Consider the following 64,336-nt stretch of genomic DNA (forward strand, 5'->3'; position numbering starts at 1 on the left):
TTAGAATCAAAATAATTTTTTTATTACCGAAATTAATTCATGAAAGTCTTTGAATTGAAGTACACATTATTCTCTAAACTACTTTAAGAATGAGCACTTTGTTCTTCTGCTTTCCTCATTTGCTGATCAAAAGACCTGACGTTGCATATCTACGTGTTTACTTAGCTACTAAATGTGACTCTCTGTAAAATATTAGAATATTGATTGTTGCTTTTACATGTCAAAAGGTGAAGCAAACTTTTATTTTGATAGAGGAAGAAGAATTAGATTCTTTTCTCATGTACCCTTTCTTTCACAAAGATATTAAAACATATTATGCTCTATAGGTTGATGAATAACAAATTTGTATATAACCATACTGATTTCATTTAACAAAACAAGATATTAGTTAGGTTTCATAAGAATACAACAAAATAAATGTGTGTGATCGTGAAGAATAAGATAGATGCATAATATTAAATTTTCATCGGGAATTGTCAAAAAAAACACTTTTAAGTTTTCATCTTATAAAATTACTAAGTTTTTTGAAAATTAGTTCAATAATTTTTCTCGGTCCATCTCGGATAAGATCGACACCGAGATTTAGTTAAAATTGTCATTTGTAAAAATAAATGAAATATTACACCATTTGTAAAAATAAATTGTAAAAATTAAAGAATCACACTACCAAATATTACACCATTTAGAGAAATTTGTATAGATAATGGATATTATTTAGATAATCAGTATTTTGTGTAAATATAAATTAAAAGTAAGATTTGTAAGATTTTATATAAGATTCAGGAAATATTGTATGAGGAAATAGATTTGGAGAGATTGCATATAATTTGGGAAAAAAATATATGTGAATCTCGGTGTTATTTCGAGCAAAATAACACCGAGATTTTATATATTTAGGTTTTCTCCATGAAATCTTGCACATAATTAACACGAAAATTTGATATATTGAATAGAATCTTGGGAAAATTAATACCAAGATTATATATATATTACACCAAATCTTACCCAATTTTCGCAAAATTTTATTTTTCCCAAAATTTAAAAATGTTGAATCAATTTAGAGATCTATTTTGATAATTGGAAAACCAATTTTGGAAATTCATATAATTGTGAAAATAGAAATTATGCTAAAAATTTGAAAAATGACCTAATAATCTGATATAATATTTAGTAAAGATAACCAAATTTGGATAAAATTTGAAAAGATATAAGATTTAGCATAATATTTGAAAATTACATAAAAATTTAGCAAATATTTATGCAGATGTAACAAGAAGGCCAAAACAATGGATAAGTCAGACAAAAAAATTGATTTATTACTGAATCTCGATGGCCGATCTCTCATCTAGGATGGATCGAGAAAAATTATTCTTACAAGTTTTCAAAAAATTTGTTAGTTTCGTAAGGTGAAAATTTAAACATGTTATTTTTTATAATTTTCTATTTTCATTGGCATGTCGGTATTTTCACTAATATTTCCAAATTTCATGGGTTCGACATTGACACGAAGAATAAATTGACATTGTAATTATATCATTAAAGATTATGAAATATAAAAATAATAATAATAACCAATGAAGTATCACTAATGTAAATATAATATAAAATAAGATGTGATCATTGTGGATATAAATAATACATTTTAATTCGAATAAAAACATATAATATTTAGTTACTAAGTTGAGCATTAAACTTTCTAGAAATATTTATGGAAAATCCATATTTTCATAGAAAGTTTTTAGTAAAATTGAAAGATTGAAATTTAGGTAGAATATTTGGCACACAAAGCAAGGAAAAGGAAAGGAGTTTTATATGATGGGAATCCATCCAAAATTCTATTTGTATTGTCAATCAACACCTTTGCTTCATTCATATGTCTCACTTATAAAACTCCAATTCCACATATTCTTTTCTTTTCAATCCCCACAAGATAACTCATCAAACATCAAATACCCAAAACATAAACAGATTACAATTTACACAAAAAGGAAAAAAGAAAAAATGTGTTACCCACACGATTTCCTGCCTCGGAGGGACTTTTTGGCTGTGCAATGCAATTGGGTTCTCTTGCAGACGACGGCGGCGGCGGAGGCTGTTGAGAGTTGCGGCGGCGGGTCGGAGGAAAGGCGGTGCTTGTGCTCGCCGACGAGGCACCCAGGGTCGTTTCGTTGCAGGCTGCACCGAAGTGAGTACGTTTGGGTTGGGCGGCGGCGGGTGGTGAAAAATGGATCGGCGGAGAGTAAAAGATTGACGAACGATAAGTAATTACTGTCGTGGTCTCTGTAAAATAAATGAATGACTTGTGTGTATTATGTACATCTATAATTGTGATTGCATGCAATCGCAAAAGATTGACTAATTGTGATTTTCAATTTTAAGGTTTTTTAATTTGGCTTTATCGACTAATTTCCACGATATGAGTCCAGTTTCCGCTTGGGATTACCTTGTCGCTTGATTCATGTCGTCTTTCAAGAAGAAATAATATTAAGAGGTTGAATTTTTTTTAAATGGGTGGAATGTCTATTTTTCAAATTTATGTTATTACTGTTCTTTAATGTATATATATATGCACTTTTTTGTATTGTAAAATATAAAATAAAACAAACCGAGATTCATAGAGATGCCCTTAGAAATCACTCGAAAATTAGCAAGTTTTTGCTGACGTCCGTAAACATCTTTTTAATATTTTTTTGTTCTCACTCGCTTTAGCTTTTTATTCTCTCCCTCTCTGTCACGAGATGAAAAGACTATATAACTTTACTTTCTAATATCGAGTTAAATCTCATTTTGGCCTAATATTTTGAGCCAGCAATACAATTAACTTTAAAACGTACTCAGGTCAATCTCATAAGAAAGCATGAGGAATGCCCATGGGTACAGGCATTTGAATTCCATAAGACTTGTAAGACATGTAGGAAATCCATCAATTTTAAGGGTCTATTTAGCAATGTTTTCGTTTCTGGTTCGTTTTTTCTTCTTTATGAAAATACTATCTTGTTTCTTTAGTAATACTGCTGGTCATTCACATTGGATTCGCTGGAAAATACTCAATAGAATAGAACACAGTTATTTTAGATTCAACACATCTTTTCCAACATGTAATTCACAAATGGATATAGAAGCTCTCCAAATGAATGGGCACAAAAGCATGAGGAAAGCAGAATTTATTCTGGTTGCTGCAATAGCAACGACTGCCACACATAAATGGATTTTAACTTGTGTAAGAATCTGAGAAAAACACAGTTTCCAATTAGTAATCCACAGAGATATTCACCGTTTCCTTTTTCTTTCAAATCCCTAGCAATCCACAATGAACCCTAACTTCTGCGAGTGATATTTACACTCTAATTCAGCATGATAAGGTGAGTTCCCACTTCCCAGTTTCAGTTTCACGTCACAGAAGTAATAATGAAACCCCAATTTCCATTTTCCCTTCACTGCAAATATCAAGAAGAAATATCCAAAGGGTTGTGAGGTTAAAATTTTGGCAGGAATATCAACAGAAAAGTAAGCAAAATGACGAATTCTCACCTCAGGATAGCAATCTTGATGTTCAATTGTTTGGTTATTTGGATTCACAAGTACCTCACATGACACTTTTGCCTGACGAGCATTAAGAAACACCATTAAAACAACTGAACACTCAATACATTACAACTATTTATGCTAAACAGCTAAGTTGGTGAAAGAGGACACAGAATGACAGAAGGGCTGGGTGAGGGTGAGGGTGAGGAAGACAGACTTCTTCGATTTTTTTTTCTTTTTCTTTTCTTGTTGATATCTGTGAGTGTCCGGACCAACTTACACGCACCTCGACTAATCGTACGAGATAACCCGTCTGACCCAACAACATTTAAGTGTCAAGGAAACCCGTAGGATATGAAATCCTAAGTGGGTGGAACCCATGACCTCTTAACCCTTTATCAAGAGAATGTTACCTTGTTTACCACTAGAAAACCCATGATGGTTGATATCTTTGAATTCAAATGACACATTCTACTCTGACATTTACACAAGAACCTCAGAAGCCTAACAAAACACTATAGTTACAATAATTATAAAGCCTCATGAATAGCTTATAACTATTTATTTAGCTGAACAGTCAAGTTGGGGAAAGAAGCCAGTGAAGGGTCAAGTAAGAATGAGGAATACAGACATTCTTTTATGAGATTTTTGTACGGATAATCCATTCTCAGCCTCCTAAGCGATTAATAACCCGTCGTCCAGAAACAAATGAAAACTAACTTTCTATTTATGTAAAAGCACACTACCATCATGTTAGGGACGTCTCTTTAATTGTAGCCCTAACGCAATGGCGATGGCCATGTCTAATACGATCTTCATTTTTCTCATGCTTTGATGTGCTTTTGCAATGAAATATTGCAATGGAGTGGAAAAAAATGAAGATCGCAATAGACATGGCCATTGAGTTAGGGTTACGATAGATAAAATGTCCCTAATGCGATACAATATAAAATGCGTTAAGTGTGCTTTGATGCAAGTAGAAAATTAGTTTTCATTTGTTTTTTTGTTGTGGGTCATTTATCATTTAGGGGGTTAAGAATGGGTCATCCATACAAAAATTTCATTTTTTTTTAATTCGGATAACACATTCTGCTAGAAAAACATTTGGGATCTATACAAGAACGCCAATAGCCTAAGATGACATTGTTATAATTACGTTGAATGTAGGAATGGGCATGTGAAAATCAAATCAAAGGCATGGTTCAAGTTTAGAATCCAAAAAAGGTCTTTTCAAGCATTTTCCCAATCAACAAAATGGCACAGTAGATGGCACAGAGGCAAAGAAGCAGTAGATAATTTTTACTTTTGAAAATTAAGCTTATAAACACTACTTTCACCCATTAGTGTTTTTTGTTATATTTTAAAAATCCATGTTAGAAATTGTGTGAAAAGAAACAAAATTGTCAAAAGCCAACGAACCAAAATCAAATGGGCCTATGCTTTTGGCAGTGATTTAGGAGTGGTGCAATTTGCAGGACCAAGAAATGGGTTCACTACTAGACATCCAAAGAGTCAAGCAAAAAGTTGTGTCCTTTTCCAATTATCTGAACTTCTACACTAAGAAGCGTGTAATTAGAGAATAAGCATTATTTAAATCGTGCTGTTTGCAAAGGAATGGAGTCTTACAACTGTTCATCCATTCAGTGATTGCGAACTAATCAAATAAACAAAACGAATCAACATCGAAGCAATTCACTATTCGAAGTAAAGTTTGATCTAAGGTCAGAAACAGAATAAAAAATCAACATTACCTTAATCGGGAATTTGATAAAGAAAAGCCCCATGGATCCTTCCACTTCCGTCTCCGTATCGAACGGAATGATACCCTTCCCCAGATCCGCAAGCAAGTACAAGACATCGTGAACGACCTCTAACCCATTCAAATCAAGAGTAGCATTCACATAAGAAGAGCCTCGAGCAGAAACTCGACCGCCCTCAGAGCTCACAAATCCAAGTCGTTTTCCCCGGTAGCCGACCGAAACGCCAATGTAATCGTAATGGAGAGAGAAGAAGTTCTTATTGCGAACCCTAAGAGAAGCAAAGAAAGAAAGGTCAAGGGAGACACCAGGCGGCACCAAATGGACTTTGACGTGATTGAGTTTCAATCGGACGAGTTGGAAGGAGGGATCGGCAGGGAAAAGTAGAAAAGCAACGGCGAAGAGGAGGAGAAAGGCGGCGGAGTAGAGGGCACAGAGGCGGAGAAGCCGCCAATGTTGGCATGGAGGGCGACGGTAGAGGGATAAAACGACGACGTTTTGTTGTGCAGCATTTTGAGGAAGGAGAGTGTAGGGCACAGGGACCGAATCATCGTCCCTGGAGCTGGAGGTCATTTTGTTTTGTCTAGAGCTTGGAGAGAATGAATTAAAATGGGAACTGATTTCTATTATACCTGTGGCCAAACACTCCGTTGTTCCCTCGGTTAAGGTTGCTTCAGCCATTCAATGATTTCAACGTGAAAACGAAGCGTATACTCAATGTTCCCTCCATTGTCCGTTGTTCGCTATTTTACTCATTGGGCAAAGGTAGATAGTTTTATTGATACTATTTGATCAGTGTGGAGAAGGTCTGAACATGTGTCCCCTATGGTTAGCTTTGTGTGAAATCTAAAGGTAGCGAAGCGAGTTTTACGTGTCTCGTTTAGTAGGTATATCTTTGTGTTATCTGATGAGGTGCGGGTTGTTAGGAAGATTATGGAGGCTATTCAGACCGAGTTGTAGAGGGATCTTTTTTTAGAGTCGATGTGTGTGGAGGCAGCTCAGGCCACTGAGGTATTCTGGTCAGTGGCTAGATTAGAGGAGGCGTCACTCCGATAGAAGGCTAGGGTGAGGTGACTGGAGTTAAATGATATGGACACGACATTTTTCCATAGTTGCAGTGGTTTATTCTCAGTTATGGATACTGGGGGAACTGTCAAACGGTGCATGACAGGGTGTCGGGGGTGGCAATGGATTTCTTTCGTAGTAGTTTGGGGTCTCAGCGTGTGGGATATAGGGATCTTACTATCCGGATTGGGGATATTGTGCAATTTAGCTGGTTCGCGAAGGGGGTTGGAAGCGCTTGGTCGCCCAGTGAGTCAGGATGAGATTCAGAAGGCTTTATTCTCGTTGAAGTCTGGGAAGGCTCCTGGGCCTGATGGATTTTTAATGGATTTTTACAGAGCTACTTGGAGTGTGGTTGGGGATGATTTCTGTGATGCGGTTCTAAATTTTTTTTAGTCCTGTTATCTGCCAGGTGGAGTTAACTCTACTGTTATTACTCTTATTCCAAAGAGGCGGTGAGCTGAATGTATGGAGGACTTTCGTCCTATATCTTGTTGCAATGTTGTGTATAACTGTATCTCGTGGGTCCTAGCTGAGATATTGCAGTTATGGTTGCCTTCTTTCATTAGTGGTAACCGTGTGTTCCAGGTAGGTCGATTTTTCATAACATTTTATTGTGTCAGGAGCTTGTGAGGGGCTATAAGGAGGGCAGAGGGAAGTCGCGTTGTGTGTTGAAGGTTGATCTTCAGAAGGCGTATGATTCGGTCAATTGGGATTTTATGTTTGGTGTGTTGATTGCTATAGGTACGCCCCTTTAGTTTGTTAGTTGGGTGAGGGCTTGTGTTACTTCGCCTACGTTCTCTGTGATGATTAATGGTTTCCTTGAGGGGTTTTTCCTTGGTAGAAAGGGGTTAAGGCAGGGGGATCCATTGTCTCCTTTTTTGTTTGTGGTGGTGATGGAGGTCCTGTCCAGGTTGTTGAATAAGCCTCTCGTATAGTTTAGGTTCCATGATCAGTGTGAGCGTGTGGATCTGACTCATTTGGTTTTTGCAAATGATTTGATGATTTTTTGTGCAGCTGAGAGGGGTTCTTTGGAGTTTGTGGGGCAGGTTTTGGCAGAGTTTGCAGAGTTGTCTGGGTTAGTTACGAATGTTGGGAAGAGTTCCATGTTTGTTGCGGGTGTGGATTCTAGTGAGGTGGTAGAGCTTGCTGCTTTTATGGGTTTCTCTCTTAGTTCGCTGCCTGTTAGGTATCTGGGGTTACCTTTATTAGTTGGTCGGTCGAGGGCTATGGATTGTGCGCCTTTGATTCAGAGGATTACAGCTCGTATTAAAAGTTGGGCAGCTCGGTTCCTCTCTTTTGCTGGGAGGTTACAGCTTGTTAGGTCTGTCTTATAGTCCTTTCAGGTATTTTGGTGTAGCATCTTCGTGTTGCCTGCATGTGTAACTCATGAGGTTGATCTTCTGTTGCGTAGTTATTTATGGAAGGGCAGTGCGGAGAGTCGGGGTAGTGCGCAGGTGGCATGGGATGAGGTGTGCTTGCCAAAGGGTGAGGGAGGATTGGGTGTGAAGCATGTGGCTTCTTGGAATCAAGCTGCTATTATGAAGCTGCTCTGGCTTCTTTTAATTCAACCGGGCTCTTTATGGGTGGCATGGATGAAGGCGTATGTTTTGCGTGGGCGATTTTTGTGGGTTGTTTGGTGTGAGGTTGGGAGGTTTTGTGCTTGAGGGTTATCTTGCGTTGTAAAGATAGATTCAAGCATCTAGTTCGTTTGATGGTGGGTGATGGAAGGTCATGTTTTGTTTGGTGGGATCCTTGGTTGTCAGGGGGTGCGATTATGGATTCATATGGGCCTACGGTGGTCTATGATGCAGAGAGTAGTATGGAGGCGCGGTTTTCAGAGTTTATGGATAGTGAGGGAGGTTGAAGGTGGCTCACAGTGTCATGGGAGTTGGTTGAGATCTGGGGTCTTATTTAGGCAATGGGGCTTAGAGTGAGGAGAGAGGATTATTGGGTTTGGGTGTCAGGTGCTAGTGGTCGATTTTCTATTGTTAGTGCGTGTGAAAGTTTGCGCCCTCGTCGTCCTAGGGTGTCTTGGGCAAGTCTTTTGTGGTCTGGGGGTGGTATTCTGCGTCACTTCTTCTGTGCGTGGTTAGCTGTGAGGGACAGGTTGGGTACACAAGATTGGTTGAGGAGTTGGGGTGTGTTGTCAGATGGGACCTTCTGTGTGGGGAGGTGTGGAGTCGTGGGATCATCTATTTTTTGAGTGTGGGTAGATGAACTATAAAAAAAAAACTTAGAGATTTATTACTTTTAAAATCTAAAGCAATTCTATATAAACTACAAAAAAAAGAAAATGTAAGTTTTTTTTAATAGTGGATATTATTTATTTATTTTATAGTGGATTAATTGGAGAAATATGGATGCTTTATTTGATAGTGAATTAATTGGAAAATTTATTTCATAGTGGGTTAATTGGATATTTTATTTCTCCAATTAAACAAAAATATAAGTGTCTAAAACATCCATAATCTTGTATTGATTTTTTTTTTTTTATTTTGTTTACCGTAGATATTATTTCTGAGAAAAATTCTACAATCGATCATTCAAAGGTTATGTATATAGTTATTTACTTTTATTTGAAATGATGTATTGATTATTAAATATTGAATGTTTGAATGTTATTGTTATTGTTATTATTGTTGTTGCTGTTGTTATGTTTATAGTTTATTTAGTCATTGGTTTATTTTTGTTGTTGTTATGTTTATAGTTTATTTAGTCATTGGTTTATTCTATCATTATCATTATTATTATGTTTACAATTTATTTTGGATTTTTTTGTTACATATATTTTGTGTTATAGGCACTCTTACATTAGCTTAAGTTGTATTATTCACCCTCATATTGTAAGTTTTATGATGATTAAAAAAAAATATGCATGTCTATATAAAAGAATATTTATCATTGATTTCCAAAATGAGGACGCATGTCTATAGTAAAAATATTTATCATTAATATATTTTTATCATTTAATAGAAAATCAATTTTCACATGATTTTGTACCTATTTTTATTATTATTACTTTGATTAAGGTGGATATTATTTTAAAAAAATATTCCTTTATAAGAATAAGAAACTTGAAACAAAAAATAGGAAATGAGAATGTCATCCAATCTGCGTCCAAATATGTTAATTAAGCAATTTTTTTACGAATTAAAAACTAATTTAATAACACATACTTTCCATTTTCAACCCACAAACATTTCTTTAACAAATGAATTGATTGTGAACTTAAGTTCAAATATTTGAAATAAATACAACCAAAAAGTTAAATATTTTTTAATATTGTTGGCCTAATTAAACGTTCAAACAAAAACTATTAAATGTTCTAAATTGTCAAATTAAAATTTCATTTTGAGTGTAATATTTTTTTAATATAGGTGGCCTAATATATACTTACATAGTTTATGATAAATATCATATTACATTGGTCAAACTACAATGGATGTTGTGGGATTTCTACGTTATATGCATGGAAACATTGTTAATGGATCAAACGGTATAGAATATGATAGACAACCATCTCTTCGTATGAACATGCATCGTCAAACTGACTTCAACACATTAATAGATGGATTATGTGATGCATTATCCATAGATAGAGATGATGGGGTGGAGATAATATTTTGATATGGTAGTTATGTAGCAGGATCTACTTTCTACATTCTTATCTCATTACGAAGTGAAACTGATATATGGTTCATGATGAGCAACGCTCTATACCCTCCAAATAGAGTTGAACTGTATATATCCCAACCCATTGTCCCAAGTCCAACCTCAACGAGAGAAATTGAAACTACTATTGAGTTGGAAAGTCAAAATGTGGAGGATGAGCATTGTGATCCAACTATTGCCACAAATAACGAAGAAGTTGAAATAGACGATGATGATATCGATCTAGATCAACTACCTGGTGAATTTTATGGCGTTCATGAAGTCCCTAAAACTTTTACTGAGATAGACCTGAATGACATGAACATTATACTCGATTCAACAACAGAGGGAAACTGTAATATGGGGTCTGATTCCTTGCTTAAGGGGATGATATTCAATTCGAAATTGGATTTATAAAATACACTGAAGAGCTATTCAATCATTCAACATCAAAATTTTGAAGTCATTGAGTTGAAGAAAACAGTATGGGATGTTAGGTGTAAAAGATATGGCAACGGTTGCATGTGGAGACTTCACGCTGTCTACCGTAAAAAACACGATAAATTTGAAATTACCCAATATAATGGCCTTCATTCTTGTGTGTAAGCAAAACTGAGTCAGGATCACAATCAATTGGACTCAAATCTAATTGAGTTTGAGGTAAGTAACGTAGTTAAAAAAAATTCACCTGTTGATGTCAAAACATTACAAGATATTATCTTTAAAAAATATGGCAATTCCGTTAGTTATTAGAAAATGTAGGATGGAAGAAGAAAAGCAATTGCTAAGATATTCGAATATTAGGTCGAATCGTATAATTTGCTGCCTAAATGGAGGAATATCTTACAAATCACAAACCTCGGTACAGTTATCCATTAGAGGTTAAATGAAGTGGATTGTGATGATAGAATTGTCATGTTTAATAAGTGTTTTGGTCATTTGGACCTACTATTGAGGGTTTCAAGCATTGTCGCTACTTCAAATTGATAGAGCCCATTTGTATGGAAAGTATGAAGGAACATTATTGATAGCTACCTTAGTTGATGCAAATGGTCATATCTATCCAATTGTATATACTATTATACCGGAGGAAAATGTTGATTCATGGGGCTGGCTTTTGAAAAATTTATGGGATCATGTGGTGCATGGAAGGGAGGGAATGTGTCTAATTTTAGATAGACACAAAGTCATTATATCTATCTTCAGAAAATCTAACAACAACTGGGTAGGAGTACACCACAGATTCTGCTTCCGATATGTTGCAAGTAATTTTAACGAAAAGTATAAGAATGGTCTATTGAAGAGCTTGGTGTATAGTGCAAGATCAAAATTTCAAGTTCGAAAGTTTAATGACTGTACGGCCGAACTTCAAACAGTAAACTCTAATTGCTTATGATATTTTACTTCCATAGATCCTATGAAGTGGACATAGTCACATGATGGTGGTTATCGTTATGGATGACTAACCAAGAACGTGGCCGAAAGTATAAATGTTGTTCTGAAAAGAGCCAGAAAGCTACCCATTACTGCACTAGTCCAAGCAACATTCTATCGAACTATCGCTTATTTTCCTGCTCGTCGTGTAGAAATAGAGACTATTCTTGAATCTGGAGAGTGTTTCATAAGGTAAATTATTCATATCTTAGTTATCCCACATGTTCATACTAACTATAGAGGTTTTCTAAGTAATTATCGTATTTGTCATAGGTATGCAGTAAAGAAAATAACTCGTTGGGAACAACGTGCAACTAAACATTCCATTAACATATTTGACCATCGAATAGGGTTGTGTGATGTCACCACATCAATCAACCCAATAACACTGAAGAGTGGAACCACACACCAAATAAAGTTAAGTGAAAGAACATATACGTGCAATAAGTGGCAGAGTTATGGAATTTCATGTTCTCACTCTATGGTTGCATGTAAGACCATTGGGTTAGACTACTTGTACTACATTGAAGACTATTACAAAATTCCCATTTATCTGGCCTGTTATTCACCTCAATTCGAGCCCATCTCTGATAAAAAATATTGGCTTGATCCTAACTTCCCCACTATTTATCCGGACGAATCATGAGTCAGAAAAGTTGGCAGACCATGTACTTCTCGCATACAAAACAAGATAGATTGGAGGGGACGTTACAAGACATGTTACATAATTTGCAGACAAGAAGGACATAATAGACGAAATTGTCCCAATCGAGCTCACAATGCAACTTAGTCATTGGATTTCGTTTTTTATTTATTAACTCGTTCTTGTAACTTTTTTTTGTAACTATAACAACGAAGGGTATATTCCTTATTGTTTATAGTTGTCTTTATTGATTGTAATCACATTGATTTTTAGTAAATATTAAGGTTCAATTTAATATTATTTTTTGGGGATCAGATGGACGAGGATGTCACCATCGGGCCATACAACAACTCAATTTTGTACTTACACCGCAACCATAGATCCGAAGTTGTTTGGGAAGACGAGCATATTGATGCTATGCATTGTCGGCAATGAGAGGTTGTTATTCGAAGGCAGGAAGACCCAGGCCCTCATATATTGAATTATGTACAAGCCGCAGGATTCTATAGAGTCTCTTGTATCAGATTTATACAACTAGACTGGCATCTGATAACGACATTAGTGGAACGATGGCGACATGAGACACACACTTTTCACATGTTGCATGGAGAGTGTACGATTACACTACAAGATGTAACTATCCAATTTGAACTCCCGATTAATGGAAGACCATTGATCAGGTCACTAAATTATGATTGGGAACAACTTTTAGTCGTTCTTTTAGGCGTAACAACGAATGACGCCATTTTTAAGGGAGGTTGTATTAGCCTGCTATGATTAGCTGATTAATTCAACAACTTTGCCCATCTACCAGATAATGCAGATGAAGAGGAACTTCAATGATATGCTCGAGCATATATTCTCACATTGATTAGAGGATTGGTATTTTCCGACAAATCCAATAGTAGACTGCACCTAATGTAACTTCCTTTCTTAGTAGATTTTAATGTTGCTAGGACGTACAGTTGGAGGGCTGGATGTCTTACATGGTTATATAGACAACTATGCAAGGGTGCAGTTATAGATGGCAAAAACATTGCAGGCTCACATTTATTGCTGCAGATTTGGGCTTGGGATCGGTTTCTTCTTTAGTGCCTCGACAACTCCACCGATATGAGAACAACTTGGATGATAGGCTACTTGCAGTATGGTAAGCATTTCTACCTCATTATTATTGTTTTCATTATGAAATATTAATAACTAATATTCAACTTGTGATTGTTGTAGATGGAATGACGACTTTTTTGTAATTAGAGCACCGACGCATGTTCTACTGTAGCATAGATACATATTGGATACACATGTGCCTAGCGAAGTAATATTATATCCATTCATATATTATATATTAATAATGTTTCAATCTTACGGTTCATTCATATTTTGACACATATGCATGCAGATTATTTGAAAGCCATACAATCATCTCATCCAACTATGGCCGCCATATTGTCTCGATGGTAATAAGATATGGACATCCAGATGTCCACTCATATGTTTTTTTTGTTGGAGAATGGCATCACCCAGATCGTGTGATGCGTCAATTTGAGATGTTGCAACAAATTTCTCAACCTTGCAATATAGATGCTCAACTCCATTCACACGATCTAAGAGGTAGTCATGAGTGAGACTGAATTGCATATTTGGCTCCTCAAATTTCAATTTGGGAAAATCGTCAAAAATTGGTTGTTAATGGACCTCCTATTAATAACGGTGAAGATACTGGGTCTGGATATATTGAATGGTATTCCACTGTAAGCATACGATATATAATAAAGTAGGAGCATCCTATCACTTGTTGATATGAGTTTATTATTTACTAGGATTATTTAATTTCATTTCTTCATTGCATACCAAAATAAATTTTAAAGTCATTAACTTGTTATTCAATTCTTTTTCAAACCGATTTTTCAAATTTGATGTTATTTGCTATAAGGGTCTTGCGTAGACTCACCTCTATATATCGAGTGTGATATTTCGATGGTGATGTTCCAATGGAAGAACAAGGTGATCCAACAAGATATTAGGATGTTTCTATTCAATCTAATGTTCAAAATGAGTATCCAGCAACCCCACTCGATCATTTTACACATATGTCCATGATGCCCTCTCCCTCGACATTTGAATTCTTTCCAACAACCCTTAGTATGCTAAGTATGGAAGAAGGATAAACTTCACATGTTCGTCCAGATGTCCATGACCAGTACATGACATACAGACATCATGGTGAGGATATACAATTTACCGAGGAGAGCCAACCATCAAGTGTAAGAGGCCGTGGTGATCGTGGACACTATGTGACTTAACATGATCGATCTAGGCGTAATAGAGGATCTTCTTCTAGTCATGAATAAAGAAAATTGTACATATAATCAAATTCAAACAAAAAAAATGCACTTTCAATCTACAACTCAAACACTTCCATATCCTAAAGAAATTTGAATATTATTTACAATAGGCAGAAGTTAATATATATATTTTTGCATAAGTTTCTAATAACTTTAAACAAAAACAATGATCTGAAATTAAACGAATTGAATATTATTAATATTAATATTGAGTATATCAAATCAATCATAGAAATTTTTTAATCTCAAAGTAACATTATAGTTTATATGGTTAAAAAATTAGTAATATTATTATTAATATAAAAAATGAGATTAATGAGACGGTTGATTTTAGGTAACAATGATTTGGAATTAAATTAATTGAATATTATTAAAACTAATATTTAGTATATCAAATTAATCATAGAATTTCTTAATCAAAATAACATTATTGTTTATATTGTTAAAAAAATTAGTAATATTATTATCACTATAAAAAAATGAGACTAATGAGATGGTTGATTTTAGGTATGTTAAAAGAATAAAAAAATAAAAATAAAAATATCTTTTCTAACGCATTCAACCTTTTTTTCCCTTAGGAATGCATCTCTTCAAGAGACGCATTCAGCTTTTTTTTTTTTTTAATTTTTTTTATATGAATGTGTCTCTTCAAGAGACGTATTCAGTGAAGACTGGTAAAAAAAAAATCATTAATGTGTCTCTTGATGAGACGCATTCGGATAGAGACAAAAAAAACAACTCATTTTCTTAAATAATTTGAAAACTCCCCTTTTATCTAATTAAAATCTAAAATAACCATATTTTCATAATTAACCCTTGATATTTCATAGACATGACAAAATTATCATTTGGTTAGAATTTTGAATAAAAAAATTGAGACTTGGAACGGTGTGATAATAAACCAAAATGAAAATTGAAACTTCAATAGTATTGTACTATTCTAGATAGGCGCACACTCTTTTTAAATTTCAATCTTTATCCAAAGTTATAATGGATTTCTACTCCAATAGTAGTTACGAAATATTTAAGAAAGCTGAAAGATAATATTATAAATTTTTGAAAGATTATATTACAACTTTGAGACCATCTAGGTTGTGTCTGTCTTGCTGGTCTAAAAAAATCCCTTGGTACCATGAAGTGAAAATTATTAAAGAGACGGATACTTGTTAGGAGCTAGAGTATTTCCTCATTTTCATCTTTTGAATCTTTTTTTGGAGTCGACTATTTGGAGGTTGTCCATATGTTGAATGATGAGGTGGTGGACATCTTTGAAGCCTCTTTCTTTATTGACGAGACTAAGGTATTCTTTATTGATGAGGTTAAGATATGTGGCTATGGTCTGGGAGTTGTCTTCTTCTCTCATGTTAGTCTAGTCAAAATGCTCTGATGCACTTTGTCGAGGGCCTTAGAGGAGCAAGAATTTTCTATTATTCATACTCCTTATCCTATATCCCCTTGTGATGTTATCTTGTTAGTTTGTCTTGTCCTCTCTTGAGTTTTTGTACAATGTATTAAATGCTCTTTTTTTAATACTAATAAATAATTATTTATCATTGTTTGATTAAATATTTTGACGAATAAGAAAAATGGAGTCATAGAAGTTCAAAATTCAATTCAAGAGAATACATCCCTCTGATCCAAAAAATTTGTTGACGAGAACTTTATATAATATAATAAAAATAAAGGTAAAAAGTGAGTTTTAAACTTGAGTTTGAGGGGGCTAGAATATAGATCTACTGCTAAATTAACTAATGGCTTAATACTTTTCTAGTTTTGTATATATATATCATATGAAATAAAGTTGGGGTCGCTTGGGCCCATACTAAATCCACCTCTGTCTTAACCTCTCTATCAAATCCTGTCACTACTAAAGTTATTAGATAAAGATATATAAATAGATCTGATGGGTATAATTTAGTAAATAGCTTAAAAATAATTGCTGATTCAGCACCATTATTGAAAATTAAAATTTTAAAAAATCATACCTTACTATTGAGGCTGTGATTATTTTGAATGATAATTTGTGAATGGGGTCTTTTTGGTATTATATATTTTATGCAATGTGCATAATAATAGAATAGGAGGTGGGTGGGTTCAAAGTACTAAGAACAGGGATAGATAGAATAGAATAGAATAGAATAGAATAGAGTGCAAATCTTTTTTGGTGGGTGTTTTTGAGTTGAGATGAATTCAACTTTCAACAGATTGTGTGGGAGATTTTCTTTATTGTTCACTTTGTCATTTTCAATTTCACCATCATAATTGTGTAGACTTGATGGAAGACAAGATATAGTCCATGGATGATGGATCCATTCAATATGTTCTGGGGTTTCTCTCTTATTTAACTTTTTCCAAAAAAAAAAAAGTTTTAAATGAAAAATAAATGAGAAACATTTAGTTAAATTATATATATATATTTTTATAATAGAAAATAGAAAAGGTGTAAAATCAAATTTCAGATTTCGAAGTTAATAGTACAAGTCTATATCAATTAAACTATGCTCATTTTGATAATTAAACTATAAGATTATATCCATAAACCTCTAATTTCGTATCAAATAAATCTCTAAACATTAGAAAAACTATCTTATGTATCAAGTGTTCTTTTTTTTTTCCAATCAATTTTGTGTTTAATGAAATTATTGACATATTCGATATTATTAAAAAAAAAAGTATATAAGAGGAATATAATCTCCTTTGATCTCAAAAGAATAACAAATACTTGATTTCAACCATTTTTTGCACTCAACCTCATTGTCCATGTCAAAGTCATGTGCCACGTGGCAAAATTATTTTTGCGGTTCTTGAATGTCTAATCATGTCGCGTGTCATGCAACATACTTATCTCTTTTTGTTTTTTTCTTTTAATTTTTATTCACGGATTGATATCTATCATTAATAGTTCTAAAATTTACTATATTTTATAAATATTTTTAACAATTTTACTATTTTAAATAATTTCTCTCAATTCTTTTTGGATGTGTCGATGTAACATGATTTAGAAGAACATGTTTGAGACAAAAAGTTGATTATTAAATTATTATAATAATTTATGTTTGAAATATAGATTATTTTATAAATATTTGAGGTGTAAACTATTTTAGTTTGAAAATGAAATAGTAAACAAAGTAGAAAATAATAAAAAAATGATAGAATATAAAATAATAAAAAATGTAACAAATAGTAAATATCATAACAAATGGAATGTTGAAATAGTATTATCTATAACTAATTTAAGAATATAAAATAGTATTTATCAGATCAAAATATAATTATTATAGTTTTAGGATAGTTTTTATCCAAACACAACCTTAAATAGATGGAAAGAAATAGAATTAGGCTTTTATATGATCCATATGAGACCTTTCCTTATAATACCAGGGGTAGGTTTTGCCTACAGAATTCTAAATATAACAATTAAAAATGGTAAAATAAAAGTATAAAAATGATAATTGAATTAATTAAACCAAAGTAGAGAGCTGTATGTGACAGTCCAATCACAAGATGCCATTCCTCTGTCATTATCGGGCCCCTACACGTCACCGCTGAATGCTAATCTCAGTGCCTTTATATGATAGCCTTCTTTCATCTAAGATTTGTAAGGTTTAAAATGTGGAAATACAATTTTACATAAATGTTTAATCTAAATATCGATAAAGTATTTGTAAAGGATAGAAATTTCTAGTGGGATAATGAAAAAAAAAATGTAAAGAAAAATATATAAATTAATAAATAAACATTTTACACTTTAAAAATATTCCTTAATTATAACATATTTATATTAAAGTTATTTTGTATAATTCATTAATTTTTTAGAATGTAATAAAAATGTATCCATCTTTTCCTTAGAAGTTGGATTGGTATAGCAATTTTAGAGTGCGGAATAATGTTTAATCAAACTAATTAAAATTTTTTTCTATCCAATTAAATAAATTAATAAACCTTTTGCTAACAACCAATTTAAACAATAAATTTATGCAAATAAATTCAATTCAAAATAGACAAAATTAAAACTAACACTTTTAAGCATCCAATTTGATTTTAATAAAAAGATTGGTATGAGATATCTAAATACAATTCAATCAACCTAAATAAACATTAAGTAATTAATTTAAGAAACGATAAATATTGTAATTAATTTCATACAATAAAATATAACAACAAATTAATTGCAGAATTAAAGTATGAGAGAGTTAGAGAAATTAACACCAAAAATTCTATAATAGTCCAGCACAACCGGCCAACGTGCTATAATGTTCTTTTTTGAGTGCAAGAACAAACCCGATTCGTTCCATGGTCAACCCTTACAAAATGTTTGTAAAAATGAAGAGCACACTTGACAACTCTCTATAAGAGTGGATTACAAATTTTAACTCACAACAAATTAATCCTCACAATTATTTCTCTAAAAAATTAGATAAAAAGAAGAAAATTGAAGCTTAGAGAGAATAACAATAGTGACTTTGGGTTATGAAAGAAATGTAAAATTGTTATTATGATTTGGAGAAGAAGATGAGTTTGAATAAAGAAAAAAATTGTTAAAAACCACATTTTATTTGGACCATTGAGTCTTAGAAAGAAACAATGGTGGAGATTTTGAACTCTGATATATATTTTTAAATCATTTCTTTTAAAACTCCAAAAAAAAAAAAAAAGGTGTACATAATGTGCCTAAAAATTAGCCCTTATACACAAATATGAAATTATATTAAATTTATTTTCTTTTTATTACTATTCCAAAAAAAAAAAAAAAAAAAAAAAAACTCACCATGTGTAACTTCTCTAATGAAAAACCCACCATATGTCATTTCTCCATTACTCAAAGTGGCACATTTCAATTGGTCTACATTGATGGAAAAAAATTTATCAACTTGAAATTTTTCCATTAAACTTATTTCGATCATATGTTCGTCGTTTGATGTCCGATTTAGTGATTCAAATTGTCTTAGAATCGTTGTTTCGAACTCAACGTAATAAACATTTCAAAATACTCAAATTGTTAATAAATTAATTCATTTTGAGTTTTTAGACCCAAGTATATAACAATATCATGAAAAATTAACATATCGACCTAAACTAAATACTAAAATTGAAATTCAACCGCCTTTGAGATTTTTCTTTTTCTTTTTTATTTTTAGGCGAGATTTTTCTTTCTTTTCTATTTTTCCCCACTAGTTCACAGATTCTCTATTTTTATCATTATTTGTCCAGATATCTCCATTAAAAAAATATTGATTTAATTTAATCAAAATGAAAGTTCAATTGACATCGTATATTAAAAACTACGAGTTTCGTGGTTCCCACGCTCAATTATTGTTCTAAAAAAAGGAAAGATGGATTTGATTTTACTCAATTTAATAATTATACAAAGTAATTCTTAAATTATTGTCCAATTAATAATAAGAAGTTATTAATAATCCTACTCGAATCATCAATTTGATCATCAATTTACAAAGCCTACATCAACTCTAATATCGTCAAGAGAATATAACTCAATTAGAATGCAAAGATATTAATACCATCAAATTCTCTACTCTCAATTATATTTAAAAATAAAAAATAATAAATATTGATGCCGAGGTCAGAGATTCTGTTGGTAACTCTCCCATGTAAATTAAAAAAATATATATTATTATTTTATTGAAAAAAAAAAAAAAAAAAAAAAACTGAGGAGCCAAACAGGTTAAACAAGGAGAAAGGGAGTAGTACTAATAAAATCTCAAATCAATTTTACAAAATCCACTCCACATCATACGATGATAGAGAAGAATTACAAATAAAACCACAAAAAAGGGAGAAATTATCTGAAATTAAAATCAAAGCATCACCATAGAAACAAACAGACAAATAGAAACCGACTCTGATATTTAATAATAAGATTAGATTGAGAAACAGAGAGGAATACGTAAATATTTACAAAGGATTTCATTATTTATTTCGGTAGGTGAAAAATCAAGCAGATTCAACTGACTTGGGAGAGAGATCTGAAGTGTGAGAAGCGTCGGCCGATGCGGGAGCGGACTTGGACGACTGCCTGCTCCACGGCATCGAATTCGAACGGTGAAGCCGACACCGGAAGGAACCGGGATGAGTGGTGGGCGAGCAGAGACATTGGCCTTTCGATGAACAGGAGTGCGCCGCCACGCCGTCCCCGTCGCCGGCGCTTTTGGCGGAGGAAGGGATGCTGATGCGCATTTTGCCGTGGGATGCCATTTTTGCAAAGCAATTTGGGGAAACTACAGATTGCGGTTTTATATAAACGGGAGTGGATCTGAAGCAGTATGATCATGCCACGTGTCTATGCTATTTTGCTCTATCACAATCATTTGGGTGAAAATTTGTATCCAATATTATACAAATTTGCAAATACCATAAACTTTGGTTGTTGAAAATTTTCATCTTCATCTTAAACTTCTAAATTTATACTAACATTATTTCATGTTATTTATTATTTTAATAGTCTATACTATGGTAAATAATATCACATATATTTTTCTTATAAAAAAACATCACATATGTTTTAAACTTTCCTTTTAACAAATAAACAATTTCATATTTCAAGAGTATTTTTTTTAAAACAAATTTCAAAGTTGAAACAAACTCCATTTTGTATACTTTAACTTTCAATAATTTTACTCATTACATTGTTTATTTCATAGATCTATAATATATGTATAGTTTAATTGAATATCAAACTCCCTTCACATATTGCTTAACTTTTTTTTTTTTTTAAAAAAAAAAAAAGGTGAAAATTCAACTTTTAAATATTAAACTTTAAAAAAAAAACATTACATTATTTCTGAAAATTTTGTATTTTAGAATACCATTCTTTTTAATCATTTTAACGCTTTTAAACACAAACCTATAGAATTAAAGAAAGTAAAAATAACCTTGTAACTATGTAAAAAGTATAAAATATAAATATACAGTTTAAACATTCAGAAAACTAATTCAAATTCGTTCTAATTAGTTGTATGAACGTAAATTTCCAATGATTGGAATGAAATCTTTCGTTTTTTTTTCTTTTTTAAAAGAAGAGAAATCCGATTTTGTTTTTGGCTGGTTTTGTTGCAAAAAGAAAAACAAATACAATCAATAAAAAAATGGAAAACGGGATGAAAAGATTGTAAGTTGTAACTATGGGCGTTTGCTTGTCAATTTGGCAACCACCATTGATAATTGCTCTCTCTAACATGACTAAAATTTGATATTAAATTATAATAATCTTGACAGAAGAACCGACATTATACTATACACTAACAAAAATAGATTTACTTGAAAGAAATAATAGAACATAGAAATGAAAATTTATTGGATTGATTTTATAAGTGTTTAAAAACATTTTCCCCACTCAAAAGAGACTTTTTTTTTACACATTCATAAAGTCATTTTAAAGAGACCCAAAATGTGACAAAAGTCATCTCATATATATAAACTTTAGTCCATTAAATTCTTTCTTCTTCTACAAGGAGAATATATATGATCTAAGAAAATATCCTTATTGAATTGATGTGATTGAAAGAAGAAATGGCTATACAATTAATGAAGCTAGTGAAAATACCTTTTCAAACATATTACGGTTAGAATTTTATACATTCTAAATAAAAGACAAGGGAAAAAAATTTCCCTTTCATTTATAGGTTTTGGATCTAGTTTCTATTTGGTTTCTAAGTTTCAAAATGTTGATTAAGTTTTGAGTTTGGTTTCAATTTAATCCTCAATTTTATCCCTCGAGATTTCATTCCTGTTTCAATTTGATTTTTAGATTTCAACATTTACATTTTTAACGTCAAATTTTCAGTAAATGCTCACTTTTTCATTTTTAGTGTTAATATTTATTAATTAATTTAAAATAATTATAGGTAATTGAGTTTTACTATTTTTCATCATTATTAATATTAAATTTAAATTTTCACTTCATACATATTTTAAATTAATTAATCTACCATCAAGGTTAAAAGTATAAATTTTTTGAAATTTAGAGATCAAATTGAAATAAAATTTAAATTTCAAAGATAAAATTGTAATATTTTTTAATTTATGAGATTAAATTGAAATCAAAATCAAAATTTAAGAACTAAATGTATATCATTTTAAAACTAATTGATCAAATAAAAACTATACCTAATTTAGAGACAAAAATGTTTTTTTTTTTTTTTTTTCGAATTAAAGATGGGTAACATATCAAAGATTTCTAAAAATTTGAGGACAAAATTGTATGAAATTATGTGAGGTGGGAATGTGGTCCGAACTCCCAACTATAGTGGGTGAGTTCGTAGCAAACAGAAATCATTACAGGGATAACGTAAGGCCATGCCCACATTTAATATTTTATTTAATTAAGATCCTCCAAGTTTTTTAAATTTCTTCAAACACCCCTAAAGTTTATGGTATTTTTCTTTTTCACTTTGACACGGATAATATATTATAATCGAAGTTGTGTTGATGATCGGTTGGATGGATTGGATTACAATTTTATCTAGATCAGGTTAGCTTCAAAATACATTAATAATTTACGCAAATTAGATGGTTTATGGTTTTTATAAAATTTCATTTGAACTATATAATTTTATCTGTATATGTACACATGTATCTTCATTTAATAATTTTCTATAAAAGTAATTCATTAAAAAAAAAAGTACAAACGTTAAACCGAGCATAATTCAATTGACATACGAGTATATTAGAAACCATCAGATCTATAGTTTGAATCCTCCTATCCCCAATTGTAATAAAAAAAGTGCAAACTGCCTTTTTAGTCTCTAATTTTTTAAGAATAAGTGTGCTTGATTCTTGAATTTTCATAATATACATTTTTAGTCCATAAGTTTTTTTTTTTTTAAAATAGGTGTATTTGATCATGAGTTTTCAAAATGTATCAGTCTCCAAGTTTTCATGAACAGGTTTAAAAGGTCTCCTAACTATTTTTTATTTTTATATTTTATAATTATATGAAATTTTGAATTACAAAAATATGATTAAAAAATAAGTTTAGAGATAAGAAGTGGTGTTTAAAACATAATTTTCCAATTTAAAATAATAATAATAAATTATTGTAGGGACCTTTTAAACCTATTTTAAAAAATCCATGGGCTAAAAATGTGCATTTTGAAAATTTAGGAACCAAATGAACTTATTCTAAAAAATTCGGAGACTAAAAAGGTATATTTTGAAAACTCAATGATCAAACATACATATTCTTCCAAACTTGTGAACTAAAAAAGTAATTTTCACTAAAAAAAAAATAGACGATTAAGTCACTGTTATTGAACTTTTACCCACATAGAGTTTAAGGCATGTATTATGGTGAAAGAGATTATAGGATCGAATTTTCCAATCCTAATGTTGTTGAACGTATAATATACAAAAAGAGAGAAAAGAGATGGGAGATTTGGACTAAGACTATATGCTAATTATTATGGAGCTATACTCACATTGACAAAATACTAAAGAATATTGAAGAAATTGATACAAAAGAAAGAGAAACAATAGCTTTGAAAGAAATAAACTTTTATTAAGAATTGGGATCGACACTTTTGAAAGAATACATTTTTACTCTCAGAACTCACCCACTTACTTTTTTTCGCTCTAAGCTTATCTAACTCTCTTCTTTTTCTTAGCTCACATATGGGGTCATGCATATAGGCATGAGATTCTTAGGAACCAGTAAAAAGATCTCTCTAGATTATTCTTGAATTCTACAAATATTCTAGATATTTCTTGAATTAACTTTATCTAAAGAAATTCTCTATAATTCCTTGAACCTAAAACAAGCCTAATAGGACACTTCTAAATCCTTACTCTCGATGGTTAGTATTGTTTTTTATTTTATAACAAAGAATCAATTTAATCTATATGATTATTAGTTTATCACATTTATTTTAATTTCTACCTAATATAATTGAACATTTGAAATGGAACTAAAATTGAATAATTGTTGAAATATAAGAACACAAAATAGTATTTTTAACCTTATATTTATTTTCATGATGGTGATTCTTTAGAATTTTATAAAAAGATGTTAGATAAAGTGAACGTGTGATAGTGATTTTAAAATTGTTAAAATCACTTAAAAATATAACTTTAATCACTCAAATATACTAAGTTTAATATTTGATTTTATCCATAAATCTAATTTTCATTTCATCAAAATTAATTCGATCATTTTTAGAATCAATCTCACCTAAAAAAAAAATCTTCAATTTGTTTGCCCTAATAAATTTGGTGGGTGTAGAAACTGAAGCTTCTCGTCTCTTGTCTGCACCTCAACAGAGGAGTCGTCCTTATCGAAATGGCCACAAAACGGCCGAAGAGAAACAGTTATTTTTTTCTTTTTTGTTTGTTTTTTTTCCATTTTCTAAGCATCATTGCATTGAGACCTGTATTCGAGGTCCCTCAAAAACAGCGATTCTTTCTTTTTCTCTTTCAATACTTTCTTTTCTTTTTGGATTCTTTTGTTCATTAATCTACTTAATCACAACTCACAAGAAACACAAGGGAGAAACCTCAGGTGAAACATCAACATCAAAGTTTTGTCTCTCTGTTCCCTTTCGTTGATTCAACAAGCCTATATATGAAATGGGATTGCTTGTGATTTATTTATGATTTCTTAGTCGGCTAGAAATTCAACTACTTTCCATTAACAATACAAACAAGTGGAAAAAGAACAAAATTTGCAAAATCTAGATAACTTTATGGGTTAGTACAGAGGCGTGGCTTAGATGTCTGCAATGCTCAGGCCAATGCTTTGAGAAACTTACTACTTTCTTCTTCATCACCACATTCAATACATACCCACCATAGAAAGTTAACAACAAAGCTGTAAAGATAGCTCTGACATGACACTAAATCTAAACTTGTCATTGAATTGCATTCACCATGAAGGTGAGGTACAGGGAGAACCAGAGGAAGAAGATGACAGACCATTGTTGGTGTTAGAATCACTCCCAGAATTCCCCAAGGACCTGGCATCTCTCAATGTGACGGAACAAGCCTCAGCTGGGAGCTTCTTCATTGGGGTTAAAGGAGGCGTAGTAGGGAGTGAATGGATAGTACTTGAAGGAGATGCTACAATCTCATCTTCCTCAGAAGAACTACTACATCTTTCCAATCCTGAGGGAGAGGAATTTGGTGTTTCAAATGGGGTGTCTCCTCTGCTTGGCCTGATTGCATCATTGTCATAAATAGGGTTTGATATGTACATAAAATGGTCACTGCCATTGGAAGAACTGTCATTACAGGCAATGGAAGGGTTTAATTTACTCAGAGCACAAGCTTTCGAAATGTACAGATCAGCCGAGGCTGAGATAATGGGCGATGGAGGGTGGGATGGAGTGGAAATGCGACCGATTCGATGAGGACTAAGGGATGATTCATGGGTGTCAATGTCAATAACCCGATGAAGTTGAGAGCTTTGGCTCTTTGCTTCAGGTTCAGCTACATCAGTTACATTGTTGTCTTTAACACAGGGGACGGTGGGGAAAAGAAAGTTTCTGGGAGCACTAAGAACCCCATGAGCATACAAGCTGCTAAGAGAAATGGCCGATCGATTGTTATCCCTGCGAGGAGCTGAAGGAAGAGACCGGGAAATGTCCGTGGCGGCTACAACGGGGTCAGCAGAGGTGTTGGAGGTAGTGGTGGGCGGTGCAACTCGAAGCCTACGACGACGGAGTAACAGAGAGCAGTAGAGCTCAGCAAGCAACACAAGAATGAGGCCCAACACAATGGCAAGGCTAACCACCATTATCAGTGTAGCTCCCAGTATCACCTTGGAAGTTCCCTGCATCTCTCTCTCTCTCAAGCTTTCTCACTTTCTGAATCTCTACTATGAAGTAGTTGAATCTTGAAGGGAAGGCTGTAAATATGAAGGAGTACTAAAAGCTGTCTCTTATACACATCTAGATGTGTATAAGAGACAGACCATTATCAGTGTAGCTCCCAGTATCACCTTGGAAGTTCCCTGCATCTCTCTCTCTCTCAAGCTTTCTCACTTTCTGAATCTCTACTATGAAGTAGTTGAATCTTGAAGGGAAGGCTGTAAATATGAAGGAGTACTAAAAGGGGGGGGGTGGGGGGTGGTAATTTTTGGCGGGAACTAGTCATTTACAATTGATAACAAATAGAGAGAGAGAGAGGTCAGAGGGAATCTTATGCTGTGGGGAAGTAGGACTGACGAATGAGAAGGCTTTTTATGTCCTGTATACGAGATGGAGAATCCACAGTTACATTTTGAGGTCAAAAAGGTCTTTTAACTAACACAGATTTCAACCAAGAAAAAACCTTGGCTGAAGAATGGTCAAATGTCAATGATATTAAACCTTTAAAAGAAAACCAAAATGTCTGCAAGAATACCAAGTTTCGTCCCATAATGTCTAAGACTTGAAAGATGCGATAGCGAGTATATGGGGATGGAAAATTCAGGAGCAAGACGATTTTTTATACAAATTAATTAAACTAAAAAAAATATATGGGGGGGAAAAATGTTCCTTCTGGATGAATGGTGTAAACAAGGCAACCTAAAAAGTATGTATGAAGCACAAGACTAGCGATCTCAACTCAGGATTGGGGTTGGGTTGATCTTACATTTAGCTATCAACATCTGTATCATTTGAAATTTGAAGTCACACTCGCTATTACAGGTTAACCAGTATAAATCTTCAAAAAGCAATGGGGACTTTATCGATGGGAGAAATGACGAGATGCAGCCCACATACACACAAGGGCTATACAATGAGATTGGGTAAAAGTTTGTGTGAGAAGCAACCGAAAGAGAGACACACTTGGAAGGCTTGAATTACGGGTGCATCACCGGCTCCCAGGTGATCAAGATCCATGGAAAGGAGATATAATGAAACGGTTTACCTTCCTCTCAAGGCTGCAAATCGGGCAGCCAAATCATCGTAGTCAGGTAATTTAGGATGAACATGTTTAGCTGCATTTGATCGGTCTGGTTGAAAGGAAGCAGCCCGACCAAATACTTTGGTTGCTTCTGATGGACCCAGATGATGTTCACGAGGTAGGGAAACTGATCGAGCTGGTGGAGAAACTGTATCTGCCTGCTTATCAGCCCCATCTCTGCTAATTAGATTCAAAGGGGACTTGACACCATCAGTACCATTTTCAAGAGCAATATGATTTTTCGGTTTCCTTCTCATCTTTCCTGGTTCGAAGGATGAAGATTTCTTACTGTAATGTATCAAAAGCTTGTCTATTATCCTTTCTTCTTCATCCCTTTCATTCTCTTGTTCGTCTACTAATAGCTGCAAGCCTCGTTTATCATCCCTTCTCCTACTACTTCTCGACTTTTTTCTCACCATTTGAATGTCCTCAGAATTGTCATCAACTGAATGACTAGAACGTGGCTTATGGTGCCTTCTCCGTACCGATCTTGGTTTCGGCAGAGCATCAGGAGGTATTCGAGCACCAAAGACATGATCCATCTCACCACCACGACTATTTGCCCTCATAGGACCAGTAACCTGCCTGTCATGGTCAGAATGGTGGGGTTCTAATTGGAGGACAGCGGCAGTCATTTCTGACTTGACAGGCTTCTGAGGATCTGTTGAGATGCAATTGTTGTCATGGCCTGAACGTGATAGTTCCATATGGCTCCTATCCTTGTGATCCTTCCTTCTAGAGTTGGCTTTTACATATGGAGGAGGGAGGATACTGTTGTAGCTGGGTTTCAAATTCTGTTTATCCTCCTCGGCCTTCCCCTGGAGGACTGCATATCCATGCCCAGTATGAGTATTGCCAAATGATTCTTTTAAATCACTCTTAAATATCAAACCTCCTCCATTATGCCCAGAATGAGTATTACCGGATGATGGCTCTTTAATGTCACTTTTTAACTGCAATCCTGCATCATTACGAGGAGCAAGACCTGGATTATTGTAAGGTGAAGACTTCAAGTAATTTGGAACTGTCCTCTCTCTACCATTATGCACAACTGGTTGATCATCTGCATCTCCCAATACTTCACTGGAAGAAGAACTACCCATTCTACTAGTTCTGAAGACAGAGCCCATCATCCTATTTCCAGCTTCATGCTTACTAATAAGAGGACCTGGAATATTGTAAGGTGACTTCAAGTAATCCGGAACTATCCGTTCTTTGGCATTATGCACAACCAGTCCATTATCCCCATCTCCTGGTACTTCACTCGAAGAAGAGCTGCCCATTCTACCAATTGTGGGGCTAGAACCCACTCTTCCATTTCTAGCTTCATGCTTACCAACTGTGGAACCTTTCTTCTCCCCATAATCATTTATACGGCCATCAAATTTCATGAGCGTCTCTTGTTTGTCATGTAGTCTATTCTCGTGTTCGTGTCCGGATAATTCTTGCCTAGCCTGAAACTTGAGTTCTTTTCCTCCAGAAATGGTACTATCACTGGGATTGACAAATCTGTGCCTACCATTTGCATGCTCAAAATTTTCTTTGTATAACACACCACCATCCTTACCCACTCTTGGATCAATTTCCTTAGCATGAGGACTTTTTTCTACTGCAGCATTGTAAGACCCTTGATCCTTAGGTAGGCCCTGCAGAATTCGGAGACAGGAGGTTCAAATGTTGAGAAGACCTAACAATTTCCCAGTACAGCTTGAGAATTATAAATGACAACTAAACTAAGGAGCACCAAAGACTTGCTCAACTGTAAATTTTACAAAGTTCAAAATTTGATGCTTTCAAGTTTCAAGGGCTCAATCTCGTTTCTTGCATGTTATAAAGCAGTAAAATAAGGAAATAGAGTGCACCTGAGCATAGGCTGGGGGAGTAGACATTCTCTTCTCAAAGCCCACAGAATCCCACTTAATTGAAAACTCCAATGCTATGTCTTGCAATAACTGAACTTTCTTCTCCAATGTGGAAGGCTTGGAAGCTAAATTCTCAACAAACTACAGAAATAGAATTAATGATTAGTCTCTCATTAAGAAAGATCCAGGAAACCTAAAGTTGGTTAATTGGATATTACCTTTCGGTTCTCCAGATGTTCCAAAGAAGTCCCAAACCTCTCTTGAAAAATTTGCCTGAGCTCACGCAATTCTGGCAAATCCGAAAATCTAGCAGCGGCAAACATTAGAGATGCAATAGCCTCACAACATTCCTCAGGGCATTCCCTGTGAAGGTGACAAATAGAGGAAATCAGACACATAAATTATCCAATATAAAGTCAGAAACCAAATTTTTACAATGATATAATCTCGCTAAACCAGGAACTATATAACAATGGTAAGATGGCTAGAAGTTATCTAAGTGCTTTTGAATGATATAAACATATTATATCCTCCCAGCTAATACGATATCCAAAAAAATTATCCAACTCCAGAAAACAACCAATAAACAATCTACCATCCATCCATTGCTCAATTTCATCATGCAAGCTAGACACCTCAAATGAATATGTCATCTCATAACCATTAAAACACAATAAATTTCTGTTGGATGGCAAAGCACAACATCGGAATACAGAATGTATAAAAGAATGGTGCATACTATACTAATATCCTAGGTCCAGAAAATCTAAGGGAAAAATCGAAGAGCCAGTTCTGTAATTTGAAGAGTAAAGATAGAATAGCATACAACAATATGGTGCACTGAAAATTCAATCGAATTGTCAACCCTCATCGGCCAACTCTTCTGTATTAACAATTTTCTTATATTGGAAGCGGACGCCCACAGTTATAATTTCAAGCTTAGATATTAAAATGCATATTAGCACAATAAAGAAAATGAGTAAAAAGAAGAAAAAAAATAAGCTTATCCATGTGGAACTCTACTCACAATTCACAATTCACAACACATAAGCATGATCCCATACCTCTGCTTTTGCATGACCGGAAGATGCTGCAACACAGTATCACATGATTGCTCCACGAAATCATAACAGGACGAAATTGATAATTCAACAAGAAGACCCTCAGCCTGTTTTACACCACAGAATCAAAAGCAACAGTTTCTTTACACCACACATGGACAAAACCACATAAATAGTAAATCATTCTCAAAAAAAAAAAAAAATCGTGGCCTTCATACACTGCTTATTTTGTGGTTACACCCTATGAACATTAAAACATTTTACAATTCAACAAACGGATCAGAAGGAAGGAAGCAATTCTTTCACAGACACAAAAAGAAAAAGAAAAAATAAAATAAAATAAAAATTACCCTTCCATAAGCATTAATGTCCAGCCCATTAGCGAGTAGATCAGCAATATCTTTCTTAAGAAATTTCAGAGTTGCTTTCTTCTTCCTCCGAATCACATCGATCCGACTTTTGGTCAATTTAATCAAGGATTTGCTACAAATATGAAGAGAAAACAAAACATCCCTCATTTCAACACTCGAGGAACTAAAAAATTAGAAAAAGAAAAATCAAATTGAAGACAGGAAAAATAGATCGGAGTAAATACCACTTGGAAGTAAATCCTCGACCGAGAATCCCATCCAACATCTTTAGATCTTGAACTTCCCTTCCACTCTTCAAAGCTAAATACCTCAGCCCCCAAAAACCAGACGAGTCATGAGCAAAAGCTTGAAGGAAGAGAGAGAAAGAGGGGAGTTTTAGAGAGAGAAAGAAGGAAGTGGAGTAAAATTGGAAATAACAGAGCTGGGGAAAGACGAGGAAGACGACGAAGCTATCACAAACAGCACTCGAGTGTGCCGTTCACTTTTCAAAAATCTCTCTCAAATACAAAGTACCCATTTACTAAACTACCCTCGTCTTTTGCTCAAAAGACACAAACTTTCACTAACCTGGATTTGAACGTTGGATGGGTATTTTCGGAAGTGAAATTATCGTCTTTGGACCTACCGTAAGAATCGGCGAGTGAAGATGAAAGCGAGAGAGCGATCGTGGCCGTTGGATGAGATGACTTAGTGGGGTATTTATGCTTAAAAGCTGGGTTACGGAAACGGCTGCGTTTTGTGCCGAGCTGGATCGCAGGTGCTTTTGGTGTAATTTTGATGATTTTGATTAGGGACAAAACTGGAAATAAGAGTTTGGAATTCTGGCCTTGTTTTAAGCGTTAGGTCAGCCACCATAGAATTTAACGACCGTTATAACGGTTGTTCATCGACGACATGTCAGCTGCACATGGTCTTTTTTTTTTCTTTTTTTGGCGTCGTTTTGAATCAAACTACACTACAAAACAGCTCTGGAAGGAATTTGAAGAGGCTATCTATCTATGTTTTTTTTTTTCTTTAAAAAAAAAAAATACTTTCTCGCTTCCTTAGATTACAAAATGTTACACTTTCACCTTTTCTTATATATATATATATATGAGAGTGTCTAAGCTATCAATTTGTACGTACTTCGATTAATCTCACAGGACAACTCATTTGATTCTACAATATTTTGTATGTCAATGAAACTCGTAAGACATTAAATCCTAAGTAGTTGACTACAATAAATTGAATCCATGACTTCTTAATTCTTTATCATTTATTTACCACTAGATTAACCCATAATGATTAGAATATTACATTTTTACTCTAAGATTGTTTTGAGTTTAATTTTTTATTTTTAAAATTTTAAAATCATATGTTTTTAAATTTTGAACTTAATTTTTATTCGGTTTTTATATTTTAATATTTTACATTTTTACCCTTGAACTTTTTCCTAATGCCTATTTCGACTTTTAACATTAACTTTTAGTTAATAAATTCAAAATAACTATGAAATGAAAATTTTAAATTAATTTTAATAATGATGGAAAAATAGTAAAAATTAATCGGTTATAATTATTTTATAATTAATCATTTATAAATATTATATCTTTTCATTTCATTAATAAACATTAACACTAAGGATTAAATATCAGTATTCGATAAAAAAAACAATCAAAGTTAAGAATGTGTTAATCTTAAAATTTTAGAGAAGAAGTAGAAAAAAAATTCAAAATTCAAGGATAAAAAAATTTAGAGACAAAAAAAAATCAAATTGGAAACTCAAGGTTAAAAGTACAATTTTTTAAATTTATGGACAAACTAATCACCCAATAATCTATATATTTATGCAATTTAAAGCTCCTTGTGATCATTTCTTACACGTTTGTCTCAAATAAATCTCTTTGAATATTGATGGATGAGTGATACCAATCTCAATTGAAAGTAATAATTATTACACTTTTCCTTAAATTTTGAAGTCTAAAAATGCATTTTCCAGCGGTATTTTTAGATAAAAGTTTGAATTTGATATTATCACATGCATGTTGGTTTCTTTCTTATTTACATGGGCCTGATTATTATTAATTAGATATAAAATAATCTATGGATTGATTGAAGGATGCAGTGAAAAGGAAATAAAACAACTCTGACATAGATGTCATCCAAAATATTTCAATTTTTTTTTCTTTATGGATTTCTCTTTTTATAGTAAAAGTATTAGAATATTGTTGAAAGAAAAAAAAACAGTAAGATTTGTCTTAAAGTTCCTAAATTGAATGAAGTTCATTAGAGATTGAAAAAGATAGAGACATGGTCCCTTGCCCAAAAGTGAAGTAACCTCATTCGGTACCTTATTTTTGTCCAATTCTAGTATATGTAAGGTTGATGTTAAAATTTGAATAGGAAAAGTGCACCACATCTTCATGTGATACCAACAATGAATTTGAATTTTACTTGAAATGGAAAAGAACGTGACCTACAAAAAAGAAAACCTATTGAGTCGTGTGGTGCTCACTCAGTCGTCACAGAGACACTCCGATGTTTAAATCAAATAGTGAAAAGAGTGTGGAAACTAAGAAGTTTGAGAGTATATGATTGCAATTATCTTATAACCAGGTATTTTCTTTAGGAATAACCATCCAATGACCTAATTAGATCCTATGTTGGATTCTTGTGCAACACATCCCATACAAAAGTTAGTCTCCTTGGTCTTGGACCGATCCAAGGGTCCAAGACCAAGGTTGAGTCAAAGGCCCAACTTCCCTCCATTGGCTCGATATATTTTGTCTTGGTCCCCATCCAGATTTCATTTCCCCTTTTTTTTTTGTATTTATTCTATTGGTCCAAAATTATTCATAATCGTAATATATCTTGCAGTATCATTTCCAAATTACAATAAGTAATTGTTTAAAACAAGCTTTTCATACATCATATGAGAATCCTAAAGTGTTTTGAAATGACTGATATATGTATGATGGAGTATATTATGTGAGATTAAAAGATATTACAAGGTAAATGTATCATATATTAAGATATAGTAGATACGTTTAGATGTACATTGAATACATGAGATCGTGTTTCCATTACACAATCAGTTATCTTCCATTATTGTGAATAAAACTCACGTAGTTGAACAAAATAGAGTTTGTTTTGATTAATTTTCTAAATACTTGAAATACGTTTTGAAGTTTTAAAAGCTCATTTGAAACCGATTTTAAAGATTTAATGATAAGGTATGGAAGCATGTATGGGATTTTACAAAGGAAGAAGGGGTTGAGTTTTAAAGATCCTTGTCCTTGCTACAACTTTTTTTAGAAAAAAAATTGTACATCATCTAATTAATTAAGTCTCTAGTGGGGAAAGTTTTCAAAGAGCACTACTTTGCACTTTAATTCTATGGTGGCAAAGTTGTGTACCAACCCACTCTATGTTTGAAAAAGCCATCATCTCCATAAGAGAATCACCATTAGAAGCCCCATTGAGAGGGGCTATCCAATTTTATATGTTTATTTTTCATGGAAATAAATTTAGACAGCCATATAAATTTTCAATTGGCCAATAAACTTTAAGTTTGCTTATTTTTAGAGGGGAATTTTACCCATGGTTAAAAAGTTTTGAATTAATATGTTAAAAGTTAATAAGTTTGTGTTTGAAGTACAAAATTATAAGATTGAATTTCTTGATAATTATGAAAAGTAGATTACAAAAAATAGAGATAGAGCGAAAGATCAAAGTATATAAAAAAAGATTTGATGGAGTTACTCGATAAATATGAAAATTCAGTAACATTTACTATTTAAGCTGGGTTATTTACACCAACTTAATAAGTTAAGCTGGTGGGCCAAAACCGCCAAATGATCATTTAGTTTAATTTTTATTATATTTATAGTATTAGATTTCTATCAACATGTCGATATTTCTACATTTCTATGGGTTCGATAACGACATGAGATATCAATCGATATTTCCGTTTTATCGTAGAAAAATCCATGAAACATAATAATCAAACACCAAAATATTACTATGTAAATATAACATAAATAATAGACATGATAAATGCTTAAAAATCATAAAATTATTATTTATCAATTTAAATTTATTTTTTGAATTTTTCGTTTTTAAAATTTTTTCAGAAATGTCCACTGAAATAGAAATTTTATGGATATTTCCATCGAAATTTTCGTAAAATTAAGACTTTGTTATTTTTGTTAACATCGACATTTTAAATATCAGTAATATTTACTCACTATATAAAAAAAAAACACCAAACTCACTTAAAACATCTATTCATATTAAATATAGTTACCGTTTGGGTTAGGGTTAGGGTTATCGACAGTCTTATCGTTATAGCACTATACATGTACACGTTCTATCCATTGTAACGTCATATATTTATTGTTTCCATTATCATTACGGTTTTCGTTTCCATTGCAAATCATTTAAAAGCTGATCTTGATGTTGATTGACGGCTTGTAATCATTTTTCGCCAACACACATCGAGAACCATAATGCCATTAATCCACAAATTAACTGTACGCATTCAATTTGGTGAGTCATGACCAAATGGAACTATTACATTACATGTTCGCATATGGACGTTACACATATATACTTATAGTTTGGGTTCACTTCAACGAACCACGAGCGAAAACGCTAACGGTAAATACGTAGTGTTTAGTGAAACGACATGTCCTTTGCGAAGAACCACAACTCATATGAGTACCCATCAACTCCTCAGTGGTTGAATTCGAAATCAAATAGCTCACTGATCGCTGCAACCACGTCAGAGTCATCCATGGATGACTCTGTTATTCCACTACACACGAGGGGATTGGGAGCTTGGACAAGGAGTCCCCCCCACCCCTGCCTTTCCCCGCGAGGCATCCCTTAGCTTCATCAACGGCCCTCCACCAAAGAGTACGGATTGAGGAGAACAAAGAGAATAAGAGTGAAACAGAAGCAGGGAGGAAATGTCGTTGTGCTAATAAAGCACCTACGTACTGGTGGGAAGAAAATGGCCAAGAAGAAGAAGAACAATGCCCGATGTGCATTGGTGATCCTCTCTAGTGATTTGGAGTAGGTGTACTCCTTTTTCTTCTTCTCTTTTTGTTAATGTGTTTTGGAGACCCACCACCCGCTGTGAAAAAAAATATATTTTGGAAAAAAAAATGAAAACCTATATATTTTGTTTGTCTGCATATGATCAATCTTGCTAAATTCCTTAACAAACGAACATTTCACGTAGTGGTAATGAATAAATGCATGCAAAATATGAAGATGAATAACAAGAATGATAAAGTAAAAATTTATCGATATGGTTTCCGATTCCATTTTACGGTAGACCGAAAACCCTAAAATTTGGATGAACAGTAACAGTCATTTAGGCTACTCACCATTACCGATCAATCCAAGCGGTGCAACAATAACTGATGACGTGTGAGGACAAATTTTAAAAACTGGGACAAAATTATCAGCAAAAAAGGTATAGGTCCCACTCAATATTCAAATACAATTTGATTGATCACTCCACGCTCGTCATTTAGATTACATTACTTCCTTATAGATTTCCAACTGAGCCCACCTGTCAGTATAAATGTGGATGTCGGGAAACACTAACAAACGTAAAAAAAAAAAAAAAAGTCCCACTTTCTAGATTATTTTTTATTTATTGTAATATACCTTCCGTAAACGTGACCTTATTTCAATAAAAGTCAGATCATTGACTTTCCTAAGTTAAGTCCAATCCATACACAAATCAAGTATTGAATTAATCTTAAAAAACTTACAATTTTAAACAAAATTGCAATGATATATGTAATTCTCTACAAATCTATCAACTCTATACAGACATATTTGATAATTCAATGAACTTAAAAAACGTTCTTCAAACAAACGTCTGGTCGATTGGGAGCGGGATAATTTATTATTTCAAGCTAAGACAAAGAATTTAAACTAACCAATTGAACGTCTAAAAAAAAAAAAAAAAAACAATTGAATTTTAAAATTTAGAAAATGAGAGAATATTAGAGAGAGAAAACTTATATAATTAAGTTTTCTTTGGCAATATAGAGTTCACTTTTTCCCCCTTTTTTGTTTGAAAATGGAGTTTATTACTAACATAGTTACATATAAATAAATGAATTCAGTTACTTTTGTGATTTGTCTATACTAATTTATTACCAAACACGTAATCTTTTTTTTTTTCCCTTGCTTTTTACGTCATAACAAGACAATATTACATTAGCACATGGTTGCACTAGCACCTCACCATACTTGATTCCAATTTACACATTCTTATTCCAACATATTATAACTTAAACAACACTTTTGATTCCTAAACTTTCGTAAAAACAACAATTTAATCTCTCAATTTTAGTTTAATTTTAGTTTATAACGATTTAGTCTCTGTATTTTCAATTTTGCAACAATTTAATCTCTGTATTTTAGTATGCACCAATCTAGTTCTTATACATTCAAATTTGTAATAATTTGATTCATAGTGTAAAAATTCATTAAAATTAGATGTCAATTTCTTTTATTTAATGATGTAAACTTTGTATCTTGTAAAAATATTGAGTCTCTAATTAGTTTAACAATTTATTAATACAAAAAATCTCAATAAATTTTAGCATTGATTTTCATTAAAGAGACTAAATTGTTACAAATTTTAAAATACAAAGACTAAATTATTACATAGTAAAAATGTAGGAACATAATTGTTGTAAAATTGAAAACATAGAGACTAAATTATTACTTCTATAAAAGTAATTTTTAATCTTATTTAATTGAACAAATAAAACTATTTTATTAATTTTTATAGGAAGAGGAAACACAAAAAGTGAAACCAAAATTAAAGGGCACTATGGCCTACAATGAAAAGAAAAAGTTTGTATTTAGTACCTATACGTTTAGGTTTAGTTCATTTTGGTCCTTATACATTTAAATTGTTCATTTTGATTTCTATATTTTCAACTTTAGTTCATTTTGATCCATATATTTAAAAAATATTCATTTTAGTCCTTGTACTTTTAACTTAGATTCATTTTGATCTTTATACTTTTAAAAAGTTGTCATTTTTGTCCCTTTATTTTCACTTTTAAAAAATAAAATGGTAACTTTTTGAAAATTCAAGGACCAAAATAAACCGAAATTAAAAGTATAGAGATCAAAATGAACATTTTTAAAGTATAAGGATCAAAATGAACTAAATTTGAAAGTATAGAAACCAAAACGAACAATTTAAAAATCGAGGGACCAAAATGAACAAACAATCAAAAGTAGAAAGATCAAAATAATATTTAAACAAAAAATACCATGCGAAAACTTAGACACAACCCAAGGGGAGAAGTGTTTAAGCCATAAATAACTTGAGCCCGTAACCCCGATCGAACCAATGAATGAGTCATTTAATTCGAGTCATGAGACACAAATGTAATTGTTTAAAACAAAAGAAAAGGCTTTATTCATAGGTCTATGAGGCAAAGTTCATAAAATAGCGAAAGAAATTAAATATTAAAATTGGGTAATGGATGGGTTGTCTGAAATAAAACAAAGAGTGGAAGACAGAGGGTGGAGCATGCGTGTCCGCGTCAGCATAAGAACAACCGACCAACTCCTAAATTTATCCATTAAATGATTAGGAAATTGTTCCCTTCCAAACAAATAAGAAATATAATAGAAATTTTAAAAATTAATGTTAAATGTCAATATCATAAAGTATACCAATGAAGCTTTTTGGTCACTCTACCACATTATATGGTTTAAACTTTTTGGGAGATTCTATAATTAAACTCACAAGCAAATAAGAAAGAAAAAAAATAAGAGACAACTTGGTCTGATGAAAATGGATTCAATAGAAGTCAACAGAGGCTTTGATTTTACATCTTACCCTTTTTCTTTTTCTTAACATTTATCTGGTCTATAAATACAAGGGACATAGCCTAAACATGCGCGTGACATAATAAAAGTGAGTGGAGGAAGAAGCCCAAACATCATCAAAAGATTTAAAGAAATATTATCGATCAATAAAAAATATTTTTATTTTTAAGCATACAGAAAGTCATTTCAAATGACTTTTAATTTCGATTAATTTGAGAATATGACCTATTAGACATGCGGGAGAGTGGACACAGCACTAGGAAATCACAAACAAGAGAGATGCATTTACCTAAAGACAACAGCGAAAGCAACAAGCACAATTTCATTTTATTGCAAGTTTTTGGTCACAATCAAAGTAGTTTTCAGGAAAAATAACCTTCAAAATAGAGCTCCCAATGTCATCGGAAAAGCCGGATAAACCCGAGAGGAAAAAATGGAGATGGGTCTCTGAAAAAGATGTGCCCTTTTCTTCATCTTCTTCTTTCTTCTTTCTTCACCAAAAGCACTTCAAAAAGTTAACAAGAAAATGGAATAGGTAGTTTTCTCGATCGAGCAATTCATGTCGAACAAGTCTCTCCGAAACCATATGCTGAGGAAGAATGTCACTGTAAAAAAGCAAGGTTGAGACAGAGGCTACAGGCTGGACAATTAGGGATAGTAGCAGCCTTACCAGTGACCTGAACAGAAAGGGGGTAAGATTCTGCGACCAAAAAAGGAAAAATAAAAAGTGTAATTGTTCAATACCTGACGGCTGAGAATATAAAAAAACTAACTCAAGTATTGAATATCAGGTTTAAAAGGAATTGAGGAATCAAGAAAGATGAAAAAGCTGGCTAGTTGAAGTTGACAGTACATACCATGGGTTTGAATAAGAGAGGAAGCCAAAGCAGATGTCCTGTGGATGGATGATTCTGCAACAGAGAGAGCGAGAATGGTAGAAGCTGCAAATGATCAACTGCTTACACTGGGACCTGCGCACTTTCAAAATTTTTGGCAAAGAATGCAAGTTTGACTTGTATCCAAGAAGTTAGTTTGCAACCAACGAATTTTTAAAGTTGGGAATTTTCAAGTACTTCTATAATGCTATCTACAAAGCGAGAACTGAGAACCACTATATACTATACATAAAGTGGCCATCTATAAAGTCAAAGGCTATATAAATCCAACCCCAATTGTTAAAAAATGATTCAGAGTACAAGTAGAGTAGATCAAAATGCCTGTGTTCTGTAAGCATGCACCATACAAATTTATACTTACTCTGATATTACACAATCAACTGTCGTTTAGCCGTAGCTAATAATGACTGGCCTTTGAAAAGGGGAAAGGGAAAGGGAAAGGGAAAGGCTTTTCTCTAATAGTTAATAATTGCATCCAGTCACATTCTTGGAAAACAACAAGGAGTTGCATTAAAAAATGATAATAAAAAAGACCAATTGTAACAAATCGTTCTGGGATTTGTGTCAATATAGTAATGTGAAACCCTCTCTACCATCCTGCGTCAGCTTCTAGAGATTTGCTCTTAAACAACACACAGATATAGAATTTAAACATACTAGGCATTAAGGACTGGAAACGGGAGAGAAGGCATATCATTCATGATAATTATTCGTAAAATACATTGCCTAAAGTGGGGGTTGAAACTCAAGAGAATAGGAAATCCTAAAGAGATTTTTAACTTGATATAGAATTGCAATATCAGTGGCAGCTCTCAAATATGTTTGGTTCATTGTAAACTATCTCAGCTCATCATCCCCTAGGGATATCTAATGCTTTCAGCCTATCAAAAAACAATGTGGAGATGGAAAAAGGGAAAGGAACTCAAGGAGTTCTTCAAGGACATCTACTGCTTCTCAGGCTCATCTGGATTTTCCTTGTCAGGATTTTCCTCTTCTTCCTCTTTCTTCTCTTCCTCCTCCTCATCTTCTTCTGGGGGATCACATGGCAATGGTGGTGGCAACGGTGTTTTCATGGGGCTAAATTGCGGAAAGATGTCTGGTCTACGTCCTGGCTTAGGCCTCTCCCACTCCTGCAACCAAATAGTCAAGAAGCTTTAAATGTAAAAAAAAAAAAAAACACCAGGTATAGCCTACTCAAGCACTTCATAGAATTTTCTTACTAGTCACTAACTAAATTTAGTTTGCAGGTAAGAACGTCAACAGTTTCATATTACGAAATGAATTAAGAACCAAAAAACACCCCCTTACAAATGAATTCATGACAAATTTATGAACAAGCTGATGATATCAGGTGAGTTTTCCAAAAGCATTATGTAGAAACCCAGCAGCAGAACATGAAATAAATTGAACAAACAGACATCACATGTCAAATGATTTTTTTATTCGAGTATAATAATTGCAAGGTGGGAGATTGAGCCTCCGATCTCTTGGATTGGAGCGCATGTCAATATTACTGAGCTAAGCTCATTTTCGCAGCCATCACATGTCAAATGAATGCATGACATCCATTAATAATCCACAAACTTCCAAAACTGAAAAGGCAACGTACCAATATAAACTATTTACCCAACAAACATTCATGAGGACTGCCAATATATATTTCTTTTTTAAGGAAAATACGAACTTTCATTAGGAAAAAAAAGAAAAAAAGAATACATGATCATACATAAAGGAGAAGCCCACAAAAAAAGAAGGGACTCCAATCTTCTTCTTTTTTATTATTTTATTTTTCCTAAGGGAAGAAATATTTCATTGAATAAATGAAATAAGGGGAGACCCCAAGCTCCTAGGTGATTACAAAAGAGATTTCCAATTGGAAACTAAATAGGAAAGGGGTGCCTTGTTTTGCACCAATACAATCCAGTTGACAGAACCAAATCCATGAAACTATCAAAACAAGAAAAGGAATCTCGAAAGAGACGTTTATTGCACTCGCCTCATTAAATCAAGAGAAGGGGGCAAATAGTGGCCAACCAAACAATCTTCCTTATACCATGAAACAGATGGCCCACCAAAAGAGATGCTAGTATATCAAAAATATTGTAAGAGCAGACTAATGACCAACCAAAAGCATCCTAAATAATATGCCAAAAATGAAATATGAACGCCTAAAAATCTGAACACCAATCAATTAAGATGTTACTCGACGAGTAATTACAAAAAAAAAAATCTAAACACCGAGGTCCAAAGAGAAGCAGAGAATCTAACTAGGGCTCAAACATCCCTACGAGAACGCTCTCTCCCACAGATCCCTCAAAATAATACACACCCTAGCTTGTCACGAAAGCAACTCTTTCTCTCGAAATCCTATGAAGTGGCAAAGGTGTTGCCAAATATATCGAAGAGACCACACAAACCCTGCAAACTGACACAAAAACGCCTAGAGGACTGCCAATATCTTTCTCCAATCTCAGATAAACTACAGTGCAGTAAACATTTGCCCAGTGCAAGAATACAAACAACAAGAATTATCACAGATATCAAGTAGAAATCTTCAGACTACAAATTGAATGTGATTTAAGAACACATTTGCAGCCAGCGGAATCCATAAAACTATGGCCCATTCTCACGAAATCAGTGACAATGTGATTAGGCAAACATTATAATGGTTGATGCCCCTCGTTCAGAGACAGATACAGCCCACTTTCTATAGAACTCGAGGATGGATAACTTTCCATGGGAAAAGCAGACATAGCCCAACAAACAGGCAGATAGAATTTGCAGGAAAAACATGGCATGATAACTCATGAATATGCCTTTAAAAAAAAACCTTCAAAGATAACATTTAACAATAATTGTATCAATTATCCACCCTAACTAATCTAGGAATACACTAGCAAAACTAATTAAAAAGGGGAAGCAAAAACACCAAAATCCCACGAAAAAGAACTCTGTTACGAGGCGAAAAACATCAAATACGCAAGGACAATAAAGGAAGCGAAGAGTGAGAAAGATACAATTGGGAAATCGAGAGGATTGCGACGAGTGAGCTTCTCTTCCTCCGGGGCCATACGAACCACCTGCCTCCCCGTTCTCCTTCTGCCAATGATCAAATTAGAAGTAGAAATTGGCTTGTTTGGGAAAGAGCATCTGCAGCCACCAAAACAGCAAGTATGGTTTGTAGACGAAGAAGAGATTGGTAGGTAGGTCGCCGACGGTAAGACTAGGGTTTTAGAGCTGAACAAGGATATCGACGCCATGAACTTTCTCTTCCCCTGAGGTGACGGGTCGGGTTTTACTGAATCTCCTGGTGGCTGATTTGAGATTCCAACAAAATCAAATAGCCGCCACAAGAGTTGCTCGGCACCGGACCGCCTCTTATTTTCTTCTCCACAGCTCAACGTCACTGTTTGCTCCGCTAAATTATCCTTTCAATTTATCAAATAATCGAATTCTCTTCGGCACCTCTATATTATCCATCAAAATTAAATTGCATCGTCTTTTTTGTTTTTCTTTTTCCCTTTCATTTTACTGCCGCGTTTACCGTTCTCTCTTTTTGTTTTAAAAAATAAAAACTAATTTATATCCTTAAACTTTCTGTATTATTACGATGGAAATTTAAATCATTCATCTATTGATCATTAACATATATTATAAATCAAGTTTAAATATCATCATTTTAACATTTGTATCCCTAAACTTAATACTTAATAGTATAATTTAAAATCCCAAAATAAATATTTGTATTTGATGGCGCTGCCTGTTTGTTATGTTGCGGGCCCGTGGGCTTGACCTTCACATTGCTTTCTTCTGATTTGGTCTTATTTTTCGAGCTAACTTGCATAAGAGATCACTGCATTAGTGTGGGGTCAAGTCTACCATACAAACTCTGATTTATAAATTAGTATAGAGTCTAGAGAATGTATATTTAAGTTAAACATACAAGAAGTAAGGTCAAAACTCTCATTGGAGATTACTTACTCTTCTCATTTGGAGTCATCAATGAAGTTATTAGAATGTTTTTCCTCTTACAATCAACTTGTGGTCACATATAACCCTGGTAATGTTAGGATTGTTTCCAGTACTCGAGGTTGCAGGATGTCAGGTTGAGCGCAACTTGATTATTTTTCGATTGGTATATCTTTACTGGTTGGGATGGTTGACCCAAACCTTGAGACATTGACTTTTTTCTTTTGGGATGTGGCATTGACTTTTTCCTTTTGGGATGTGCATTCTCCTATACCTCCTTTTGTTACCATTTGGGCTTGGGCTTGACTGCGGGCTTGGGCCCGCTTATGAACTTTAGTCATTGCCTTGGCCAACCCTGAACATATCTATTAAAATTTTGTACCTTCAAGGGAATCAAATAAGAACTTTCACACACAAATAAAACTTCTTTGAATGCATTGATTGACGTAAGTTAGACATAAATGCTAATTTTATTTAAGTGATTTTGAGTTGTTTTTCAATGAAATCTGAAGGGATCGAATCCCAAACAGAAGCATGTGATCGCCTTGCAATTTTGTTTTCGATTTTACAAAAAAAAAAATACGGTATAAAAATATTAACATAATGGATAAAAAATAAAGATCAGGATGCATTTAAGAGAAGAAAAGAGGGAAGAGCTAAACCTTACCTTTGTAGATTCTCAAATTCGTCACGATTCCCCCCGTGTCTTCTCCGGAACGTCTCTTCAATGATCAAGGGACACCACCATAAGTGAAACCTTGTTATTCTCTAGGATCTCAAGAATTGAATGTGTGACATCCAAGACTTGGAAGAGGAAAAAGAAGTAGAAAAAGGAAAAGAGATTTTGAGAGAAGTAGTAGGAGACTAGAATTCAGAATTCCCAATTCAACTGTCACAAACATGGACCATGAAGACCTATTTATAGAGAGAATGAGCGACCCCCTTCCCCTAGTCTTTCCTCTTCCTACTCTAGTTCTAATTTAATTAAATAACTTTTATTTAATTAATTAGTCCAATAATTAAAAAATCATATATATTAAATCCAATTTAATATATAATTAATTAAATAAATAAACATCACATGTTTATTTATCTTTACTTCTCAAAAAGTAATTAATTAATTAATCAATTAAGGGCTATAATAAATCATATTTAATATAAAATTAATCAACATATAATTATCACATATTTATATGTATACATCTCTTTAGTATTTGAATCTTATTCAATTATTTTTCTCTCTTAATTATAAATCACATCTATAATTAACCATATTATATTTATCTGGATAAATATGCAATTGATTTGAATAATTCAAACCATTCCTCTTATATATCCTTTAGTGAGCTAACAAGAGGACCTTATGGACCTACAGATTAGAAGCTCCAATGATATAAGATTAATTAACTAAACTCTTTAATTAAATTAATCAATTTTCATTAACTACTGCTCGCTCCACTAAAAATTGATAGCTGCACTTTTCGCACTGTAGATTTATTTCTGTGTCAATGGATATAACCAATCAACAGTGAGTCATCCCTTCACAAATTAGTCATAACTATAGTTGGGTCAAAATACCGTTTTATCCCTGTAGTTACATTTAACTCCTTAAATACCATTGATCCCTTTAATGAACAAACAATTTATAATCCAACTATAAACCAACACCTCTCAGGCCAGTGAGAGGTTGATGCCTCAATGTTCAAGACCCAAAACCAGCTATTAGGGGAGCAATTTATCTACTTTCCTTAGGTCGAGAAAATAGTGAATTCTATCTTGTATAGTTGTGTTCCCAGCTCCCTACTCGGACAAGTCCCCAAAATAGTAGGCTTGTTAAGTTGGTTAACAAGACCACTCTCACCCATACATCAAAGGATTGCCCTCATAGACAGGAGTTCACGACTCACTCAGGATTAAGGTCAAGCCACCTATGGTCATCTAGAGAAATGTAAGTCTCTTCTAGCAACGGTGGTATATAGAGAGACTATTCATTTTGCAGTTCAATCTTATACAAACTCTTTGTATAGAATATCCCCGCTTGCATGACTCCACATGAACGATCAGGATCAGATCATTTGTAGCATTTTACAATAATTGTAACATCTATAAAGCAGATTGTATTCGTAGTGTCACCAAGATAAGGTACCCAGCTTATCCATCTACTACAGATCGTTTAGGTTATCACTTTAATGTGATTCACCTATATGTCTCCATATACATGTTTAAGTTTCATAAAATAACCTTAGATCTTAGTTTATTAGATTGATTTAACGCAATTTAAACATTAATAAAATACCTCTTATTTTATTAGATATATAATTTGTCTTTATAAACTACAAAATACACTCGATTTAGGACATTAACTCCAACAAAATCAAATAAAAATAACTAGAAATCGTCAACAAAGAATTTAAATTGATACTAATAAAAGTTTGAGGATTTAAGTTAATATAGTTATTCATTTAGAGTTTTAATTTATATACTCCAAAGTGAGTATAAATTGACTTGTTTTCATTTTTGTTATAGTAATAAATAAAAGTACAAATGATTAGCCAAATAAAGAATTCACACAAAAGATTTATGAGAAACCAATGAGAAGGAGGCTCGAATTATCGAAGGGAGGAACAACTAAACTATTGTTAGGAAATTGATCCTTAAAAGGAATTTGATTAACATAACCGATCAACACAACAGCTAAACGATGAATGAGTTCTTCATTAAACGATAATAGTCAAATAAGACTAAACAATCGCTTACAGTTGCTACTCGATAGCTTACCAAAGGCTAAACGATTGTATATAAATTCTACACAATCGCTAAGTAATACTAGATGGTCGCTTACAAAATACTCCACGATCGCTTACAAACTCCTATACGATTGCTTACAAACTATTACACGATCGCTTACAGATTACAACACGATCGCTTACCAACAACTACACGATAGTAGGGCTTTGCTACTCGATCGCTTAGAAGAAGTAAACGATAATCGGCACACGAGGATAGAGACTATACGATGGTACACCCGAACTCCCACTCTTGAGAGCTCACCTTCCCAACTCAAGATATACAAAACTTTCGTGCCTTCCTTTTTGTTTCTTCCTTCCTTTAAACGATCAACTTTCGAATAGAATTGAAAGTTATTTTAGTTGCGGTCCTTAACCTCCATAACGAACTCAATTGTCGATGCTTCTTCAAGCCTTTTACTCTTCCTTCTTTGATTAGGATGCCTATCATTACCTCCTCCCTCCACTTTTACCTTGTCTTTAAGGTAAAATTCTGGAAACTGATTATGGAAATCATTGAGCACCTCCCATGTCGCCTTATGCTCTGGAAAACCTTTCCACTTCACTAAAACTTCACGTCTCCACTGTGACAGCCTAGGTCGAGAGCTCAAAACAATTGATTTGACTACTCTGTATTCCCCATGCTCATCCGCTATTATGTCCCCATTTAACAGTCTACATTCAACCAGGAATCCCTGATCTTCTGTCTCCCAATTTTTCACCATATATTTTAGACTGATCCTCACCTTCGTCAATTTTGGATCCCTCTGCAAAGTTATCTTTCGACCCTCATGAGTAATCATCATTGTGAGGTTTCGCCAGTCAACCACTGTTTTCCCCAAGGAATGTAACCTCTGCATTCCTAAAATCACGTCAACATTCCCCAACTCCAATGTAAGAAACTATCACACACTCTCCAATCTCCCAACTAAAGGATCTCATACCGAGAGTTCCATGAGGGGGTTTAGATCGCTCCGATTTCACAGTGATCGAAACACAAACGATATACATTCAACATATACAGTTATGCACATATACCTCATTATCGACATACTCAGAATACAATAATTAACAAGGAAAGGATTCATACCAGATGAAGACTCTCTTCGAATTCTGAACCCTAAGCAGCGGAAAACCTCCCACAGATCTACCAGCACCCAGCGAGTATGTCAACTGTAACAGCACGATCAGGACGTACACGAACAATGCAGCGGGGACGACACCACCACAAGAGAAACCCGGGTATCTTCGGCGTAAAAAACCCAAAGAGTGAGCTTGGTGAGTTTGGTAGAGGACGGAGGAGAACGCATCGTGTAGACGATAAGTAAGTGGGGAATGAAACTCTGCTATCGCAATAGCGAAAATGCTTATCGTATAGTAGAGCTACACGATCGTGTATGAAAGACTGAACGATCGTTTAGGAAAAATGTATACGATCGTTTAGAGAAAACGTGAGGCAAATGATCGTTTAGACGGACGAGCTTCTATCGTATAGGTCTCCTGATCGCTTTCACGGATTCTTTTGGGCGTGCGATAATACGAATGCACGAATGATCAAAATGAAAAACAATTGTCATTGTTTTTAATTCGCCAGTTACCATAACCATCGCAGCCACTTCCCACGTCCGAACGTGGATAAATCCGTTAATTATCAAATAATTAATTAATTAATTTAATTATAAATATAATCATATTATATTTATATTCTATAGTTTGATATCATATATCTACTATAGTATTTTCTCCTCTACTTGATATAAATCATATTTATATGTAATTTCCTCCAAAATAATGTATCTCATACATCTAGCCAATTATATCATATATAATTAACCAGTCCAATTATATCATATATAATTGAACTTCCTCTTGTCAATTTGAACATTTCAAATTAACCCAAACACTGGTTCCGGCTTATCCAAGCTACCCAGGTAACCTAATGGACCTGTGGCTCGAAGCTCCAACGGTACGTGAATAGCTGACTAAACTCTTTAGCCACGAGATCCACCATCCATTAATTGTCAGTAATTCCACTAAAGACAAACAGCTGAACTTTTCTTACCACATATATATTTCTGTGTTCATAGGATATAACCAATCATGAGTACGATGACTCTTCACAGATGCTCGTAAGTACAGTTGGGCCAATTTACCGTTTTGCCCCTGTAGTTACATCTCACTCCTTAAGTACCACTGATTCCTCTAATGAACAATACAACATAGTCCAACTATGTATGAACACCTCTCGGGCCAAAAGAAGGTATGTGGCGCCACATCGTTCAAGCCCTGGAATCAGCCCTTAAGGGAGCCATCTATCTACTTACCCCTGCCTCGGGGAAGGAGTGAATTCCATCTTGTGTAGCTGAGTTCCCAGCTCCCAAATAAGACGAATCTTCAAAATGGTAGGTTTCAATCGGCGACCTGGCCATTAACACCCATACAAATCAAAGGACCGCCCTCAATGGCAGGAGTTCCCAACTCACTTAGGATTGAGGTCATGTTACCTATGGTCATCCTAGTGAAGTGAAGCCTCTGTCATGAACGGTGTTATATAACGAGACATTAACACTTCGTGGTTAGGTTTTATATAAACTCTTTATATAGGATGCCCTCGCTCGCATGTCCCCAACACGAATGATCAGGACCAGACCATCTGTGACAAGTCACAACACTTGTGACCATTCCACAAAGCGGGTCGCGTCCATAACGTTCCAGGATAAGGTTTCCCTCCTTTATCCATTTACTACAAACCATTTTAGTTATCATTCAAGACATGATCCACTTGTATGTCACCATATACATGCTTGAGTCACATACAGATAACTAGGGATTTTATGTTTATTGGTTTGTGGTAAAACAAATAAAACAAATAATCAAGCAAAACAACAAGATGTGAAGTAAATATCATATATTAACAATCACAGGTGTTCGTATATACTGTTTACAAACTACAAGACACGAAACTTTAGGGCATCAATCCCAACAATATCCCACTTGTCCTAAAGCGAAGTGAGGTGTACAAAAAACTTAGTACAAAATAATAAACTAGGGCATAAAAGCCCAGTACAATAAAATCTCCCACTTGCCCTAGTTCAACCGCGGGCGATCCTATAAACTCATGCTCCGTAGGTGACCCTCAAACACTATAACTATGAGAGCCTTCGTAAACGAATCAGCAACATTGTGCTCCGAAGCGATCTGTGTGACGATCACGTCCCCTCGATACACTATCTCGCGGATCAGATGATACTTCCGCTCTATGTGTTTGTCGCGCCGGTGACTCCTTGGCTACTTGGAGTTTGCCATTGCCCCACTATTATCACAATAGAGGGTAATGGGCCTAGACATATCTGGAACAACTTCCAGGTCTGTCAAGAACTTCTTGAGCCAGATGGCCTCCTTAGCAGCTTTGCAAGCCGCTACGTACTCTGCCTCCATAGTGGAGTCGGTGATGCACCCTACTTAGTGCTTCGTCACACTATAGCTCCTCCGTTAAGAGTAAAGACTGACCCTGATGTGGACTTGCGAGAGTCCTTATCAGTCTGAAAGTCATAATCCGTGTATCCTGTAAGGATCAAATCCCTTGAACCATGCATGAGCCTCGTTCTTCGAAGATACTTGAGGATGTTCTTCACTGCGATCCAGTGACCCTGGCCTGGGTTAGAATGATATCTACTGACTATGCTCACAGCGTAGCAGATGTCTAGACGAGTACAGAGCATCGCATACATCAAACTACCAACGACAAATGCATATGGGACCCGTTGTAATGCAAATTTTATGAATGTTTCTATCGTAGGCATACACATAGCGATATATGATGATATGTGATACTACTTCTAGATATGCGTTATTAACGAATGTTCTTGTAGAATGTCGTGCATTGTCACAAGTTTCCTTGCATTGAAAACAAGTATAATTTCACCACAAGTTTCTCGATGTGATCTGAGGTCGAACATAGGGACCGTTTTAGGTTATTGCGTTATGCTTGTGATACATGCGACCAGGGGTTTTTCAATTTATAAAAGAATTTGTGTACAAGAAACATACGATAAAGTAAAGTAAAGCGGTAAAAATGCGATAATAACATAAATTGCATTAAAGTAAATTACGTTAAAGTAAATCTAAGCTAAGATGATACAAGATACAGGTTTCATGATACAAGATATTGAGGTCAAGGCTGGCTGTGAAGATTATGTAAAAAATCGTGTGATGCGGTGACAAGTCTTATGTACGAAGCAGAAACAGAAAAAATAATTAATACAAACATCGCAAGTTTCTTAATTGCGTTAAAGATATAAATACGGTTCCACTTTTCCCTTGGGGTACACCTCTCGGTGATCGGCCACGTTTCCACATTTCTGTAGTGAAACAGGGATGAACGTAATGAACGTAAGGTTGTTTCCATCTCTGGAAGTACTACTCGCTTTAGTTAACGCATTCTTCTAACCTTCTCTCGACAGATCAGAATGACATCTTCACTTCTGCTCTCACAGGTGAAGATGTCGTCTAGCATGCTTTAGCTAAACGCATTTATCTCTTTATCACAGATTAAATTACTCGTTTAATCTATATTAATTACCAAGGTTTAAAGAAACTTCATGGAGAAATTGATAAACGGAGGAGCGGAAATAAATAGAAAAGTGGAAATGGAAACGATCAAGACATTCAATAAAACTATTTAGCGTTTAATACATGATTTATGAATGAAGAGATTAAGAAGATGAAATACACTTGATGAAAATAGAGTTAGAAACAAATACAAATGAGTGCCAACGTCTTAGCACCGATTTGGATAGAGATTTGCTTGTCGGTATGGATGGATCGTGCGGAAGGATGAGCTTCCCTTTCAGGCTTGCTCAATCGGCAGTAGGGATCTAAGCACAGAGCTTTACGGTGGGGATCTGGCAGAATCGCACTGAGACTCACCTCTCGGCCGTGTCTCTTCTCTTCCCGGATTTGTTCCGATCAGTACTCAGCTCAGCCTCTCTCTCAATAATTCAGCAGCAATTAGCCCTCGTATCAATTATACCCGTATCCAGTATCTCTTCTCTGAATTCTATGGGGGTATTTATAGGTGAAAAGCTTTGACTCTTGGCTTGTGGACCCCACTTCTTGTTATGGAAATTCTGAAGATGGTGGAATAAATATTCTTTTTGTTATGCAATCAGATCGTCAAATCTGTACAACGGTTAGTTGTACACGTGTTGCAATCCTCCGCCTTTGCGTTGCTCAACTGCATCTTTCGATCTGTTGCTCGCATGCGGTGTTGTATTTATTACCGCATGCGGTTGAAATTCAGCTTAGGATCGACTGTCGCATTGCGCCGTCATTGCGTTAATCGTTTCTTCATTGTTGATTAACGGGCGCAATGTAACAGAGATGCATTGTTCAGTTTCTCGTTGAGCCTTAATCGCAAGCGGTGACTTGATTTCCTGCAAAACAGAGTAAAAATATCTTCTTCTACCATCTTGAGGATGTTAGTGGGTGTAATTGCGTTAATTCATTATTATTATATTTCTGACCTAATTTTCATACAATCAAGGCATATTCCTTCTCTTTTGGCCGCAATATCTAGATAAGGCAGCATAAATAACTTTTACTTCTACAAGTTATCACACCCCCAAATTTAGATATATGCTTGTCCTCAAGCATATCTTCTACTAAGACAATAATGCTAAATTCCTCTCCTATATTTTTGCGTCGATTGGCTGCTCCGAATGTTACACTCAGGCACATTTCTTAACAACGGAATTTCCTTATATCCTTGCTAATTCTGAAAAAAGCCCTACTTTATTCTTCTATATAATAAAATTCTGCTCAAAGATGCTTTTCTAGTTTTCAAAATAGGATGTTTATCTCTTTTTTGTCAAAACAACTTTCTATGTCTATATGCAATGGTCAAACTTTGTGTTATTTAATAAAGAATGTTGGTCATGGTTACACTCTTCGTTTTGGTTTGTTCCCACGGGTGTCATGCAAACATCTAACTACGGTTATATGCCAATTTCAACTTTAACTCATGATATTTAGAGGAGTTGTCTTTTACATTCTTTTATTTTCTCTTTTATTGCGTTGTTCTTGGAAACCCACGTTCGTTTTGGCTTGCTCCTACGGGTGTCATACGAACATCCAACTACGAGCAGACTTCTTTCACAAATAAGCTCTTATCAGGTTGGGAACATTTTTGAGGTTTTCCCTTACGCTGACATTGGAGTTTGGCAAATAAATAAATAAATAAATAAATAAATAAATATCGAAATGGAAAATGAATGTGTTTTCTTAATCATCGCATATTCTTGATCTTATCTTTTCAGACCTTCCCCACCCCCAAATTTAAAGCTAAGCAAGGTCCTCATTACGTTGTTTGGATAGACTAGACGTCACTTAGAATAAAAATTTCAAAAAGAAGGTTTGAGTAGAACTTTGAGAGATAAAAGGTACAGTACTGCTAAACTAAGAATTAACTAAGTGTTGGTCAGAATTTACAAAGTATGGGAAATGTTTCTAAGTATAAACATATATTACATCATGACAACACAATGAATAACGCAACAATAAAAGATCAGAACATTGCAAGTATTGACAAAGGATGATAAAGAAAAAGGCACAGGCAGAAAGGAGTGAATATGTACTCAATTATATTGAATATTAACAAAGTATACAAAGAATTAAAAATTAACGCAATACAAACATTTCTGCCTATGCAAAGAATCAAAGAATTTCGTTAACTTTTTAAATTTGATTCAGATGGGTGCATGCTAAAATTTGACACCCCGCTTCTAATAACGCAAATACATCTTGGCTAAGGATGGGCAACAACGCATGCACCCCCATAACATACCCCTTAACTAACACATTTCTGGAGGATACCTCAACATAGTGCATTTAGCTAAGGAAGGGCAAAGGACACATACGCGCGTAACACACTCCTTAACGCAATGTGTTTAGGTGTACTCGACACAAGGTGTCTCTTGTTAATTCACAATGTACCCATCATCGCATTACATACTAATTTCTCTTCTTTTTATGTTATCAAAAACGCAAGTCGAAAAGACTTTGCGGTGTCTAATGTTTCATCCAATCATTCACAAAAATTAAAGAACAACGATACTAATGTATACAAATTAAGAGAATTAAGCATGACATGAAAGATGAAGTTGAAGAGAATTACCGAAAACATCAAATGCTACTTCTATAAAGCAATAAATAACATGATTTAGAAAGCAGTAAAAGAAAACTGTAAAGAAAGCAAGTAAACATAGATAGGGATGCTGATTGAAAGAAGTTCTCAGAATTACCGCAATCACTTCCCATGTAAGCAGTTTAATCCTGCTTGCCCAAGTCAATGGTGTCCATGCATCGCTCGAAGTTACCGCCGTAGTATGGCTTAATCCGTTAACCATTGACTTTAAACGCATTGTTCCTGTCTAAAGTTGTTAGTTCCACTGCTCTGTAAGGAAAGATAGTCTTGATTTTGAACGGCCTCGACCAGCGAGATTTCAACTTTCCTAGGAACAATCACAAACGAGCGTTAAATAGTAATACCTATTGACCTTTGGTGAATATCCGATCATTTATGCAGTCATCATGCCACTTCTTGGTTTTCTCCTTATAGATCTTAGCATTTTCATAGACGTCCCTTCGCCATTCGACCAACTGATTCAATTGTAGCTTCTGAACTTTCCCCGCACTTGCTAACTCAAACTGCAGCTTCTTGCATGCCCATATCGCTTTATGTTCCAACTCGAGTGGCAGATCACAAGCCTTTCCAAAGACAAGGGCAAACGGGGACATGCCAATTGGTGTTTTACAGGCACTCTTGTATGCTCACAGTGCTTCATCAAGCTTGGGTGACCAATCCTTCCTAGAAGTATTGACTACCTTCTCCAAGATAGTTTTGATCTCTCGGTTAGAAATCTTTGCCTGCCCATTAGTCTATGGGTGATAAGCAGTCACAACTCGATGGTTGACGTTAAATTTAGTCAGCAGGTTGGCAATTATCCGGTTAATAAAATGAGAGCCCTCATCGCTGATCAAGGCCCGTGGTGTCCTATATCGAGCAAAAATATTCTTCTTAAGAAACTTCGCCACTGTGGTCGCATCATTCTTGGCACATGCGATAACCTCAACCCATTTTGATACGTAATCAACCGCAACCAAAATATAGTGATGACCTTCTGATGGTAGAAATGGGCCCATGAAGTCAATTCCCCAAACAATCAAATAATTCCACTTCTAAGATTGATGTCAATGGCATTTCATTTCTCTTTGACATATTCCCCATTCTCTGACATTTGTCGCATTGCACAACGTGGGCTTGGGCATCCTTGAATAGTGTAGGCCAGAAATAGCCACACTGTAGAACCTTTGCGGCAGTCTGCTTCCCCCCAAAGTGTCCTCCATATGGAGACTCATGACAAAGCTCGAGGATGTGCTTGACTTCGTGCTCAGAAATGCATCGACGTAATATATGATCAGAACCAAGTCGATATAGGAATAGGTCGTCCCAAAAATAAAATTGACATCATATCTTAGCTTTTTCTTCTACTGGTAAGTATAGTCCTCTGGTATTTGACCGCAAACAATGAAATTCACGATGTCCGCATACCAGGGAACATTAATGCCTACTGCCATCAGCAGCTCATCGGGGAATCTTTCTTCAATATCTTTTTCTTTACCTTGAACCTCGTCCAATCTTGATAAATGATCCGCGACTTGGTTCTCGGTGCCCTTCCGGTCTTTGATCTCTAGGTCAAACTCTTGTAGTAGCAACACCCACCGTATAAGCCTTGGTTTTACATCCTTCTTTGTCATCAAGTACTTGATTACAGAATGATTCGTATACACCACAATGCTTGTTTCGATTAAGTATTGTCGGAATTTCTCCAGTGCAAATACCACTGCAAGCATTTCTTTCTCTGTGGTTGTATAGTTCTCCTGCGCATCATTCAACGTTTTACTCGCATAATAAATAGGATGCAATACTTTGTCCTTGTGCTGACTTAACACTGCGCCCATAGTATATCCGCTTGCGTCACACATTAACCAAATGGTTGCATCCAGTCTGGCACCACCAGACTGGGTGCAGTGATGAGCGCATCTTTCAATGTGTTGAATGCTTTGGTACATCATCAAAATTATATTCTCAGTCAGTTTTAAGGAGCGCACTTATGGGCCTTGCGATCTGGGAGAAATTGTGAATAAATCTTCTATAAAACCCAGCGTGTCCCATAAAGCTCCTAAGTGTTTTCACGTTCATTGGTGGGGGTAATTTGGAAATTGCGTCAATTTTTGCGTGATCAACTTCCAATTCTGGTTTAGAGATTTTGTGACCCAGAACTATTCCTTCTTCCACCATAAAATGGCATTTTTCTCAGTTCAAAACAAGATTTATTGCCACGCATCTCTTCAAGACCTTTTCAAGGTTAGATAGATAGGAGTCATAATTATTACCGAAGACTGAAAAATCATCCATGTATACCTCGACTGACTTCTCCAAGTAATCTGAGAATATTGCCATCATGCATCATTGAAAAGTGCCTGGCACATTGCAGAGTCCAAATGGCATGCGTCAAAATGCAAACGTACCACAGGTCTGTCTACTATCTGATCAATGAACGGGAGTGGAAAATGGTCCTTTTTAGTGGCCAAGTTTAACTTACGATAATCCATGCAAATTCTCCACCCCGTAGTCGTTCTTGTGGGAATTAATTCATTCTTGTCATTAGTGACAACTATCATCCCCCCTTTCTTTGGAACACACTGCATTGGACTCACCCAGCTACTATCAGATATCGGGTAAATAACTTCTGCGTCCGACCACTTCACTATTTTCTTCTTTACGACCTCCCTCATAGCCGGGTTCAAGCGGCGTTGCCTTTCTACCGATCCTGTCTTTCCTTCTTCCAGACGAATCTTGTGCATACAATATGAGGGGATGATTCCTTGAATGTCTGCCAAGGTTCATCCTAACGCCTTTGTGTTATTTCTTAGGATCTGTATGAGCGAATCTTCTTTCTCCTTACTCAGTGATGCGGAAATGATAATTGGTAATGTGTTGTTACTTCCTAAGTAAGCATACTTAAGGTGCACGAGGAACGACTTTAACTCTAGCACAGGTGGCTCTTCCAAAGATGGCTTAATGCATTGTGATGTTCATTCAGATAACTTGAGCGGTTCAAAATTTGATTCCACAAGAATCACAGCGCAGTCCTCCTCCAATATGGCGCCAATTCCAAGATCATCTTCCTCCAGTTCCTTTAGGGGTTCGTGCCAACGTTCTTCCTGCAGTTCCTCAATATATTGGCAGTTTTCCATGTCACCTGGGTACTTCAATGCATTAAACACATTGAATTTCACTTCCTGATCGTCGACCCTGATGGTCAATTCCCCTTTCTGCACATTGATCAATGCTCTTCCTGTTGCGAGAAATGGTCGACCCAAAATGATAGGGACTTCTCTGTCAGCTTCGTAATCCAATATGACAAAATCTGCCGGCAATATAAACTTGTCCACTTGCACGAGTACATCCTCTATCTTGCCCTCAGGGTGCTTTATTGATCTATCGGCCAACTGTAATGTGATCGTGGTTGGTCTTGCATTGCCGATATTCAGCTTCTTAAAAATCGACAAGGGTATTAGATTTATGCTTGCCCCTAAATCGCACAGCGCGTTCCCAACCATCTTCCCTCCTATCATGTAGGGCAATGTAAAACTCCCAAGGTCCTTCATTTTAGTGGGGATATTATTTTGAAACAACGCGCTGCATTCATACATTAACACAACTGTTTCATTTTCCCCAATCTTTCTTTTATTGGCTAGGATATCCTTGAGAAATTTTACATAACTCGGCAGCTGCTCTAGTGCCTCTATTAAGGGAATGTTAATGTGTAGCTGTTGAAGAACATCAAGAAACCTCTGAAATTGTTTGCTATCATCTTTCTTCTTCAGCCTGGACAGGAAGGGTGGAGGATCCTGCTTTTCTCTTTGTTTAGTTGGCTGCTTGTTGAGGCCCTATTCTTTCTGTGTTTCATTATTTGAAGGTTGCGTTGATTGAGAATTCACGTCTTGAGGAGCTTCATCTTTTGTAGGTGAACTTGCTTCTGAACTGGTAATTTTTCCATTATTAGTTGATTGATCATCATCAACAGTTAAATCTACTGGTGTTGTTGTCACATCTGGTACTGATGGCATAGGAACTGTTGTTCTGCCACTTCTCAATGTTATTGCATGACATTGTTCTTTACCTCGTTGCCCCGATGCTTCTGAGTTGCTGTGCCACATACCAGATGCATTCTTCTTTAACTCCCTTGTAAGCTGATCTATCTGCTCTTCCAATCTTTTAAGGGAGTCAGCTTGCGATTGTCTCATTCCCTCGCTCTTTTCAATGTGATGTTTTAACGATGATTCCAGAGACGAGGTGCTGCAAGAGGTATCATATAAGAACGGTTGATCACAGGGTGGTATACCTTGAGGATTACTTGGGTTACAGTCTGGAGTAATGAAGACCAGAGGGTTGCCTTTATCCCCTTGATAACTATTCTGATAGAAACTATGGCTCTCCTGGTTGTGATTCCTGTCCCAACTTGAAGTTGAATGATTCCACTAACCGGGGTTATAGATGTTGCCAAATGATTCATTATAGACAAAATATACGGGTTGTTGATTCCATGAGCAGACTTCTACTGGATGTTCCTCCTCACATTGGACGCAATTCATTGCGGCCACATGAGTCACCGCATTAACTTGCGCTGATCCTTGGGAGAGAGTTCTCTGTTGATTAGCCACCGTCTGGAGGAGTGAAGTCACTGTGGTCATTTGATCAACCAGTGCGCTTATCGCATCAGTTGACACCTCGACACTTTCTACTCTTTCTTGTTCTAGACCTCTTACCTCAAGCCTGGTATCAACCCACTCATCAGAATGTCGCAAGATGCGATCCAAGATATTCTTTGCTTCCGTATATGACCTGTTCATTAATCCTCCTTCTGCGGAGGCATCGACAACTGCTTGCATTGATTGGTCTAAGCCATTGTGAAAGGTTTCCATCAGAATACTATCGAGAATCCAGATATACCAACAGCTCTTCACTAACTGTAGGAATCGCACCCAGGCGGTGCTCAAGGTTTCATAACCCTTTTGCTCAAAATTCAAAACATCCTTCCGTTTTCTTGTGTTGACAGATGGAGGGAAGAATCTGTTCATGAACCTATCAACCAACTGTTCCCATGCTTTAATCTCATTTGGCTCTAATGACTTAGCCCACCTCATCCCGCAGTGTGTACGGGAAAAGATATAACCTAAGTCTTTCTTGAGTCACATCAGGCATGGAGAATGCGTTGCACATGTCTACAAAATTTGTCAAATGCGCATGTGGGTCTTCTCCTTGTAATCCTCCAAATTGACCCATATTTGAATCATTTGCAGCATGATTGGTCTGATTTCAAAGCTTACATTCTCTTCAACCGTTGGTCTTGAGATTTCTGGCGAGAAGTTGTAAAAATCCAACGCCGCATAATTTCTCATTGGGACGTCATGATCAGTAGCAAGAAATATGGAGCGTTGCACTGGCCCATTTTCCTTTTGATTCCCTGCGGGAGCCTCATTATTATTAGCCATGCTTCTTCACCACTTAATTTGGCCCTGATGAACTCTTGCGCGAATAATACGCTTGATCTCTGGGTCCACTTAGAATTTCTGGATCACTCCAGCACTCATAAGCTGTCAGACTACTCTTCGAGTTGAACAGCCAGTACAAAGAGATCTTTCCTGTAAAATACCACCAACATACTCAAATAATAAATCGTTAACCAGTCCCTGGCAACGGTGCCATAAACTTGTAACGCGAATTTTATGAATGTTTCTATCGTAGGCATACGCATAGCGATACATGATGATATGTCATACTACTTCTAGATATTCGTTATTAACGAATGTTCTTGTAGTATGTTGTGCGTTGTCACAAGTTTCCTTGTGTTGAAACCAAGTATAATTTCACCACAAGTTTCTCAGTGTGATCCGAGGTCGAACACAGGGACTGTTTTAGGTTATTGCGTTATGCTTTGATACATGCGACCAGGGGTTTTTCAATATATAAAAGAATTTATGTACAAGAAATTAAACATGAGATAAAGTAAAGTAAAGCGGTAAAAATGTGATAATAACATAAATTACATTAAAGTAAATCTAAGCTAAGATGATACAAGATACAGGTTTCATGGTACAAGATACTGAGGTCAAGGCTGGCTGTGAAGATTATGCAAAGATCATTTGATGCGGTGACAAGTCTTATGTACGAAGCGGAAACAGAAAAGATAATTAATACAAACATCGCAAGTTTCTTAATTGCATTAAAGATATAAGTACGGTTCCACTTTTTCCTTAGCGTACACCTCTCGGTGATCGGCCACGTTCCCACATCTCTGTGGTGAAACAGGGACGAACGTAATGAAAGAAAGGTTGCTTCCATCTCTGGAAGTACTACTCACTTTAGTTAACGCATTCTTCTAACCTTCTCTCGACAGATCGGAATGACATCTTTACTTCTGCTCTCGCAGGTGAAGATGTCGTCTAGCATGCTTTAGCTAAACGCATTTATCTCTTTATCACAGATTAAGTTACTCGTTTAATCTATATTAATTACCAAGGTTTTAAGAAAACTTCATGGAGAAATTGATAAATGGAGGAGCGAAAATAGACAGAGAAGTGGAAATGGAAACGATCGAGACATTCAATAAAACTATTTAGCGTCTGATACATGATTTGTGAATGAAGATATTAAGAAGATGAAATACACTTGATGAAAATAGAGTTAGAAACAAATACAAATGAGCGGCAACGTCTTAGCACCGATCTGGATAGAGATTTGCTTGCCGGTATGGATGGATCGTGTGGAAGGATGAGCTTCCCTCTCATATTTACTCAATCGGTAGTAAGGATCTAAGCACAGAGCTTCACGGTGGGGATCTGGTAGAATCGCACTGAGACTCACCTCTAGGCCGTGTCTCTTCTCTTCCAAGATTTCTTTCGATCAGTACTCAACTCAGCCTCTCTCTCAATAATTTAGTAGCAATTAGCCCTCGTATCAATTATACCCGTATCCAGTATCTCTTCTCTGAATTCTATGGGGGTATTTATAGGTGAAAAGCTTTGACTTTTGGCTTGTGGACCTCACTTTTTATTAGAGAAATTCCAAAGATGGAGGAATAAATATTCTTTCTGTTATGCAATCAGACCGTCAAATCTGCACAACGGTTAGTTGTACACGTGTTGCAATCCTCCGCCTTCGCATTTCTCAGCTGCATCTTTCGATCGATTGCTCGCATGCGGTATTGTATTTATTACCGCATGCGGTTGAAATTTAGCTCAGGATCGATTGTCGCATTGCGCCGTCATTGCGTTAATTGTCTCTTCATTGGTGATTGATGGGCGTAATGTAACAGAGATGTATTGTTCAGTTTCTCGTTGAGCCTTGATCGCAAGTGGTGACTTGGCTTCCTTCAAAACAGAGTAAAAATATCCTTTTCTACCATATTGACGATGTTAGTGGGTGTAATTGCGTTAATTCATAATTATTGTATTTATGAGCAAATTTTCATACAATCAACGCATATTCCTTTTCTTTTGGCCGCAATATCTAGATAAAGTAGCATAAATAACTTGTATTTCTATAAGTTATCACCCGTCTCATCTCCTCAACTTCTTGAGGCGTCTTAAGACACATTTCCTTAGACAAAGTGACTCCATGACGGAATGACAGTAGGCCCTTCTTGGAGTCCTGCATTGAGTACTTGAGCAACATCTTGTCAATGTACGATGCCTGAGAAAGTGCTAGCACTTTTTTCTTGCGATCCCGAAAGATCTGTATACCTAGAAGAAACTGAGCCTCTCCCAAATCTTTCATTTGGAATTGGGTCGCTAGCTAGTTTTTAACTGTAGTCAGTAGACCTACATCATTCCCAATGAGTAGATATCATCTATATACAACACTAAGAAGACTACTGAAGTGTTGATGATCTTCTTATAGACACAAGGTTCATCAACGTTTTGGTCAAAGCCATACGACTTGATCGCAACATCAAATCGTATGTTCCAAGATCGAGATGCCTATTTCAGTCCATAAATGGACCGATTCAGTGTTCAAACCTTTTACTCTTGACCTTGGGCTATGAATCCCTCGAGCTGCACCATATAAATGGTCTTCTCAAGATTGCCGTTTAGAAAGGCCGTTTTGACGTCCATTTGCTAGATCTCATAATTATAATAAGCTGCAATGGTCAGGAGCATGCGGATCGACTTTAACACGGCAACAGGTGAGAAAGTCGAGCCTTGAAGGTTAATACTTTCCCATCAGCACCTCGTTTGTGCTTGTAGATCCATTTACAACCTATAGGGCGAACCCCATCAGGCAGATCTACAAGAGCCCATACTGAGTTGAAGTACATCGACTCCATCTCGAGATCCATGGCCTTAACCCATTCATCCCGATCAACATCCTTCATTGGCTTCTTATAAGACAACGGATCTTCAATGTCGCCATCTACTACCATAGCAAGGATTTTCGTGAACTCAGATAGCGAATGGGTGGGTTTGCAACCCTTCCACTACGTCGACATTCCCTCAACTCTTGAGGTGGAACCAACCTACTGGATGAACTCCCATCAACAACTCTTGTTGATGTAGCAGGCTCTTCAACAACTCTTGTTGAAGTTTCAATATTTTCATTGGAAAGCTCACGCAACACGACTTTGCTTTATGGACTGTGCTCCCTTATATGATCCTCCTCAAGGAAAGTAGCGTTTATTGAAACAAACACCCTATTTTTTGTTGGATCATAAAAACAACCCCCTCGTGTACCTTTGGGGTAGCCTACAAAGAGGCATAAACTTGACCGTGGTTCCAACTTCTTGGGATTAGCCTCAAGCACATGTGCAGGGCAACCTCAAATGCGGAAATGACGTAAACTAGCTTTATGCCCGTTCCACAAATCCAAAGGTGTTCTTGTAATACTCTTGGAGGGAACAAAGTTGAGTATGTACATCGCAGTCTCCATTGCGAAACCCCAAAACGAGTCCGATAAGGAAGCGTAACTCATCATCGAGCGAATCATGTCTAACAAGGTCCTATTTCTCCTCTCCGCTACACCATTCTGTTGAAGTGTACTCGACGCTGAGAGTTGGGAAACGATTCCATGTTCTATCAAATAGTCCTGGAATGCGGAGTCCAAAAACTCTCCACCTTGATCTGATCAAAGTGTTTTAATCCATCTATCTAATGCGTTTTCAACTTCAGCCTTGAACTTTTTGAACTTTTCAAAGGATTCAGACTTTCGTTGCAAAAGATAAACATACCTGTACCTAGAGTAATCATTAGTAAAACTGATAAAATACTCATAGCCACCTCAGGCTCGCACATTCATAGGACCACAAAGGTCAGAATGTACTAACTCAAGAGGCTCCTTGGCTCTAGAACCTTTTCCAGTAAAAGGTCGTTTAGTCATCTTACCCTCAAGGCAAGATTCGCACATTGGAAAAGAATTTTCCTCTAACTCACGTAAAAATCCATTCTTCATCAATCTCTCAATCCTAGTGAGATTGATGTGCCCTAAACGTAGATGCCAAAGTTGGGCTTTTTTTTTTGGAGAAATTCGTCGACGTTTTGATTGAGTTACGACAATTCTGAACATTTCAATATTATGAGGGAATTAATGGCTAACGACCTTAGCACATATAAATTCGATTCTAGATTTGCTGTGCAAATAAAGGCACCATCTTTATGAATAAATGCTTTACTCAAATTGAAAGAAACAATGTATTTACATTGCAATAAATACTTTACAGAAATAAAGTTCCTTGTTAGTTCAGGAACAATATATACATCATTTTAAATTAGAAACCTATTCTTTAAAGCTAACTGGAGTCCTCCCACTGCCACAGTTGAGACGATGTGCCCGATGCCTACTCGCATCGTCATCTCATTAGCCTCCAGCTGTCGCCAAGATCTAATCCTCTAAAAAGAAGAACAAACATGGTTAGTGGCGCCTGAATCAATTATCCCGGAAGAATCATCATTCTCCACTAAACAAGTTTCGTGCACAAGTAAATCACATTTACCTTTATCCGCCTTGGCCTTAGCCTTGGCTTCTTTCTTCTCCTTCAGATACCAAGGATAGTTCCTCTTCCAATGTCCATCTTGGTTGCAATGGAAACACTTTCCCTTAGCAACTGGTGGACGCCTTCTGTGACAGGTGGTGGATTAGCAGGTGCCTTCCCTTTTCCCTTACCACCCTTCTTCTTCTTCCCCTTTGCAGAGTCAGAAGTAGAAGGTGCAGACTTCGTTCCTGAGGTTGAACCTTTATGGAACGTCCTTGAGGATGAAACAACATTAGCCTCACCCTTCTGCCTCTCCTTACTTTTCAGTAAAGATTGGTATGTCTGCAACTCATTGGGGAGAGTTGTAAGGTTATATTTCACTTTGTTAAGAATCACATTGCTGACAAATTGCAGGAAGCTCTTCGGTAAAGAATGCAGGATTATGCGAATCTTGTTGCCCTCATCGATGGTAGACCTATTCAACTCCACCACATTTAAGTGGACCATCATGTTTAGCATATGTTCACGAACAGAGGTGCCTTCTTGCATTTTGAAGTTGAATATGTATTTAAGAGCCTCATGCATAAGCTGTTTAGACGGTTGTTTAAACATCCCTCGCAGGGACTCCATGATCTCATGGGCTGAAACCATAGGCTCATGCTTCTTGGCTAAGACGTCAGAAAGACTTGCCAAGATATAGGCTCAGGCCTTCTCATTCGCCCTTGTCCATCGCTCGTATGCCTCCTGAACATTTCGAGTGACATTAGGAGCTGGAATAGAAGGACAACCCTCCGTGAGAGCGAACATGAGATCCTCAATGATTAGGATCACCATGATCATGTGTTTCCATGTTAAAAAATTGTCGCCAGTTAATTTTTCAGCGCTTAACAACGATAAGGTGGTTGTAGCCATTGGAAAAAGTTGCTGAAAATACGAACAAATCTTTATTAGATTTTGCTAAACCACTTTTAAACCAATTTGTTTTGCCAAACAGTTTCAAGTACCCTAAGTTATAGACTTCTATTTTGCAATGATGCCCCAGTGAGTCAGGTCAAACGCCACTGGTGGGGTGATCAGTTGCCCCTTCACTAGGATGAGACATTCTCAACCATTAGGCCTAACCA

At 35.2% G+C, this 64,336-nt stretch overlaps 4 protein-coding genes across 5 annotated transcripts; all 4 read right to left on the bottom strand.

Annotated features, from left to right (window-relative positions):
* Positions 1–3,018: 3,018 nt before the first annotated feature.
* LOC120070868 lies at positions 3,019–6,006 on the bottom strand. Its single transcript, XM_039022759.1, has 3 exons — positions 5,277–6,006; positions 3,532–3,603; positions 3,019–3,437 (listed from the first exon to the last, which is right to left on the bottom strand). Exons 1-3 carry the CDS (start codon positions 5,961–5,963, stop codon positions 3,435–3,437), a joined length of 762 nt encoding a protein of 253 aa, XP_038878687.1. The 5' UTR covers positions 5,964–6,006; the 3' UTR covers positions 3,019–3,434.
* An 18,986-nt stretch (positions 6,007–24,992) lies between these two features.
* LOC120071124 lies at positions 24,993–26,723 on the bottom strand. Of its 2 annotated transcripts, none has more exons than XM_039023193.1 (2): positions 26,461–26,723; positions 24,993–26,280 (listed from the first exon to the last, which is right to left on the bottom strand). In XM_039023193.1, the coding sequence occupies exon 2, from the start codon at positions 26,203–26,205 to the stop codon at positions 25,294–25,296; it is 912 nt and encodes a 303-aa protein (XP_038879121.1). In that variant the 5' UTR covers positions 26,206–26,280; positions 26,461–26,723; the 3' UTR covers positions 24,993–25,293. The 2 variants fall into 2 exon arrangements, with proteins under 2 accessions (XP_038879121.1, XP_038879122.1); XM_039023194.1 differs by having other exon boundaries at positions 24,993–26,160; positions 26,341–26,723.
* Positions 26,724–26,962: 239 nt separating this feature from the next.
* LOC120071123 lies at positions 26,963–31,082 on the bottom strand. The gene is made up of 6 exons (XM_039023192.1): positions 30,836–31,082; positions 30,591–30,723; positions 30,244–30,347; positions 29,398–29,542; positions 29,180–29,320; positions 26,963–28,963 (listed from the first exon to the last, which is right to left on the bottom strand). Exons 1-6 carry the CDS (start codon positions 30,874–30,876, stop codon positions 27,278–27,280), a joined length of 2,250 nt encoding a protein of 749 aa, XP_038879120.1. The 5' UTR covers positions 30,877–31,082; the 3' UTR covers positions 26,963–27,277.
* An 8,923-nt stretch (positions 31,083–40,005) lies between these two features.
* Positions 40,006–42,807, bottom strand: LOC120071334. Its single transcript, XM_039023544.1, has 2 exons — positions 42,382–42,807; positions 40,006–40,494 (listed from the first exon to the last, which is right to left on the bottom strand). The coding sequence occupies exons 1-2, from the start codon at positions 42,622–42,624 to the stop codon at positions 40,309–40,311; spliced, it is 429 nt and encodes a 142-aa protein (XP_038879472.1). The 5' UTR covers positions 42,625–42,807; the 3' UTR covers positions 40,006–40,308.
* Positions 42,808–64,336: the final 21,529 nt, after the last annotated feature.

This window comes from Benincasa hispida, chromosome 2 (assembly GCF_009727055.1).
Source record: "Benincasa hispida cultivar B227 chromosome 2, ASM972705v1, whole genome shotgun sequence".
NCBI lineage: Eukaryota > Viridiplantae > Streptophyta > Magnoliopsida > Cucurbitales > Cucurbitaceae > Benincasa > Benincasa hispida.

What these genes read in the sequence shown, in the direction of transcription:
- LOC120070868 (XM_039022759.1), bottom strand. Translation starts at nt 5,963, where the DNA reads ATGGCTGAAGCAACCTTAACCGAGGGAACAACGGAGTGTTTGGCCACA. An exon ending in TTATCAAATTCCCGATTAAG is followed by an intron (nt 3,604 to 5,276) that starts GTAATGTTGATT and finishes AATGCTCGTCAG; the next exon opens with GCAAAAGTGTCATGTGAGGT.
- LOC120071124 (XM_039023193.1), bottom strand. Translation starts at nt 26,205, where the DNA reads ATGCAGGGAACTTCCAAGGTGATACTGGGAGCTACACTGATAATGGTG.
- LOC120071123 (XM_039023192.1), bottom strand. Translation starts at nt 30,876, where the DNA reads ATGTTGGATGGGATTCTCGGTCGAGGATTTACTTCCAAGTG. An exon ending in CCGGTCATGCAAAAGCAGAG is followed by an intron (nt 29,543 to 30,243) that starts GTATGGGATCAT and finishes TCACCTTCACAG; the next exon opens with GGAATGCCCTGAGGAATGTT. An exon ending in CTCCCCCAGCCTATGCTCAG is followed by an intron (nt 28,964 to 29,179) that starts GTGCACTCTATT and finishes CGAATTCTGCAG; the next exon opens with GGCCTACCTAAGGATCAAGG.
- LOC120071334 (XM_039023544.1), bottom strand. Translation starts at nt 42,624, where the DNA reads ATGGCGTCGATATCCTTGTTCAGCTCTAAAACCCTAGTCTTACCGTCG. An exon ending in ATCCTCTCGATTTCCCAATT is followed by an intron (nt 40,495 to 42,381) that starts GTATCTTTCTCA and finishes ATTTGGTTGCAG; the next exon opens with GAGTGGGAGAGGCCTAAGCC.